The following is a 55,918-nucleotide window of genomic DNA, read 5'->3' on the forward strand; positions in this document are numbered from 1 at the left end:
CAGCCTTCAGTATGAATTACACCTCAACATAAAGAAAACAAAAATCCTCACAACTGGACCAATAAGCAACATCATGATAAACGGAGAAAACATTGAAGTTGTTAAGGGTTTCCTTTTACTTGGATCCACAATCAACGCCCATGGAAGCAACAGTCAAGAAATCAAAAGACACATTGCATTGGGGGAATCTGCTGCAGAAGACCTCTTTAAAGTGTTGAAAAGTAAAGATGTCACCTCAAAGACTAAGGTGCGCCTGACCCAAGCCATGGTATTTTCAATCGCATCATATGCATGCAAAAGCTGGACAATGAATAAGAAAGTCCGAAGAAGAATTGACACCTTAGAATTGTGTTGGTGAAGAATATTGAATATACCATGGACCTCCAAAAGAACAAACAAATCTGTCTTGGAAGAAGTACAACCAAAATGCTCCTTCCAAGCAAGGCTGGCGAGACTATGTCTTACATACTTTGGACATGTTATCAGGAGGGATCAGTCCCTGGAGAGGGACATCATCCTTGGTCAATGAAAGAGAGGAAAACCCTCAATGAGAAGGATTGACACAGTGGCTGCAACAATGGGCTCAAGCGTAACTATGATTGTGAGCATGGCGCTGGACAGGGCAGTGTTTCATTCTGTTGTACACAGGGTCACTATGGGGAGGAACCTACTCAACAGCACCTAACAACAACATATGCCGATCTAATTAATTATTACATATGATAAAATATTAGTAATCATATTTGTCTTTTCACACTAAGGAGAGTTAAAAATTATTGAAGTTTGGGAAACTTGATCATGGCTCTTTCGACAAACATTTTATGTTTCTGATTTTGCAATCAAGCATTAATAACATGAACTCATGTTTTGTTACACAATGACCACATCTGGATTCTAACCAGTTCATTTAGGGAGAGTGAAAAGCTTCCAAAACTAAGGATATCATCTCGATAATGGCTGAATGTATAAAATTATTCAGTTCTTAGGTTGTAAAGGAAGGGCATGCGACAGAAAGTCACACGTAAATGGTGGTGGCTGGGTGTCCTGTGCAATGGTTCTAAAGCTGCAGTGTGGGAGACAATCCCTTATTCCAAAGACCTAGCTTGCCAAAAGGCAAAAAGCCAGCACCTCCTTTGGCTCTTCAGCTGAGAAACAACGAAAGCAAAATGCTGAGGAATGCCATGATGCTATTTGCTGTTTCACAGCTCCCTCCTGTGGACAATGTCTGTATGTGCATCATGAAAGTCACCCTCCAGTGCATAATAAAAAATTAAAATTTTCTGCTTCTGTATTTCTACTTTGTAACCTAAACTTATCAAAGTATGTTTAATATGTAAAGATGAAAAATTAATATAATATGTATGTACAGATATATAGATACAGATAGCTATAGATAGGTGATAAACCAATAGGCTTATTTTCTTCTAAGTTTTTGTGATATGGAAATCCTCTCAATATGATATTTTAAAGTGTTATTATCAATTGATAATTTACTCTTGACTTGATGTCTTTTCCTCAGTTTCTATTTATTCTGTACCTTTTAATAATGATATTTATCTAGTTTGCAGATGGGATTTTTCTATAAATTTATAATTAAAGTATACTTAGATAAAATACCAGGAAAATATAGAAGCAATTACAGCTGAAAAGGACCTAAGGTCATCAGATTCAACATTCTTATTTTACTGATAGTCTATAAAACTTCAAGATGGTACACAGACCTAAATAAAAATGTTGCGTTTGTTGTTGTAAGGCAAATAGGTAACTTAAGCAGAAACTCTTGAACAAGGAAGCAATTGCTGTGCTTCAAAATTAGTAATACGAATCTGGACTCTGGAAGCAATTCCATTCAGAGTGTAAACTCTGGAGTTAACCTCTCTGGGATTGAGTCTTCCCTCACTATTCACTAGCTGTAAAACATATATTACACAAACCCACTTCTGGGACGGGGGAATCACTCTCTGTGCTTCCTAGGTATTTGAACGATTAAATGAGATAGTCCATACGTGAAGCATTTGGCACATTAGAAAGCATGTGAAATTAGCTGGTATTAGGGAGAAAGTTTCACACGGTATCAGGAAAATTATTTTATTCACATATAAGATGGAAGCAATTATGAGTGGCCTAGTTGTTTTTTCCAAAAGTGAAGTTGGCTTAGAACAAATCCTCAAACTTTACTCAAACTTTAGTATAACAGCCCATGTTTTCTTCCTTTCCTTTCCATTCCGTTCGCCCTCCCTCCCTTCTCCCTTTCTTCTTTTGTAAGTGCTGAAGTGAATTTTACTAGAGCGCAAGGAATATGGGGGAACAAAGTATATGGGGGAGGAGATAGGCATACATAATATATTCAAAGGGTTTCTTTCCTACTTTGTTGCTCATTTAGTTGAGCGAATGTTGTCTTTACTTATCATTCATTATTCATTTAGAAATACACGCAACTGGTGCAAAGTTTATGTAGTACTAAAGAGTATACAATGAAAAAAGGTCTTACATTCTTCTGCTTCTCCCCTGGGGGCAACCTCTATTGCCACCTTCTGAATACATGTCTGTTTAAGGCTTAACTCTCTGCACAAGGTCAACAAGATGGAGTGGAATTTGAGAGTGATCAGATATTATGTTCCTCCTTTAACAGAGAGAAAAAAGCATATGCCCTCAAGTACCCTTCCAGCATTATCTACTAATCTCTTTGCGGAACACTCTGAATGGTTTTCCAAGAGGGCAAGTCCCCAGCATTAGCATCACCTGGGAACCTGTTAGAAATGCAAATTATCAGTCCCACGCCAGACCTCTGGAATCAGAGACTCTGGAAGTGGGGCCTAACGCTCTGTTTCAACAAGCTCTTCAGGTGATTCTGTTGTTTGCAAAAGTTTGAGGCATTAGAATACCAATGCTTGAGCCTCACCCCAGAGGAATGAACAGAATTTCACAACTTTGGATAGTTTAAATAATTTATTCAGGTGTTTCTAAGGTACAGCTAGCTTTAAGAATTTGGGTTGGCTAGCTGAAATACTTCCCCAGTTTTGTCCCACTTCAAGCTCTTCTGATTCTCTGCCTTTCTATGTTATTTCATCTGCCTTGAGTGCCCAATCTTCACTCCCATTTTACAGATAAGAAAATTGAGATCCCTAGTAATTGCACTTTCTGTTTCACCAGCTGCCATGTTAGTAATTTGTGTACATGTCTTGTAAGAGGCTTTAAGCATCTTAACCCACCCACCCACTGCCATCAAGTCAATTCTGACTCATAGCGACCCCCTAGGGTTTCCAAGGCTGTAATCATTACAGAAGCAGACTGCCACATCTTTCTCCCGTGGAGCAGCTTAAGTGCTTTATAAATGTCAGTTAATAGATGCTTTCTAAATGTAGGGTGAATGAGTGAGTGAAATGACTATAGGTCCTTCTGCTGCTTCAAGTGGGCTCAGTCATTCGTCAGAGATGGACAGAAGTGCATCAGCAATATGCTGATAGTACTGTAAGTTAATCACTGAGCAACTACACATATACAATGCCAAGGATACAGAGTGTCCAGAGAAGATGGTGTTAATGGTCTTATGGTATAACTACAGCATCCAGTATTTAGCATTTTTGTGAATCGACTTTCATTTATGACCCTACAGTGTTTCTAAGAGACTCCCACATAATTAATTAACCACAGGTGTTGTCCATTTTCATTGACTGTCTACATGATGGGGCCGCTGCCAATTGCTTCTTTTTCTATCAATAAAAGAACAAAATTGGTCCTATTTCTACTGTTAAAAATTATTTAAGCCAATCCTATATTATAAATTATTTGAAGTTTACTTAATGTATGATTTGCAAGCCAGGGTAACATTTTGAGTATCCAAACACCAAACTCACTGCTGTTGAGTCGATTCAGGCTCATAGCTAGTCTGTCAGAGTTGAACTGCCCCCTAGAGTTTCCAAGGCGGTAATCTTTATGGAAGCAGACTGCTACATCTTTGTCCTGCAGAGCAGCTGGTAGGTTTGAACCACCAGCCTTTTGGTTAGCAGTAGAGTGCTTTAACCACTACGCCACCAGGACTCCTTATATTTTGAGTAGGGAGTCAAAAATGTTCCCAAGAAGAAAAAACTTACAGATTCTTATACTCCATCTTATCAACATTGCCATGGAAACGGGGCTAGAACTGTGTTTATATAATTACAACTTACCCTAAAACACAGCTTCTAGTCTGACCTTGGAAATTCTTCAAAAGAGCCCAATGCCTAAGGCAAAACAGTTTTTACTGATTTATCTAGACCATTGTTTGACTCAAAGGTGACTTTCAGAAAACCAGTCTTCTCAAGGCTCAAGGTCCAAAAGATCATCTCAAGGCAACAGCTTGGGTGAGTCACCCTACCTCCATGGAATCTAAAAATTTGGATTCCGTGAGAATTAAGACTCTTTTTTCTCACTACCCACCTCAAAGGTATACACTTGGGATGAATGAACACTGCTCTGAACAGGTGGCCCGGTGCTTTAGCAGGAGGGGCAATGCAACTCTGAGGTGGTTGTATTTTTACCACAAACAAGTATCCAACTGTGAAAAATTTTACTTTTTACTTTGTAAAAATAAACATTCAACTCAGTTTTCTTTCTGGTCTAGTCCAAAATTTGCTTCTTTTTTGAAATTTGCTTCACTATTTCACTTAAGTGAAAAATAATTTTATTTGAAGATTGTTGACTTTTGGAATGTAGTATAGAGTCCCTGGGTGTCACAAACAAGTGCTTGACTACTAGCCAAAGGGTTGGTAGTTCAAACCTATCCAGAGATGCCTCAGGAAGCAGGCCTGGTAATCTACATGTGAAAGATCACAGCCTTGAAAACCCTATGGAGCAGTTCTACCATGACACACGTGGGTTGCCATGAGTAGGAATTGACTCGACAGCAATTAACAACAACAACGGGTAAAGTATGGTGATTAAGACTGAGGGTTGGCATGAGACCAGAAAAACTGGATGGTGCCCAGCTACCATCACTGAATATTTTGATCCAAGAGTCTATAAAAGAATCCTGATCAAAAGGGGGAAAATGCAGAACAAATTCAAATTCTCATGGAATTCAGACTTTCTGTAGCCATAAAAGCTGGATGAACCCCTGAATCTGTTGCCCTGAGATAATCTTTAAACCTTAAACCAAAAATATCCCCTGAAGTCTTCTTAAAACAAAAAAATAGTTTAGCTTAACTAGTATAGAATGTCTGCCTTGAGCATTGTGCTCTTTTAAGATCTATGTATATAGGATCAAATTGACAACAGCAACTCGGAAGATTAGCTAGGAACCTTAGGGAGCACTAGTTTATGTTAATGGGGGAGAAACAAGCTAGAAAAGGAGAGTGAGAATGGTTGTACAACTTGAATGTAATCAATGTCACTGAAATGTACATGTATCAACTTGAATTGGTGCATGTTTTTGCTGTGTATATTCTCAACAACAGCAACAAAAAAATAAAATGTATTATTTTTAAAAAAAGAAAAAAGAGTGAGGGCTGAAGTCCAACTTTTTGGGTTTGAATCCAGGTTTCTCTGGGTCCAGTAAAACCAGTTGCTGTGGAGTGAATTTCGACTCACGGTGACCCCATGTGTGTCAGAGTAGAACTGTGCTCCATAGGGTTTGCAATGTTGATTTTTCAGAAGTAAACCACCAGGGCTTTCTTCTGAGGCACCTTTGGGTGGACTTGAACCACCAACCTTTTGGTGAGCAACAGAGGGCTTAACTCTTTGTATGAGCCAGGGACTACTGCCACAATCTATTTATTTAATTTATCTGAGTATGGTGCTTCTTCTTCTTTTTTTTTAAATTAAAAAATAAGTTTATTTGAGGTAGTCTTGAGAAATTTCAAAGTTTAAGAACCAAGAATTTAGTACTTTAATTTTTGTTAATTTTATTGAGGAATAATTTATGTATAATAAAGTGCATCAATTTAAAATCTATCATTTAATAAGTTTTGGTAGTTTTATACACCATGAAACTATCACCATAATACAAATCTAAAATATTTCCAATACCTTCTAAAGGATTCCTCATGCCCCATTTAAGCCCATTCTTCCTCTCAACCCTCCAGTCCTAGATAATCACTGATACGCATTTTGTCACAATAGAGTAGTTTATTTTTTATATAAATGAAATCATACAGTATGCACACTGGCTAGAAATTTATACATTTTGTAATCTTTAAAAAAAAACCAAAGAATAAGATTTTGATGTTAATTTTCTCTATCATTTCTTGTAGTCTATATTTTGACGCTTCCTCTTATATTCATTACTGATTACTTCTATTTGCTTTGAGCTTCGTTTGCTCTTCCTTTACTAGGTTCTTGAGATGGTACGGAAACCCTGGTGGCATAGCGGTTAAGAGACATGGCTGCTGACCAAAAGTTTGGCAATGTGAATCCACCAGGCGCTCCTTGGAAACCCTATGGGGCAGTTCTACTCTGTCCTATAGGGTTGCTATGAGTCGGAATCGACCTGATGGCAACTGGTTTGGGTTTAGGGGTTTGAGATGGTACTATAGGTCATTGATTTCAGACCTATCTTCTTTTCAAATATGAGAATTTAAAGCTATAAATTCCCTCTAAGCATTGCATTAGCTGCATTCTACAAATTTTGATAGGTTGTATTTTTATTATTATTCAATTAAAATAATTTAAAATTTCCTTTGTGATAAATTTTATCCATGGATTATTTAGAAGTGTGTTGTTCAATTTTCAAATATTTGGGAGTTTCCTTGATATCTTTCAGTTATTGATTTCTAATTTAGTTTCATTGTGGTCAGAGTGCACACTGTATATGACTTCAATTCTTTTACATTTGTTGAGGCCCAATTTATAGCCCAGTTCCTGGCTTATCTTGGTGAATGTATCATGTACATTTGAAAAGAATGTATATTTTTGCAGTTATTGGTCGTAGCGTGCTATAAATATCAAGTAGGTCCGGTTGATAGTGTTGAGATTCTCTATGTTTTTACTGATTTTTGTTTTGTTGTAACAATTTCTAGAGAGAAGTGAAAATCTATAATTTTGGAAATGTCTATTTGCCCCTCTAACTCTGTCAATTTTTCTTCATGCGTTCTGAGGTTATGTCATTGGGTGCATACACATTGATGGTTGTGTATATTTCTGATGAATTGACCCTTTTATCATTGGGAAGTGACCCTCCTTACTTTGGTCATACTCAGATGTACTTTGGACTCATGACCTCTTCTCTCCAATTTCTCCCTTTTAGAGTTAAAGGTAATGCTGGTGGGGGCTCAGAAAAAAGTGAAGAAAGCTGTAGAGAAAGCTTCTATCATCATGAACAAAATGTTGGTAGAAATGTGAATGTTAAATGTGCTTCTGGTAAGGCCTTAAGAGGAAATAGTGAACATGTTATTGGACACTAAAGGAAAGGTGATTCTTTTTATAAAGTAGCAAAGAACTTTGCTGAATTATGTTTAATGTTTTGTGGAAAGTAGGTCTGTAAGTGATGAACTTGGATATTTAGCTGAGAAGATTTCTAAGCAAAATCTTGAAGAGGCTGCCTAGTTTCTCTTGCTACTTAAAGTAAAATGTAAGAGGAAGGAGATAAAATAGGAAGTGAACTGTGCAAAGAGGAAACAAAACTTGAAGATTTGAACAAATTTCAACCTATAATATTGCAAAAATTGAAATTGCATGCTCTGGAGAGGGCACCAAAGGTGTGGCTAGTGAGAAAGAGTTTTTAATTCTCCTGGAATCCAGATTTCTGGGGTCCATGGTATTGGGGTGACCCACTTAACGCCATTGCCATAAGATCTTCTTCTGAACCTTGAGCCTTGAGAAAACTAATTTCCAGAATAAAAAACAAAAACCAAACAAACCTGTTGCTGTCAAGTTGATTCCTAGTGACCCTACAGGACAGGTAGAACTGCCCCATAGGGTTTCCAGGGAATGGTTGCTGGATTCAAACTGCCGACCTTTTGGTTAGCAGCCAAGTGCTTAACCACTGCCCTGCCAGGGCCAGTCACCTTTAAGTCAAACACAAGCCTAAAAAATAGCTTAGAGGAGACCGTTTTGCCTTAGGCATTGTGCTCTTAGGCATTGTGAAGAATTATCTATGTGCAGTCAGTTTCAAGAAACAGAAACTCCAGAGTAGAACTGGAAGCTGTGTTTTAGAGTAAATTGTTATATGAAGGTGCCCTGGTGGTACAGTGATTAAGAGCTCAGGCTGCTATCCAAAATGTCAGCAGTTCAAATCCATCAGGTGCTCTTTGGACACCCTATGAGGCAGTTCTACTCTGTCCTATAGGGTCGTTACGGGTTTAGGAGGTTATTATGAAAACACTTTCTGGCCCCCTTTCCATGGCAATGTCAATAAGATGGGGTATAAGAATCTTCTGAAGTTCTTTCTCTTTGGAACACTATCTAGTCAGAAGTATTGTCCAATTTGTAAATCGTACATTAAATAAACTTCAAATGAATTTATGTTATCGGCTTAATATTATTTTATTTTAACACTAGGTAATTGTTTGCTAAAGAGATTGGGTCAGCGAGTTGTGGATCCAGTCAACCATCTAAGCAGAAATGTGGCCAACTTACGCTGAAGGGGACACAAAAACTTAAAAATCAAGCAAACAAAATCTAAACCAGTTGCTACTGAGTCAATTCCAAATCATGGCAACCCCATGTGTTTTAGAGTAGAACTGTGCTCCATAGGATTTTCAAGGCTGTGACCTTTTGGAAGCAGGTCACCAGGCCTTTCTTCTGAGGTGCCTCTGGTGGACTCGAACCTCACATTTTGATTAGTAGTTGAGCATGTAGTCATTTGTGCCACCCAGGGACTTCTAACGGGGACAGAGATAGGATGAAATAAAGGTAAACTGTCAGATTTCTGGGATTCTACAGGCAGGAAACGAAGTCAGTAGAGCTACTCAGCCATAAACATCTATTGTCCTTCAAGAAAAAGAAGGAGTGATCCCAAGAGTGGTTCAGAGGCTGGCAGGGCTTCCTGCATGGTTCTAAGGGTGGGGCCTCCTCAGTTCCAGAGAACTCTTCCTTGTTTCTAGGAAATGGGGCTGCCACCCAGGACAGAGGGGACAGGACCACCGTCCTGGTGGGCCAGGAGGACAGAGGATTATTGTCATGCCTTGAAATCTAATGAAATAATTTGAACACCTGATTGAGACAATGTACAGTGTGCATCAGTAATTGCGCTCTCCTTTTATGACTCTCCACCATCAGAATAGAATATCCTAGACAGGGCTACTCCTTCATCCTGGGTTCTAGAAAGAGAATCCATGCGGAGCCAAGTTGAGCTGAGTCAAGCTGACCCTAGCTGAGTCCAGCAGAGTTGCAGGTAACTTGTAACCCCAATGCAATGTGAACAAGAAATAAATATTCTGTAGGCCACTGAGATATTGAAGTTGTTTGTTATCAGTACGAGGGTGATGCCAGAGAGGCACTAGTCTTGGGTGCAAAATTCAGGGGGGTGCCAAAAAACTTAGTCATCATATGTTCATGCAATATTTTTAAAAAGTCAAAATTAATGCAGAAGAGTCCATGATGAATAAAATAGAAACATTCTGAGTAAAGATGAGATCGGCACTATAGTCCAGCAAAAACTGACTAGAAAGTTTTGATACAACTGAAACAAATCCCAGCTGGAGTTTTCCAAGAAATATTAAGGAACAGAAAACTGGTAGGACAAAATGAATAAAATGTGAAAATCAGTTACAAACCTGCGTTTGAGCTAATGATCCATTATCACATTTTCTACTTTGTTTTTAGTGAGTTTTTAAAAGCTTTAAACGAATCCAGAGTCTCAAACAATAGATTGCAAAGGAAGAGAATATCAAAGAGAGAAAAAACGACGATACGTTTTAGAAATCTAGGACCATACTCTACCTTTTTTGAAAGTATTAGGGGCTGCAGTGGGATGGATCGCTTTTGTGTGGCCTTTCTTGCTATGATCTTGTATATCCCACCCAAGTGATTGGCTGGGACTGTGCAAATAGGGTAACTGTGGTCCACCAAAGGGGATTGGTCAGTTCTGCCATCCACTGGGCTTGGGATGAGCCATCCCAGAGGTGGGAAAGAGAGGTTCTCACCACCATCAAGAAAGAACAGCCAGGAGTGGAGTGTGTCCTTTGGACTCAGGATCCCTGGGCTGAGAAGCTACTGGAATCAGGAGACAGAGCTGTAACACTGAAGACAGTGAAAAGTGGTGGCAGAGAAACGGCAGCAGGAGAGACCAGGAGGAGACAGCATGCTGGGCTTCCCGGCCCATGGAGCGAGAAAGCTGAGTGCCTGTGGGCAGAAGCCTTGCTAGTGGAGTAGGGTGCCTCCGGGCACTTGGCGGAGCTAGGTTTGCTGGCCTGCAGAGCTAGAGCTGAGCGTCTTTGGGGCTGAGGCTTACTGGCAGAGTTGGGTGCCTTTGGGCACTTATTGGCAGAGCTAAAAGAGCTTTGTAACTTTTGCCTGAGCAGGGCAGAGGCCCAGGGCCAGGGAGAGGCCTGCCTGTGAGCATGGCTGGGAAGAGGCTGTCCTGTTGGAAGAACTGTATCCTGAGTATTCCTCAACCTGAATTGTAACCTGTTACTTCCCTAATAAACACTATAATCGTGAGTATTGTCTGTGAGTCCTGTGTGGCCATTCCAACAAATCACTGAACCCAGCAGAGAAGTAGAGAGTGCCTCGGGAGGGACAGTTGGGGTCAGAATTGGTAAATATGGTGGAGACAGGAAGCATGTCTGACTTCTGCCTCATAGGAATCAGCCTTGGGCTGTTGATCTTGAGTCTCCTCTTCCCTTGTGAAGTTAGAAGAGGTCAGACACAGCCCCCATGCCATTTTTATACGGGCTGGTAAGTGGGGTAGAGGAGATGGGACCTCTAGCCTGGCAGGGGGATTCCTCTTAAGTTGTGTGGTTTTCTAAAACAAAGCTTCACTGTAGGTATGCCCAGGAAGTTAAGTTGCAATAATAGTGTTTTCCATTTTCAGTTGAGAAAGGTAAATGAGATAATATTGTCAACCAGAAGCAACCACACCAGTTTAGACCAGCCCCTAAAATTATAAATCTTACTTGAGATTTTCCACATTCTCCTGAAATTTCCTTATAGCAAAACCAAGAACTCTTACATCAATTACAAGTGGAAAAAAGTTCATATGGTCCAATCACAAACTTAATCCCAATTTGAAAGAACCCATTTTTGTTTAAATGACAGCTCTCCAGAACGTAGTCGTTTTTTTCCCAACTAACTCCTTCAAAGGATCCTATAAAAAGAGATTGTTATTTTTATCAAATTGAAGTGCTTGGTATATCTTCTTGAGTGCCAGACATCCTTGCTGCAGCAATTTGGTTTACTCTCAAGTAAAATATTTGCTAAAATTTTTATAACTCAATTCCAGAATCTATTATAACAATATATTTAAATTAATCAATATAACAATATATTTAAAGCAATTCAAATCTGTTTTAGCCAATACAGACATGTAGAAATCATGGTCGAATCTAAGTTAAAATTCCAGGTTGATTTAGCCACCTGGATAATTTGACCAATTGACAAACTATAGCTTGTTTGACTAACTTCTCTCAGTAAACTGTCCCAGCAGCTATCATTTGCTTTGGCATTAAAAAAAAAACCCTGTAACCACCATTATTATAATCAAAGAGACAAATGTATACTCTAGAAAGCCAAAAAGGACAAAGGCAGTAGCATCTGAGAATATTTGCAAGTGCTTAATGTGTGACGTTTTTGTTTTTTTAACATTACAGACTCGGTAGATAATACAGCAAAATGTAAAGGGCGACAGTGAGATTAATTCATGGAATCTGTGGTCTGTGCCTAGAACAGTGCCTGCAACATAGTAGGTGTTCAGCAGATATTTAATGATTAATTAATTGTGGAAGTTGACTACTTAGTTACACATTAGACTGTAAAATATATACTAGGTTCACTTGCATATTTACGCCTTTTTGGAAAAGTTATTTTAACAGTAAATGAGGACACACGAATCATTGCAATAAAATTATTTCAGCAATGACACATCCTGACAGTTGGTCAGACCATAATATTTCCTGTTGTGGCTGCCATCACAGCAGCTTCACTACCAGCATAATGTGTGAGTCTAGGGAGGGAGACAGCAAGTCAAAAAGAAAGAATACAGTTTTCTTCAATTACTAACTTTAAAAAATATTTGTATTTCTGCTACAGAAAATAACTCCACTAGATTGCATAAATGCAAAGATATATTGTTGTCTAACAGGTTTATTTAAATAAAATAACCATATCCCTTAATATAAAGTCCCTGGGTGGTACAAACGGTTAAACATTTGTCTACTAGTGAAAGGTTGGCAGTTTGAAACCACCCAGAAGCACCTCAGAAGAAAGGCCTGGCGATCTGCTTCCAGAAGGTCACTGCCTTGAAAACCCTATGGAGTGCAGTTCTGTTGTTTCTAGGTGCCTTCGAGCCGGTTCCTACTCATAGCAACCCTATGTACAACAGAACAAAACACTGCCCAATCCTGCGCCATCCTCACAATCGTTGTTATGCTTGAGCCCATTGTTGCAGGCATTGTGTCAATCCATCTCACTGAGGGTCTTCCTCTTTTTTGTTGACCCTCTACTTTATCAAGCATGACGATCTTCTCCAAGGAATGGTCCCTACTGATAATATGTCCAAAGTCTGTGAGATGAAGTCTCACCATACTTGCTTCCAAGGAGCACTCTGGCTGTACTTCTTCTAAGACAGACTTGTTTGTTCTTTTGGCAGTCCATGGTATATTCAGTATTCTTTGCCAAGACCACAATTCAAAGGCATCAATTCTTCTTTGGTCTTCCTTATTCATTGTCCAGTTTTTGCATACATATGAGGCAACTGAAAATATCACGGCTTGGGTCAGGCACATTTTAGTTCTCAAAGTGATAGCTTTGCTTTTTAACACTTTAAAGAGGTCTTGGAGCAGATTTGTGCAATGCAATACGTCATTTGATTTCTTGACTGCTGCTTCCATAGGCAATTATTGTGGATCCAAGTAAAATGAAATCCTTGACAACTTCAATATTTTCTCCGTTTATCATGATGTTGCTTATTGGTCCAGTTGTGAGGGATTTTTTTTCTTTATGTTGAGGTGTAATTCATACTGAAGGCTGTAGTCTTTGATCTTCATCAGTAAGTGCTTCAAGTCCTCCTAGCTTTCAGCAAGCAAGGCTGTGTCATCTGCATATTGTAGGCTGTTAATGAGTCTTCCTTCAATCCTGATGCCATGTTCTTCATATAGTCCAGCTTCTTGGATTATTTGCTCAGCATAGAGATTGAATAAGTATGGTGAAAGGCTACAACACTGATGCACACCATTCCTGATTTTAAACCATGCGTATCCCCCCTTGTTCTGTTTCAGTGACTGCTTTTTGGTCTATGTCTTTTTAATGACCTCTTGCTTTCTTCATGTATGATGTCCTTGACGCCATCCCACAACTTGTCTGGTCTTTGGTCATTAGTGTTCAATGCGTCAAATCTATTCTTGAGATAGCCTCCAAATTCAGGTGGGATATACTCAAAGTTGTACTTTGGCTCTTGTGGACTTGTTTCAATTTTCTTCAGCTTCAACTTGAACTTGCATGTGAAGTAATTGATGGTCTGTTCTGCAGTCGGCACCTGGCCTTGTTCTGACTGATGATATTGAGCTTTTCCATCGTCTCTCCACAGACGTAGTTGATTTGATTCCTGTGTTTTCCCTCTGGTGAGATCAACGTGTATAGTTGCTGCTTATGTTGTTGAAAAAAGGTATTTGCAATGAAGAAGTTGTTGGTCTTGCAAAATTCTATCATGTCATCTCTGGCATCTTTTCTATCCCCAAGGCCATGTTTTCCAACTACCGATCCTTCTTCATTTCCAGCTTTCACATTCCAGCACCAGTAATTATCAATGCATCTTGATTGCTTGTTTGATCAATTTCAGACTGCAGAAGTTGTTAAAAATCTTCAATTTCTTCAGCTTTGGCTTTAGTGGTTCGTGCGTAAATTTGAATAACAGTCATGTTAACTGGTCTTCCTTGTAGGCATATGGATATTATCCTATCACTGACAGCATTGTACTTCAAGACAGGTTTACTAAAGTAATGGTGTAAACGGCACATTTCTATTGCGGCTGGAGAAGCAGTAGGGAATGGAACTAGAGTTACAGGCATTCCAGAAAGAGGAAAAAAAAAACAACTTGTATGGACGTATGGTTAAGAGAGAACATGTTTACTGAACATATGGTGAGGGAAGGCTAGAGCATTCAATGGGAGGAGTAGAAGGAGATGATGCTGGAGAAACAGGTTGGAGTCAGATTGTGAAGGTTACAGGGATTTTACTTTTATTCTGTAGGCAAGAAAATGCCACTGCTGCTTTTAATTAGGATTGTCACAGGATAGGATTTATGTTGTGGGAGTACGTGTGTGTTGTTGTATTATTGTTGTTTGATAGCATTGTTCCTTCAAAGAGTTTGAAATTTTAGATTTACCTTTAGTGTTTATTAGGGAGTGAGACAGTAAATGATTAATTTCTGCCACTGAAACCAGCACATTCATGTTGAGAACTGGAGAGTCAGGAAGATAATGAGTGGTTCTGGTTGTCCCCTTGAGTTGAGACAAAATTTGCATCTCAGGAAGGGATGGTGGGGATGGAGTAGAGAAGGCTTACTCTAGGAAGATTTGAGGGGTAAAATGGAAAGAACCTAGTGGTTAATTGGAGGGATAACCCTTTCAGTACCCAATTATTTTCTGCTTTGACTTTTTTGTTGATACCATCTGCTTTAATTAATGGAAGCATGCTGAAGCATTGAGTGTGTCTAAATTTTTGGTAAGTAATATGGATTTTTTTTCTCGCCGCTCCCCCACCCCATCATACCCTCAGAGTACAGTGGAACATATGTGTACCCTAATTCTATCCGTGGAGTCCACAGGTACATATGGGTACCACTTAAAAAAAATTCCAAATCCGTATTTTACCTTAAAAAAATATTGATTCAGCAACACCTCATACAATACCCTGTAAAAACAGTAATTTGCAGCACACACCCATTTCTTTGGTTTCAGACAATCAAAAACGCCCCTGCCAGCAGCACAGACTCTCAGTGGGAAAGCAGCTTCCCAATAAACCCCAGAGCCTGAAAAAGTAAGTGGTCGCTACATGGACCATGGGTAATTTAAGAGTTAAGATGGAATAAATAGGAATTTACAGTTTCTAGCTTGCTGAACAATATGGCTAGTGATATCATTTACTGAGATGAAGATGTTTGAGGAGAAATAGGAGTGTGTGGGTGTGTGGGTGTGCATGTGTGTTTATAGGGGGAAGATAATGAATGCAGCTTTAGTAAGAGTATAATGTACGTGAAAGACATATATATGGTGTTAAAAGAACTACGTTAGGACCCATGACACATAAACATTATATACATCACACAACCATGGCAAGTGGGACTCTATTCCTTCTGAGAATACACACATACTACTATCCCTCAGTGATTCCCTCTGTGATGAAATCATTTCAGTAGATGAGATGACTGAAACTCTCTGTACAGATCTATAGTTCTGTCGACCTAAAACCTATTGCCATCGAGTTGATTCTGACTCATAGCGACCCTATAGGACAAAGTAGAACTGCCCCATAGAGTTTCCAAGCTGTAAATCTTTAAGGAAGCAACTTGCCACATCTTTCTCCTGTGGAGCAGCTGGTGGATTCGAACCGCTCACTTTTTAGTTAGCAGCCAAGTGCTTAAACATTGTGCACCAGGGATCCTTTCTGTGGACCTAGAGGCAGTTAATTTGAGTATCCTATCCTACTATCTACTGAACTGAAGCATATGGAAGAGCTCAAATCCTGTTGATCTTAATGGAGAAAAAAAGTGCTGCCCCAAAGCCCCTTTGCTGGTACTGAATGATGCTATCATATCTATTCTTCCTTTAAACTCCACTCAAGACATTTAAACTTCACCTAGGGCCGGATTAAGGCATGTGAGGGCCCTAAACACTGGTAATCTGTGGTGCTCCTTCCTCTGCTTACTCATGCATTTGAATGGGATATGTGAGTTAGATATATACGTATATATATATATGGGTGTGTCTTAGCTATCTATGATGTAACTTCTTTTTAAATGCGACCATAATATTAGCAATTGAATGCAAAAGTGGTATGTGCCTTTTTAGCCGAATGAGATGAACTGCATTATAAAATTTTTAGTGGATGCAGGGTACTAAGCTTTTTACTATATACCAGATTGTCTTTTTACTATATACCAGTCAGTGAACTTAGTTGTTTCAACAAGCAATGTAAAATTCTGTTGAACTCCCACTATGAAAAATCGACTTTCACCAATTTTGCTTTAAACAACTCATACTTCAATTTTGATGCTTGTTTTGTAATAAATGCTATAATTATAAATAAAAAGATGTCATAAAAGAAAATTTAATGTGCCCTGTCTGTTTGGCATCTATGGGTCTTTGCTTTGGACAACCAGTGCCCCTGTTTTGTTGATGCCCTAAGCACATGCTTACCTTGCTTATTGAGTAATCCATCCTTGGCTTTACTCCTGGACAGCTCTTTCTCTGAATTCCGATAGCTCTTTGTAAATACTTTTACTGGAACTCTTAGCATGAGTGGCTCTGTAACTATTTACGTAACTATCTCCCCCATCAGGCTGTTTGTTTTTGAGGACAGGACCAGCATTTTACTGCTAACACTTAGCTAAATGCCTAGCACATAGTGTACATTACAAAATATTTAAAGTATCAGTGTATTCTGCTGCCTTGCTAGTTTTCCTGAGGTTGGAAAATTCTCTGGTATTGACAGAAAATCAACCTGAAATAGTGAGATTCCATGCCAACAATGCCCTTAGACTGTACTTCTTGTTAGTGAGGCTATGTATTCTAAATAATCACGAGCTTTGAATTCAGACCTTGATAGGTTCTAGGGCTTCAAACTTTCTGGACACTAGCTTTGTAACACAAACCACCAAACCAAGCCAAAACCCGTTGCTGTCAAGTTGATTCTGACTCATAGCGACCTTATAGGAGAGAGTAGAACTGCCCCATAGGGTTTCCAAGGAGTGGCTGGTGGATTCGAACTGCTGACCTTTTGGTTAGTAGCTGAGCTCTTAACGACTGTGCCACCAGGGCTCCAAACCACCATAAACTATCATATTTTTCCAAATAATGTGCTCATACATATAATGTACAGCATAGCATGCTTATGCAAATAGCTCAGGGTGTGTGGTGGGAGTGAGGCGGTTGATGTGGTGTGGGTGCATGGTTGGCAAAATAATATATAATGTGTGCATTATTTGCATAAAAATATGGTATGCAGGTAGATTTTTCACTGATTTCAGAGGCAACTGATTGTTTAGAGTTGGCCTCTTAGTACGTTACCTATAAAGTCCATATGGTTGGGGGGCACTGGGAAATTTCTTTTGATATGATTCAGTATCTTTTGCTCCATTGTTTTGACATTCTAATGGCTTTGCTGGCATGGCCTACCCACTTCCCTTCTAGAGCTATAAAAGCATTCTTGGAAGGTATTATACATGCAATAGCAGGTACCAAAAAGTGAGAGATGGTCCAGTTTTGTTGGTAAAATGCAGTACAGAAACTTCTTCAATCTAGTCAAAGAAGAACTGTTACAACCTGGGACCTGGCATGCACCCCCGTTCATGGCGAAAGCAAAATGAGGGAATGGAAGATGAAGCTGATAGTCATTTGCTTTGGTTAGGCTCCTTTGGTTTGGAAGTCAGCTCATGTAAACAGAGGAGGGGAGGGATGAAGGTTGAAGAAAGGAGATTATTCTGAGGATACACACGGGGAAGAAAAATGGAATCTCAAAACTCATGAGGACTACAGAACCATCATTAAGAACCATCAGGGCAGCTCTGGGAAGAGACAGGTTAGTCTTTCTCCTTGAGCTCGTTTTTGGCATCTTTGCTTCTCTCACAGCCCCAGTGCTAGCTCATAGCTCCTATTCCATTGCATCCTTTCAGTTTCTGCTCCTGCAGCTCACTCCAGGTTCTCAATATTTCCCTTTAATTTAGAAATGCCTAGAACTAGATGTTTGCCTCAGTTGTTATTATTATTTATAACAATGTCCTGGGCCACTACACAGCCTATCAACAGGGTGGACTTGAGTCAACAGCCCATTGCTATATTACTAATTTCACTGAACAACTTGTGTAGAAATTGTTGGATGGGAACCTAACCTGCTGTGTAAACCTTCAGTGAAAATACAATATTATTACTTTTTTTAAAAAAAGCTATCAACTGAGGTGGAGGTAAAAGAGGAGTCACAGGGTATAAAATAGTTACCTAAGTTCAGTGCATCCTATCTCTTCAAAATGATAACAAAGGTATAGCCAGGCTGCCAGACCTTCTGGTGATGTGGACACCTTTGCGGGAGCTCCAAGCCTGAGAAATATGGGGGAATTTACACTTGTTGACTATCTATGGCCATTCATATAATGAAGACACAAAAAGATTCTGGACTACCACCACCTACTGCTCTGACAAGGATTACAATAGAGGGTCCCGGACAGAGCTGGAGAAAAATGTAGAACAAAATTCTAACTCACAAAAAAGGACCAGACTTACTGGTCTAACAGAGACTGGAGAAACCCCGAGTATGGCCCCCTGACACCCTTTTAACTCAGTACTGAAGTCACTCCCGAGGTTGACCCTTCAGCCAAAGATTAGACAGACCCATAATACAAACAATAATACATGTACCTCAACCATGTATACAGGACTAAAAGGGCACACCAGCCCAGGGGCACGGATGAGAAAGCAGGAGGGAACAGGAAAGCTGGTAACAGGGAACCCAAGGTCGAGAAGGGGAGAGTGTTGACACGTTATGGGGTTGGCAACCAATGTCACAAAACAATGTGTGTATTGTTTAACGAGAAACTAATTTGCTCTGTAAACCTTCATCAGATGCACAATTTAAAAACAAAGGAGAGAGAGGGAAAAAAAAGCTTCTGGAAGGACGCAATGACTTAATCCCATTTCACAGGAGTTAAGTCACAGGATTCCTGAGAAAATAAAAAGCCAGGCCCAGCAACTCATTGAGCCCACAGTTCCCAGCATTATTTCAGGACTCCAAAAACATGAAGATAAAAGACTACTCACTCAAAGCCACTTCTCTCCAGAGGTATCAGACATCCTTTGTTTGAAGTGCTCTCATGTAGACTTGGCTAAAGTTTTACTCTGTACTTTAATGACTCTCTCTGTTTAGACACAAATCCTCCGGCTCTGACTGCTCCAATCCTTGTTTTATATGGACTGTGATCAAGTTCTACATCCAGGTACTGCTTCAGTCTGACCCAATATAACCCTGAGTAATCTACAGGTAAGATTTGTTCACATAAATTCCCAACAGGGCGTAAGATTACTCCCAAATTATATAAATGAGTCTGTGTTAAATTATCCAAATTTAACCCTGTAGTAAGTATAATGAGAAAAGAAAAATGGGTTAGAGGAGAAATTACAATTTACTTAAGAGAGTTTACTACATGTATTAGGTTCTTTATATATTATTTCATATTTACAACTAACCCCGTGAGATAGTGTTATCTCCATTTTACACTAAAAGGAACTGAGACTCAGAACATTCAGGTAGCTTGCTCGAGGTCAGCCACAGATTAGGTGCAGAAGCAAGGTTTTAATCCAGGTCTTTCCACAACACAGTGCTGCTTCCCTAGAGTGAGTATTTGTGGATGAGAAGAGCTGATAACTATTGAATCATTCCACTTTGTAGAAATGGGTTTCAGTAACATTTTAATTGCATTTTCAGCTTGTACACAGGAGTGGCCCAATAGGGGAGGGCTTAGACAACATTACATCATCTAGGATTTACCAGGATACCTTAAAAACATTCACAAACACACACACACATACACACAAACCCAACATTAGAAATGATTAAAAAAAAAAAAATCAGATCTTCGTTCAAAAAGATAACGAAGAGTTAACCTTTATTATTCATTAAAAATGTGCTTTCTATAATATCAGTGAACCTCATTTTCAGTTCTGTTTTGAAGTGTTGATACCACCGAAGTAACATTTTTCTCCTTTGAATCTTCTCTCGTAAAATTATAGTCTTCTCTTGTTCCAAAACAGCAGGAAGTTCCTTCCAGTTCTTAATAAAGATAAAGGGAGCGCCCATGGACTTGAGCAGCTGCAGAGGAGCACTGTGGTGAACAGATGTATTTCCACAGCCACCCGGTGTCATCACATCCTCAACAACAGGAATGGAGCCATAGGAGCAAGCCTCATATATTCTGTAACTCTCTGTGTTTACCCCTGCTGGGCACAGCGTAAGATCGCTCTGAAGCAGAGCATCTTGATAATTCTTAAAGCTTTCATTTGTTTCCTGAGGCTGCCACCTAGAGTATCAGAAACGTAACTTTAGTGTTTACTTTACTGAGCATATCTTTTGTGAAAGAAAATGATAAACGCATTACAGAAATGACAGGCAGAAGAACTATAATCTTGCTCAAATAGGCCCTTGAAAATATTTAAGAATCCTAAATTTGAAAAATTTACAGCTTCATGCTTTTTAAATCTGGTATCACCATAAAATGTGTCAACGAATAATATTAATTCATCCATATTTTCTGGGTGCCAGGTACTCTCTCCACCCCACCAGCCACCACCCTCCAAATCCCTGCCTTCAATGAATTTATATTCTAGTTCCAGTGGTGGAGACAGGCAATAATCAAATCAAAACAGTAAATTATTTAGAAAGTATTAGTGATGGGAAGAAAAATAAAGCAAAGAAGTGGAGAGGGAGTTCCTGAGGGGATAGGGTTACAGTTTTAAATAGGTGACCTGGAATGTCTCATCATGGGGGCATGTGAGCACCAAGTTGGTGATATGGGAGCAAACCATGCAGATATCTGGGGGGAGAACAGAGTGTAGGGCAGCTAAAGGCCAGGAGACAGCTAAAGGCTCTTGTTCCTTGGCATGTTCAGGAAACAGCAGGGAAGCCAGGGTGGCTGAAGCAAGGTAACCAAGAGGGAAAGATGTAGAAGGTGAGAATTACCAATGTGAGATCAAATGGTCAAAATTAAAACAAAGATGAGAAAGTAAGGCGGCAGGGAAACCAGAGTAATGGAAACAGAACAACCAGAACAGAAATAATAGGAGTGTTCACACATTGTAAAGAATGTAACCAATGTTACCGAACAATTTGTGTAGGAATTGTTGAATGGGAACTGAAACTGCTGTGCAAGACCACCAAAAACACAATTAGTTAAGAGAAAAACAAAAACAAAAAACCAAAAAAAAACTAACCCTAGCCTTAACCCTAACCCTAAACCTAAGCCTATCTGGAAACATAACTCTATTACCATGCTTAATGCTAACCCTAATTCTAACCCTAAAGCTAACCATTACCCTAAGCCAAACCAAACACAATCCCAAACCTTATCCTAACACTAACCACAACCTTAACCCCAGCCCTAATACTAACCCTAATGTTAACCCTAAACCTAACCCTAATCTAATCACTAAACCTAACATTAACCCTAACCCTCATTTCATACCACAAACCCAACTCTAACCCTAAAGTTAACTCCAACTTTAACCATAACCATAATACTAAACCTGCTGCAAACCCTAAGCTTAACTTAATCCTAACACTAAAAAAGAAGATGTAGAAGATGAGGTCAGAGTGGCCACAAGGGGCCCTATTGTGTAGGGTTTTGATCAAAGAGGTGATATGACCTAATCTATATTTTACTAGGGAGTCCCTAGGTGGTGCAAACAGTAACGTGCCTGGCTGGTCATCGGAAGGCTGGAGGTCCGAGTCCACCCAGAGGCACCTTGGAAGAAAGACCTGGTATCTACTGAAAAAATCAGCCACTGAAAATCCTAGGAGCACAGTTCTACTTTGACACACATGGGGTCGTCATTAGTCGGAGTTGACTCGATGGCAAGTGGTTTATATTTTATCAGAATCAATGTGGCTGTCATGTACGGGAGTAAGGGTAGAGGCTGAGAGGCCAGTTAGAAAGCTAGATGTTCGCTCGCGACCTTCCCTATTTTCTCAGTCAAATAAGAAATAGAGTCATAAGTTACGAGAAGTTGGGGGAGGAGGTGGTAAACAGTTTGAGGAGAGAGAAGAACGTATGAAACAGTCTTTTAGGGGAGTGGAAGAATACACGGACGAGGAAAATGTACGATTGCCGGGCACTTGAGGTCAAGGTAATACATTTAAAGTGAGGCTGATTAGCACCTTTCTCCAACCAAGTTCAGCTGCCTGGGTGCAGGTACAGAGCCGGTAGAGAGCTGGATTTAATCAGAGTTGGGGCTTGCCAGATTAGGGAGATAACAAACTGAAGGTATAGGCAGTCATGATTGACTCTAAAATGGAAGTGAGGTAAAGAAGAAAGTGAAGACATGAGTGCAGCAAAGGACAATGAAAAGGTGGTAGAAATAATGGATGTGAAGCCCCAGTTGGATCGTTGGCATCAGATTATTACAGGGAATGAACCTGAATGACAGGAAATGGAGGTTACAGAGAGGAATGTTAGAACTTGAGAGCATGGAGAGGTTGCAGTTCTGTGTAATGACACAGTCTAAGAAATCAAAGTGAATGGCTGAGATCAGGTGGAGGCTCCCGTCATTGGAGAAGAGGAGGCAAAGGAACTGCAAGACCAAGGTGATGGAGGGACCATCTATGCAGATTTGGAAATCACCAAGAATTAAGACTAGTGTTGGTGACAATGAGAGCGTGCCAGGACCAAAACACTTCAAGGAATTAGGAGGATAAACCCAAGGGCCAGGAAATGACTTCAAGGAGGAAGGATAAGAGATGGTTTTCTCTGCTGGCATAAAATTTAAAACTGAGGGTTTTTGGAAGGACAAGAGAATGGTCTGGAAGCAGCAATGAAAAGCAAGGAGGTCACCTACCCCACCTCCAGGCCCCACTGAGAGGAGTTATTAGAATAATTCTATTCCCACAATAAACTTTTGTTATGTTACACTGTCTTCATCATTCCACTCCAGGTACACTGGCCCCTGGTTGTTCCTCAGACATGGTAAGCATGCTCCTGCCTTAGGGTCTTTGCATTTGGAAGAGGCTGCACAGGTCTGGCTCACTATTATTATTCACTGTTGCTAAGCCCGCATTATCTCAAGATCTTGTTTTTCCCTCCCATTGCACTCTCTATAAAAAGTTTAAGATTAACCGATCTTCCTCCTTGGAGGGTGGAAAACAAGCAATAATGATCTAGGAATGACAAACCGAACAAAGCACCCATCTTGGGACAAGAAAACCAGGATGTCGCCAGATAACCCCCAAGAAAAGATTAACTCATTTGGGAACTAACACAAACTTCTAAGACCCATAATCCTGTCCCTATAAAAGTCTTCCGCCAATCTCCAGTTGGGGAGATGGGGTTTTTGGAGGAATCTATTCTCCTCTGTCTCCTATTTGTCGACATATAATAAAACTCTTGCTGCCCACCTCACTCCTGTCTCAGAATTGGCTATTGCGGCCGGCGGCTCCAATCCACGTTATTGCGGTAACACGTTTGCTTTTCCCTCTGCCTGGAATACTCTTCTCCCAAAGGACTCATCCCTGCACCTTCTTCAGATCTTCACTTAAATTTAACTTTCTCACAAATGCCTTCCACAGCCGTGCTAAAACAGCAATAATGCCCTCATCCCCAGTCCTCTCTGTATCTTTTCTCTGCTTACTTTTTTCACATTGCACTTCTCGCCTTCTGACACTCAATATATTTTATTTATCTCCTCCAACAAGCATTTAAGGGCCAGGATGGCATGGACTTTTGACAGTTTGGTTCACTGTGGCATCCCTACTGGCTAAGACAGTTTCTGGCATACAGTAGTTGCCTGATAAATATTTGTTGACTGAATGAATATAATATGATTACATTAACAACAGAGTTGGGAGTTATTCCTTCTAGAAGAGCGTATCTACTACAATTAAAAAACAAATTCTAGATCTAGAAGCATATTTTTTAGGCATCACTTCTTTGATGACTCTGCTTCATATACACAAAACGCCATTTTTTGTTTACTTAAAAATAAGGTGAAGGAGTCCAAAATTTCTTGCTTTACTCCATGAACACCTGTTTCCTGATTACCACGTAAAAGATGGAAGAAAGTTCACAATTCTGTTTGTTGGCTAAGTCAACTAAGATCCTGAAATCCCTTTAATCCTATTCATCCATCCATCCTTCCATCCACTCACCATTTATCCTAGGCCTACCTCTTGCAGAGTCCTATGTTAGATCTGGGGGATTCAAAGACCAGCATGTGCTCCTGTCCCCAGGGTGGCGTCAGGCTCCTGAAGGTGTGAGGAGTATGCATGTGAGTCTTGGTATACTGGACTGGTCTGATGACCTCATCTCAGGGATGAACCTAAGACCTTAGTGGCATTCATAATGTCCTGTATAGCAAGTCTGACTAACGCATATTATGGAGGTCACCCTAGTAATTGACATTTGCATATGACAGGTACTAGTGTTCCTCTTCAACTATATGGATTATAACTACAGGCAGTCCCTGGGTTATGAACAATCGACTTACAGACAACTTGTACTTGCCCTTTAAGGTTATATAAATCTGCCCTCACTTTGAAATGACTGAACCAACCCCTATTTGCAACAAATTCTTCATCACAATCACATGCAGCTTTTAGACCACTGAAAAGACTTGGAGCCTTTTCTTGCACTAAAATAAGGCTAAATAAGAACTGTATGCTCCTGTTAGCGACTTACAAATTCAACTTAAAGGCACGGTTAGGGACAGATCTCGTTCAGAACCCGGAGACTGCCTGTGCAAGAGATTCTCCCTATTTTAAATATATACAACCCAGTTTCTATTGTATTTATTTCACAGCTTTAGTTATCAACGTAACTTCTTGGGAGAGACGGGTATTAATGAAGTTAACAATGCTTCTTTGGAGACCTTCTGTGCTGTCACGCAAAGGAATTCTCAGATTAGGAAACAAAATGGATGAATCAAGTAAACATAGAACTTACTGTTCTCTTGCTGTGACCCAGCAAAGCTTATCATTCCCATCTTGTTTCAAAATCTCCATTAATGCTTGTCTGGATGAATTTTCATAAACAGTTCCTAAGAAATTACATAAGTATGGCCTCTCATCATGTAACATTGACCAACTTGCCTCCACGACAGGAAAATTCCTGTATCTATAAAAGATAAGTACCCGAGTTAACAATATATGACAAATGGATTGGCAAAATTCTCAAAATCCAACATTTTAGGGAGCATGATGATGTAGAGAACAGCTTTAAAATATTTTCTAAACCCCAACTTATAATAATTTTCCATGCTTACTTTGGAAAAGTCCCCAAACCTACTGACTTAAAAAAAGAAATCTCACACTGACATTTTACAAAATTGCCATGAGATTATGTGCCTAATCCTCTTTGGTTTTTACATTCATCAACTTCCATTAGTCACTAGCAACTGTTACATAGGGTTGAAGTCCAGACCTTTAAAGTGAAAAAAAAAAAAAAACTACATTCATAATGATCATGATTTAACCAGTGTTTTAGCCAGGAGATGGAAAGATTACAGAACACATATTGCTATAGCAAAGAGTTCTGCAAAATTAATTCCAAGAGCCTTCTGAATAGATTTAAAAAAAAAAAAAAAAAAAAAAGCATGCCACACAGGAGAGGCCTGCTGAAATGGGTCCATGCTCAAGGGCATTTGGAAATAACAGGGATCAAACTGTGGGTCTGAAATACAATTTTCACGTAAGAGCAAAGCTTTACATAACTGTCTATAACAAAGTTTCTCAACCTCGGCGTCATTGACATTTTGTGACAAGCAAAAATGTCTTTATTAGACATTGCCAAATGTCTCCTGGGGGGCAAAACTGTCCCCAGTTGAGAACTGATCTAAAAGAAAGATATTGGCCTAGTCTAACACCACCAGAATTCCAGAGTTTCTGTCCTATACTTTATGTATAGGGTATACAGAGTTAGCATAAATAGTAATCTTTCGTTTTCAAAACATTTTACAAATATGGGCTCTACTCAAAAGATAGCTTTTTCAGAGGGTCTTAAACCTGGCTGTACTTAACAAAAATCTTTTTGTCTAGCCCTACCTCAAACTTTCTAAGTCAGAATCTCAGGGTGTTGGGCCAAGAAATATGTCTTATTTATGTGCTTCCTGGGTGATATTGTGTAGCCAGCTAGGCACCAGTCTAAGGCCACGTTTAGAAGCCAGTGGCAGAATACTGAATATCCGAGTTCACAAAAATCACGTCAGTGAGATTTTTCATAATTCATCCACCCAACAAATATTTATTGAGTTCCTCCTCCGTGCCAGGTACTGTTTTAGACTCCGGGGATTGAGCAGTGAACAAAAGAGACAAAAATTCCTGCCTTCTAGAAGTTTATACACCAGTGGCAACTTACTCTTAAAGTCAATTTACTCTAAATTAAAACCCTTCTATAACAGAAAGATAAGAAATATATTTTCCACTTTATAGCTGAAGACAGACTTTATATATAGCAAACATATTGAGAAACCTTAGCTATCATATAATTGACCCCTCATTTTACATACTAGGCTTGCACAAATTCAACCAGTCTTAGTGGCAGATCTGAACATGTCACAATCCTCCCAAACTCAAGGGCCCAGTGTGCTTTTAATATTACTGCCCTCAAAGTAAAATTTAAAGGCAGTATTATTAAAGGTTTTTTTTTAACTATAAATTACATAGTTTTAAGAAAGTCTGTCTGCCATTCTCTGCTAAGCATCTCTTTAAAACACTCCTGATAAGCTTGAAAATTCATCTGATGCCTTCAGGTTTTAAAACAGAAACAAGAAACTTTGCTCATTTGTTGTCTTCATAAAAAGATAAAATACTACAAAAATATCATTATTGTCACTGAAGCATGAGACCAAACCGTATTTTTGCCTCGAAGAAAGATTGTACCTGTCCTTAATGATACCAAAAGAATGAAAATTTCTGCAAATCTAAAACACAAATCTTGATTCAGAAATTCACGTCTTCGCCCGGACAGGGAATACAAGAGAGAGTCCCTGACGGAGCAGAAGAAAGATGGGATGCAGAACTCAAATTCTAGTAGAAAGACCAGACTTAATGGTCTGACTGAGCCTGGAGGAACCCCAGAAGACACGGCCCCTGGAGTCTCTGTTAAGCAAGAACTAAAACCACTCTTGAAGGCAAATCTTCAGTAAAGATTAGACTGGACTATAGACATAAAATGATACTCGTGGGAAGTGTGCTGCTTCTTAGTTCAAGCAGATATACGAGACTAAACGCGCAGCTCGTGTCTCGAGGTGAGATGAGATGGCAGAAAGGGATAGGAACTGGTTGAATGGACACGGGAAATCCGGGGTGGAAAGGAGGAGTGTGCTGTCACACTAAAGGGATAGCAACTAGGGTTACATAACAATGTGTGTATAAATTTTTGTATGAGAAAATAACTAGCGCAGTAAACTTTCACTTAAAGCACAATTAAAAAAACAGCATTAAAAAAAAGAAATTCAGGTCTTAAAGAGTCTAGAAATGTGTAGTAATATTTTGTACTTACGTTGCTACTCCTAAAGGCCACTGGAAAACATCCACTTCATTAATCCAGGGGCTGTCATATATTATGAAAAGCAGCTCAACAGAGCCTCCATTTCTTTTGAGGAACTGGCTTATCCATTCATTATTACAATGTTCGTTTCCAAGCAAAACAACAGCAAGATGCTGGAGTTTTTGAGTTTGTACTAAATTTTGGGCATAAAGTAACCACTGGGTGGCATAAAAGACTTTCGTTTTCTCTCTTCCATTTAAAATGAGTACCACATTATTTACATCAATGGAGAAGTACCCTGGAACTACAGCTGGACCAGTGATGAAGCTGTTAAACAAACAACAAAATAAAAACAACAAATAAACAAAAACAGAACAAAGCTATTTGGTACCAGATGTTGTTGATCATTTTATAGAAAACCTATGAGATTTAATCCATATTCTTTCTAGAAATGTAATTTGTATAATACAAGCTCTTTTGAACAAGTCTGGAAGATGGGGCATGGCTATAGATTAATCAGAAGCTTTGGTTATAGACAGATCAATTTGCAAGTGATAATTAAAAATGTGGTAGTCTTTTTTACGATTTTAACCCCATTCAAAATAAGTACTGGCTAGAATAACGTGAGACTCTGCAAGTAAAGGTGTAGTTCAAACCAGAAAGGTGTTTAATTAAAGTCAGTAGTACCCCATCTGCTATTACGCTCTTCATCTGAATGAAGCACCTGAATCAATGGGTGAGAAAGTGTCAATGAATCGAGAAATGGTGAACGACATTATAAGCATTCCATGAAGGGTTAAGTCTGAAAAATATAATGGTAAGGAAAAAAAGCAAGCTACAGAACACTCAATAAAATATAATTACATGTAAATCAAAAAGTATACAGAGAAAATTATTTATGCTTATGCATCTATCTAGTAGTATAAATGTAAACATAAAAATTTGCATGAAAGGATACACACCAAATTCACGACAGTGGCTGTCTCTGTGGAGGAAGGAAGAGGAAAGAGTCTGGGGAACTGTACGAGAGAGTTTCAGTTTTATTGGAAATATTTTCATTTTTTTAAGAGGAAAGTTAAATATCTAAAGCAAATATGACAGACAGCTGGAATTTGTTAGTTCTGGGTGGTAGGTAAGTGGGAATTTGTTGAATTAGTCTCCGTTCTTTACTGTATTTTCAAAAGTTTTCATAAGAGGATTAGGCATGTTTCGTAACTCACACTTTCATATCAGGTGCTGCTGAGAACAACCAACAGCACTGAAATTTTTTAAAGCTATATATATTAAATATAAAAAGATCTATCTTAAAATTAGTCACACTGGTCCTGGATTCTTTACAATTTGCTAGAACCTTTTCATCTTTAGCACAAATATGCTAAAATCCTGCTTTGATTGCTTATTATTACTGGGAAAGAAAATTAACATTTATTAATTGCTCTTTACATACATATGTACTTTGCATGGTTTATCGTTTAACCCTCACAACAGCTCTTCAGAGTACATTATCCTTCCATTTTGCACTACGGGAATCAGGCTTAAACTGCATAATCTATAATGTAAAAATCAGCAATAAGCAAATGAGTAAAACTCGATGCTGAGTTTTGAACCAAGAGCTGCCTAATGTCAGAGCTTAAATTCTTTCAGCTATGTTATAGTTAAATTAAGGAGCCCTGGTGGCACAGTGGTTAAATGCTAGGCTGCTAACCAAAAAGTCAGCGGTTCGAACCCACCCGGCTGCTCTGAGGGAGAAAAGACCTGACAATCTGCTTCCGTAAAGATTACAGCCTACTAAACCCTATAGGGTTCTACTCTGTCATATACGGCCATTATAAGTCGTAACTGATTCGATGGCACATGACAGCAATGGTTAACAAGTACTATTGATATTAGTTAAAACCTAGATATATATTTTGTTTCTATGTATATGTGCCATGATTTTCAAATTATATTAACTTAGTAAAATTATAGTAACCTGCAGGGATTAGAACTATGTTTTCAGTTTGCTCTGGACAGTGTCTGGTGGATTTGAATTGCTGACCTTTTGCTTAGCAGCTGTAGCTCACTGTAGCTCTTAACCACTGCACCACCAGGGCTCCTACCTAATGTTACAGGTGGTTAAGGACTCAGTGATAAGTTAGTAATTTAATTCACAGAACATGAGGTGCTAAAAAATACTTCAGTTTCAGGGATGATGACAGCTAAGGTATATGTTTAAAATATTTATTATTCGTAGTATATGTTTTATCTCTACTTTAGAATCATGTTGTTGTTGTTGTTAGGTGCCATCGAGTTGGTTCTGACTTATGGCGACCCTACGCACAACAGAATGAAACACTGCGCGTTCCTGTGCCATCCTCACAATCGTTGTTATGACTGAGCCCATTGTTGCAGCCACAGTGCCAGTTCATCTCTTTGAGGGTCTTCCTCTTTTCTGCCCACCCTCTACTTTGCCAAACATGATGTCCTTCTCTAGGGACCGATCCCTCCTAATAACATGTCCAAAGTATGTGAGACATAGTCTCACCATCCTTGCCTCTAAAGCGCATCCTGGCTGTACTTCTTCCAAGACAGATTTGTTCGTTCTTTTGGCAGTCCATGGTATGTTCAATATTCTTTGCTAACACCATAATTCAAAGGCGCCAATTCTTCTTTGGTATTCCTTACTCATCGACCAGCTTTTGAATACACATGAGGGAACTGAAAATACCATGGCTTGGGTCAGTCTTCAAGGTGACATCTTTGCTTTTCAACACTTTAAAGAGGTCTTTTGCAGCAGACTTCCCCAATGCAATGCATCTTTTGATTTCTTGACTGCTGCTTCCAAGAGTGTTGATTGTGGATCCAAGTAAAATGAAATCCTTGACAACTTCAATCTTTTCTCCGTTTATTATGATGTTGCTCATGGGTCTGGTTGTGAGGATTTTCATTTTCTTTATGTTGAGGTGTAATCCATACTGAAGGCTGTAGTCTTTGATTTTTATCAGTAAGTGCTTCAAGTCCTCTTCACTTTCAGCAAGGAAGTTGTATCATCTGCATAACGCAGGTTGTTAATGAGTCTTCTTCTAATCCTGATGCCACGTTCTTCTTCATATAGTCCAGCTTCTCAGATTATTTGCTCAGCATACATACTGAATAGGTACGGTAAAAGGATACAACCCTGACATACACCTTTCCTGACTTTAAACCATGCAGTATTCCCTTGTTCTGTTCGAAGGACTGCCTCTTGATCTGGGCACAGGTTCCTTATGAGCACAATTAAGTGTTCTGGAATTCCCATTCTTTGCAACGTTATCCATAATTTGTTAAGATCCACACAGTTGAATGCTTTTGCATAGTTAATAAAACACAGGTAAACATCCTTCTGGTATTCTCTGCTTTCAGCCAGGATCCATCTGACATCAGCAATGATATCCCTGGTTCCATGTCCTCTTCTGAATCCAGTTTGAATTTCTGGCAGTTCCCTGTCAACATACCACTTTTGAATGATCTTCAGCAAAATTTTACTTGCATGTGATATTAATGATATCGTTCAATAATTACCACATTCGGTTGAATCACCTTCTTTGGGATAAGCGTAAGTTGGCCAGGTAGCTGTCTTCAAATTTCTTGGCATAGACAAGTGAGCATTTCCAGTGCTACATCTGTTTGTTGAAACATCTCAATTGGTATTCCATCAATTCCTGGAGCCTTGCTCTTCACCAATGCTTTCAGTGCAGCTTGGACCTCTTCTTTCATACCATTGGTTCCTGATCATATGCTACCTCCTGAAATGGTTGAAGGTCGACCAATTCTTTTTGGTAGAGTGACTCTGTATTCCTTCCATCTTCTTTTGATGCTTCCTGTGTTGTTTAGTATTTTCCCCATAGAATCCTTCAATATTGCAATTCGAGGCCTAAGCTTTTTCTTCAGTTCTTTCAGCTTGAGAAATGCCGAGCATGTTCTGCCCTTTTGGTTTTCTATCTCTAGGTCTTTGCACATGTCATTATAATGTTTTCCTTTGTATTCTCAAGTCACCCTATGAAATCTTCTGCTCAATTCTTTTACTTCATCATTTTTTCCTCTTGCTTTAGCTACTCGACGTTCAAGAGCAACTTTCGGAGTCTTTTCTGACATCCATTTTGGTCTTTTTTTTCTTTCCTGTTGTTTTAATGACTTCTTGCTTTCTTCAAGTATGATGTCCTTGATGTCATTCCACAATTCGTCTGGTCTTCAGTCATTAGCATTCAATGAGCCACATCTATTCTTGAGATGGTCTCTAAATTCAGGTGGGATATACTCAAGGTCATACTTCGGCTCTTGTGGACTTGTTCTAATTTCCTCCTGCTTCAACTTGAACCTGCATACGAGCAACTGATGCTCTGTTCCACAGTCGGTCCCTGGCCTTGTTCTGACTGATGATATTGAGCTTTTCCAGTGTCTCTTTAGAATCATACACAGGCACAAACATTAGAGCATGAGAAGTCTCCAGTCCTCCTTGCTCACCTTAGGCCAATTTTACAAAGGAGGAAAAGGAAACCTTGAGAGAGGTTATATGACTTTCTTAAAGCTAATGGACACTAGGGTAGATAGGAGATGGTAGAGATGGGACTCCAATTTAGCTATTTGACATTAAGCCCATATACATCACGTGACTATTTTAAAGACTGCCATACAAACTTCTATGTCATTTTCTTTTTTAAAAAATAAAACATTGAAGAAAATTGTGAAAATTAATATTTCATTTCAATTTCTAACTCTGATAGTTAAGTGACTAAAAATGTTTTTATCAGGGAATTTGTAATAAGAGTATGTACTAATACCTTGAGCTTTTTACTATGTCCTGAGTGACATATCTCAGTTATTGTTTATGTCTGATATTATTATTCCTAAGTGTTATTTCTACCGTGTGACTTTGAGGCATGAAGCATTTTTCAAATTGTATATATCTATTTATTGCTTTGTATAGCATAATAGGAATTCTTGGGTGGCACAAATGGTTAAGTGCTTGGTTGCTAACCAAAAGGCTGGAGTTTTGAGTCCACCCAGAGGAACCTCAGAAGAAAGGCCTGGACATCTACTTCTGAAAAGTCAGCCACTGAAAACCCTACGGTGCACAATTTTACTCTGACACACATGGGGTTAATAAGTCTCAACTGACCCAACATCAGCTAGTTTTTTAAATTAATTTAACATTCTATAACAATATCATGACTTTGATTAATTGTATATTATGAAAACCAATACTAGTTTTATTTTTTGCAGTGCTGCTTTTCCCTACCTTTAACAGCATAAAATGTCACCTTTATATTTTCCCCAGGTTTGAAGCTAGCATTTTTCCAACGTAAGTTTCTCTTACTTTTGATTTATTTTCATACTTGTTTGTTCATCTAAAGTGGACAAACCCCCAGAGGCGTAGCGAGGCAGGTGGTTAGAGGGGGGCATTTGCTCCTGGGCATAAATGCAAGGGGGTGCCAGATGAGGTTGGTCAGTACATTACCCGCCCTCAACCCCATCAACCCCATGAGCTCTGGTGGTGCAGTGGTTAAGTGATACGGCTGCTAACCAAAAAGTGGGCAGTTCAAATCCACCAGCCACTCCTTGGAAAGCCTATGGGGCAGTTCTACTCTGTTCTTTAGGGCTGCTATGGGTTATGGATCAGAATCGACTCAACAGCAACCGAGTTTTTTTTTCCCCTACGAGGCAAGTGGGGTGCGGGGTGAGGGGAGTGGGGGGCACAAATTTAGAGATTGCCCCTGGGAGCTTGTTACCCTCCCTATGCCTCTGTCAACCCCTTGTGAATAAGCAGGTTTATCACTGAACAATTTATATGATTTATATGTGCCATGATTTATTTTTCAAATTAATGTCTAATCGATTCCTACTCAAGCAGATGTCACCCATGTGTGTTACAAGAGAACCATGTTCCGTAGGGTTTTCCATGGCTGGTTTTTTGGAAGTAGATTGCCAGGTTTTTCTTCCAAAGTGCCTCTGGGTGGACTTGAACTTCCAATCTTTGGTTGCAGCTGAGCAAGCGCGTTAACATTTTGTACCACCAGGGGCTCCATTTGCCTCCTAGCTAGTTTTCTGTTTTTTTGTTTTTTTTTAGTCTCACTATATTATGTTCCTTTTTCTAATGAATGGTCAACCATAAATTGTATTGAGATTGTACTTTATTTAACTTTTACCTAGTGGTTCTGGGGATTTTCACAAGGTTTTCTTATTTGGTTTCATATTATTTCTTTGCATATAATAAACAATGCGACTTATGTTCTAAAATAATTCAGAATTCACCATATTCAAATTATGTGTTGTACTTTTTGCTGTTGTTTCTTGAATTTAGAACATTTAAAACTACTGTTTCTGGATGCTAAAATTTGTAGATGAAAGTCTGAGGAAAAAAATCTTTTTAATCCCTTTGTGCCTCAGTTTCCTCATTTGAAAAATATAAATAATATTTCATAGAGTTGTGGTAAGAATTAAATTAAAATATATACACTGTGTAAAACTGTGTTTGGCACATTGTAAGCACCTTATAAGCATCAACCATCACTATCACCATTATTTTTCTAAAGGACATTTTAACATTAAAAGAATAACTGTGACATTATGAAAAACTGATTACATTATCCTTGTGTCATAGATTGACTTGTGCCCCCAAAAGCATCTGTCAACTTGGCTAGGTCATGATTCCCAGTATTGTATGATTGTCTACCATTTTATCATCTGATGTGATTTCCTTATGTGTTGTAAATGCTATCACCATGATGTAATAAGATGGATTAGTGCCAGTTATACTGATGAGGTCTACAAGATTAAGTAGTGTTTTAAGCCAATCTCTTTTGACATATAAAAGAGAGAAGCAAGCAGAGAGACATGGGAACCTCATACCACCAAGAAAGCAGTGCCAGGAGCAGAGTGTGTCATTTGGACCTGAGGTTCCTACGCAGAGAAGCTCCTAGACCAAGGAAAGATTGATGACATGGAACTTCCTCCCGAGCCAACAGAGAAAACCTTCCCCTGGAGCTGTGCCCTGAATTTGGACTTGTAGCCTACCAGACTGCGAGAGAATAAATTTCTCTTTGTTAAAGCCATCCACTTGTGGTATTTCTGTTATAGCAGCACTAGATGCCTAAGACATCTTGTTTACCAATGAAAATTTTATTTGGGACTTGCACTGATTTATGGTCCAGCATTTGACTAAAAGGTAGCATCAGTAACTACTAATCATTAGTATTAGATAGAAACACTTTCACTCACTGTGATGAATAGTGAGCTTTGTAAGTTTTTAAAACAGTAACATCTGGAAATTCTAAAAATAGGATTAGACATTTTATTCTATAGTGATCTTTTAAAGTAAGTTCAACTTTTGTAAGTAGTAGATGCTCACTAAGAATATCATAATTGTACCTTGATAATAATGAATTAATAAATAATTTAGCATCAAACTTTTGTTTTATCAAATGGGAAGACATTTTATGTATCTTAAATCATTCCTATGTATGGAAATTATAGGATTCTGAAGGCAGTCTTTGGGGATAAGCAAAGGCCATGGTGACCAGAAGGAAGATTCCTCCTAAGAAATTACAAATAAGGTTGCCCTGTGAAGTTAAACTATAAATCCACATATGATGGACACGAGTAGAGACAAAGTTCTGTAAAGAGACAGAATAGGTCTCGGGCTACGTTGTAACCTAATTGAACATATTAATACAAAGAACGTGTCAATAAGGTATTTGTGGGAAGGAACATGGAATGTATAGTAATGGAAATAAAGAAAAAGGAGAATTGAGAGGCAGGGAGACATTGCAATGTCTATTTAAGTAACAGTAAAAATAACAAAACTAATAACAACAACACTTCTATATGGTTATTATGTGCCAGATACTGTTCTAAGCACTTTACATATATTAATGTATTTAATCTCACAATTCTCTGAGATAGGAACTATTATTTGCCTTATTTTAAACTTGAGGAAACCCAGGCATAGGTTGTTCAGAATCTCTCCCAAGGTCAGACAGTTAATAAGTGATGAGCTGGAATTTGAATCCAGTTAGTCTCTGCTCCAAAGAGCCCTGGTGGAGGAATGGGTAAGCGCTCAGCTGCTAAATGAAAGGGTGGTGTTCAAACCCACCAGCTGCTTTGCGGGAGACAAGAATCTGACAATCTGTTCCTGTGAAGATTACAGCCTAGGAAACCCTATGGGGCAGTTCTACTCTGTCACATGGGGTCATTATGAGTCAGAATCCACTTGATGGCACACAACAAGAAGTCTCAGCTCCAGAGTCTGTGCTCTGAATAACTCAGTTACACTACTATACTACCCAGAGGGGCAGGGCTTCATCAGAGGGAAGTTTAGCTTGCCCCGTGTATATTCATGTATTCATAGCCTCAGCACAGGCTAAATGCTAAGCAATGCATGCGATGCTACCGATTCAATGGTGAAGGAGGACTCATGTTCCTGCCTTCTGAAACATGTCAAGTTGGAAGCACTAAATGTAATGAAATCATGTTTTTCACATTCCGAACATGCAGTAAAATTCCATATTTAAACTAACAGTCCTCAATTAACTGGATATCACTTGTAGCTTACCTGTATGCAAAGAATGTGCTAGTTAAACCAACATAAGCATGTGGCCTGATTGATAATTTTATTTCCATTTTGAATGATTTACCTGGTATTCTGGATGACATAGTTTGGATTTACGAGTTGGTAAGAATCAGCATTCCTGAGCCTTATCAACTCTGGAACATGGATGATATTCTTTCTACTTCTGCCTCTGGATTGTTGTTAGGCTCAAATTAAATAATATAAACACTTTATAAACTTAAAGCATTATTTAAACATAATGTATTTATACTTATTTACAGCAAGTATCCCAATATTACTTACAAACTCTTTCAATATCTTTAAGGTGAATCACTACTTTTGCCCTCACTTTTGGTCAAATAAGAATGGTGAATATGTTGAAACATTTAAGCTGGTACGCATGTAACCCAATTTAACTCAAAACTTGCAATTCCATAAAGGTTTATTAATTTTGGATAAATAAATTATGTATGCTACTCTTCATGAGCTAAAATTTTAATAACCTGTTTTAAAAAATCTGCTACAAGAGTGAACTTCCTTGAATACACAGTTCTCTTAAATTCTAAGAGGAAATAGCATTGATATTTGATTATAATATAAAACTTCAGATAAAAATCTCAGAAAAGAAGACTAAATTAGGCTTTCTTTTGGCAGTTAATGCTAAATGTTTGGTTAAATCCTTTGCTATCATAATAACACTATAATTTTAAGCTAAAGACACTAACTTCTCTGAATTTTTAAGAATTATCCTGAAAAGTCTATATATTATGGATAAAACTATTAGAATAATATCCATAACATGTTTACTTTTCAAATACCAAAATTTCAGAGTTATATGCATAACAGACATTTACTTTCAAACACCTAAATGCAACTATTGTAAATTTAGGACTATGTATAAACTCTTAGATGGGATTAGATCAATAGAAGCCTGAATAGAGATGAAGCAAAAATAATCATTACTAATATTGATTTTAAAAACCTCTTTACGTTTAAGAAGATATACGCAATGAAATTGCTTTCCAAGAGTTTATAAAGTAAATAAGAAATTAAAACATCAGTGAAAATTAAAATGAAATTGAGATTAACTATAGCTTTTCCTTTTTTGATTTATATGGGAAAGAAATGGAATCTCAAAAGAAACTAGAATCTTTGGTTCACAATTTTCCCCCAATACAACCGTCACATGAAATCAGCATTTTAAAATAATTATTTTTACTTCAATAAGAAAGCAAAATCTAACGGAAAATACCATTTTTTTGGTTTTAACTTTTTATATCATGAAATTATAAAATGTTTCCTAAATAAAATGATCTTAATTCTAGCCGTTTAAAAATCTTTATGAGATATACAGTTGTATGTAAAAGATTTTTTAAAAATGACAGCCAAAAAAACTCAGCAATACATTGATTTTATTGCATCTAAAAAATAGATTTCTGAGTATTGTCGAAAAATGGTAATCTAAACCATTAAATCATATACTAGAACTTACATAAAATGTCTTAATTAAAATTTCAATAGCGTAGCAGCAGCTTTTATACTACCTCAATACTACAAAAAGTGAATAGGACTATGTTATTAACAAGAAAAATGAAAATACTTTCAAGTTTACATACCATTTTTCTAAAGTATGAAACGTTAAATGCTTGTAAATAACTGACTTTTAAAATTTGGAGCATGAACTTTTCCATATAATCAGAAATATTTTGTTAAAGATGAAACAGACATGATACCAAAAAAATAAAAAAAGAAGTATTTTGTAATGTTCATATTTCATAGGAAAATGTTCAAGATAGGCTTTAACTACTAATACATACTCACGAGATTTATTTCTCTATTGTTCACAAGCTGAAATAAAACTATTTTATATAAATATATTTTCCTCTTATTTTTCTTCTAGTATTTACACAAAACATTGTACCTCAATACATCAAGGTTAATGTTGCACAACTAATACCTGAACTGTGTTCTTCCTACAATTGAATTTCCTTCTCTCCACTGAGCAGTCACATCAGTGGGATCAAGTACACCTTCAAAAATATGCTCCCACAAATACAAACCTGGTAATAAAAAACAAAAGAAAAACATTTACCATCTGATTTACTCTAGAGTGTGAGATGAGTTTATATTCTGTCCTTTATATCATTTGACTACAAAATCAGATTTTTTTTTTGGCACTACCCAGTAATAGCTCAAAATCATCAATAATATATGAGAGACAGAACTCAAAGGCTGTCAGTGTAAAATGTGGCTAAGTGTGGGTTACATTAAAGACAACAACCTTGTTTACTGTAAGTCTGAAAAATCCCTAACTATCATTGGACCTTGAGTATCCATTTTATCCTGAAATGAGATGTGTTACATTACAATATAAATTGCTGTAAGATCAGAACTGTTTTTATATTATAACAAAGTGGGGGAATTCACCATTTAGTGCCACCACCACCAACAAAACAAAACTCATTGTTGCGTCAATTCTGAGTCATGGTGGCCCCATGTGTTACAGAGTAGAACTGATCCACAGGGTTTTCTTGATTGTAATCTTTTTTTTTTTTCCTTTTAAACTGTGTTTTAGGTGAAGCTTTACAGAGCAAATCAGTTTCTCATTCAACAATTTATACACAACTTGTTTTGTGACATTGGTTGCAATCCCCATGATGTGTCAACACTCTCCCCTTCTACACTCCAATTCCTCATTTCCGTCTGTCCATTATTCCTGTCCCTTCCTGCCTTCTCATCATGGCTGTTGGGCAGGTGTTGCCCTTTTGGTCTTGTATACTTGATTCAACTAAGAAGCACGTTCCTCATGTCTGTTATTGTTTGTTTTATACCACCACCATCACCCACTGCCACTGAGTTGATTCCGACTCACAGCAACCCTACAGAACAGAACAGAACTGCCCTGTAGACAAGGAGTGGCCGGTAGAATCGAAGTGCTGACCTTTTGGTTAGCAGCCGAGCTCTTAACCACTGCACCACCAGAGCTCTGTTTGTTTTATAGACCTGCCTAATCTTTGGCGGAAGGGTGAACTTTGGGAGTGGCTTTGATTCTGAGTTAAAAGGGTGTCTGGGGGCCATAGTCTTGGGGGTTCTTTGAGTTTTTGGCAGACCAGTAAGTCTGGTCTTTCTATGAGTTTGAATTTTGTTCTACATTTTTCTTCCACTCTATTGTGATCCCTGTCAGAATGGTTGGTGGTGGTAGCCAGGCACCAACTAGTTCTTCTGGGCTTAGGCTGGTGGAGGCTGTGGTATTTGCGGTCCATTATTGACTGTAATCTTTGTGGAAGTAGATCACTGGGCCTTTCTTCCACAGTGCCACTGGGTGGGTTCAAACTGCCAACTTTGAGGTTAGTAGTTGAGTGAAAATCATTTGTGCCACCCAGAGACACTACCAGACGAGCTTATGTATATACATACACACACATTCATGTCAACAGAATACCACCTTGTTCTCATTTGAACACACATCCCTCACTGCATGATGCCCTTCGCTAACAAATGTCACCGCATCTTTTCTCTGTAGGGCAGCCCCTGATGTTTTATTATCATTCACCTGAATGAAATCTTCTAGAGTATAGGAGCGCAGTGACACAGTGAGGTAATCCGGAGATCACAAAACACCTCTGGGAGACCTGTTTTAGTCACATTGAAAGACGTGTTCTGTTCCATCTCATTACACCCTGATATAAGTGACACCCAAACAACCATGTTTAAAGACTTGACCAATTAGATAAAGCAGCTTTCCAAACATGGTAGGCTGAATTATAACTCCCAAAGATGTTCTCATCCTAATCCCCCAAACTTGTGAATATATTCTTTTATATGGCAGAAGGGACTTTCCAGATGTGATTAAGTTAAGGATGCTGAGGTGGGATGTCATTTGGGTGGGCCTAATATAATCAGAAGGGTCCTTACAAGAGGGAAGCAGGAAGGTCAGAGTAAGAGAAGTAAATGTGACAAAAGCAGCAGAGGTCAGAGCAATGCAGGGCCATGAGCACAGGAATTTAGGCGGCCTCAGAAAATGGAAAAAGCAAAAAACAAACTCTCCCCTAGAGCCTCCAGAAGGAACACAGACCTGCTGACCCATTTTAGACTTCTGACCTCCAGAGCTATAAGATAATAAATTTGTTATTTTACACCATTAAGTTTGTGGTGATTTGTTACAGCAACAATAGGAAACTAGTACAGATTTTGGTACCTGGAAGAGGGGTGTTGCTGTCAAATACCTAAAAATATGGAAGTGGCTTTGGAATTGGGGAAAATCCGTATCATCTTAGAGACCACGTAAATCATCACAAGCAGACTATTGTTAGAAATATGGACATGAAAGCTGCTGCTGGTGAGGGCTCAGAAAGAAACAAGGAACATGTTGTTGGAAACTGGAGGAAAGAGGATCTTTGCAATACAGTGGCAGAAAGCTTAGCAAAATTGTGTTCTACAGTTGTGTGGAAAGCAAAACTTGTAAATGATGAACTGGATATTTAACTGAAGAGATGTCCAGGCAAAGTGTTAAAGGTACAGCCTAATTTATTCTTACTGCTTATAGTAAAATCTGAGAGGAAAGAGACAGATTACGGGGGAGAATTGTTAAGCAAAAAGGAACCAGCACATGATTTGGGAAATTCTCAGGCTACCTAGATTGTAAAAGATGATAAAATTAGGAGATACACTGTGAGGAAAGTGTGCTCTGGAGAGAAAGCCAAGGATGTGGCTGGACAACCTTTTGCTAGTGTAGTGGAAGGATCAAAAGGTCAGAGTATTCAGTCAGACCACACTGCTCTTCGAGGAAATTAGTTATGGGACCCACAGATCTCCTCAGTCATCTAAGTAGAAGTCAGAAATAGAGGTAGGATTATCCAAGAAAGATCTGTGGAGGGTCCTCTTGTCTAATGGAGTGAATCTCCATGACATACCTGGGAAACCCAGAATGTTCTTGAGAATGTTATATCAGCAGAAACATTGCCAACTTGGGCTGAAAAGGACAAAAACATGGAGCATTTTGGGAGCAGATAACTTGTTTTCTAGTTTCACAAGGCCACAGGACAGGAATTTTGCCCCAGGATTTTTGGGCACTTAAGATTTTAGACTTTGAGTTAATGCAGTAATGGGTTGAGACTTTAGGAAAGGTGAATGTATTTTGCATGTGGGATGGGCTTCAATCTTTGGGGGCCAGAGGGCAGACTGTGTTAGGCTGAATAATGGTGCCCCAAAGATATTCATGCCATAATCCCCAGAACCTCTGCAGATGTGATAAAAATAAGGATGTTATGATGGGAATGTTATGATAATCTTGGATTATCTAGGTGGGCAAAAAGTAATCACAAGGGTCAGAGTGAGAGAAGGAAATGTGATGAAAGAAGCAGAGGGCAGAGTGATGTGGGTCATAAGCCAAGGAATGTGGGCAGCCTCTAGAAGCTGGAAGATGCAAGAAGAAACAAATTAACTCCTAATGGGTCCAGAAGGAACACAGCTCTTTTGATATATGACCTCCAGAAGTGTAAGATTTTTTAAAATTGTTTTAAGCCACTAAGAGTGGGAAAATTTGTTACAACAGCATAATGATACTGAAACACCAAAGAAATGTTTTCAAGTGGTTATAATGAGAACAGATAGTCATGTGTTACTATAAACTCAGGTAGCTTTACTTTGAATATTCATTTTCCTTTCTATGGTTTATGCTTTCAAAGATATTACCCTGAAAACATAAATCATCTTTATCTATTACTCCTGGCTTAAATTATAACCCCTCATTGATAACATCAAAATTTAGAGTCTCTACCTCTGTCACCTCATTTGAACTCCATGCTTATTCCAAGTGTACATATCTACTTGGATGTCTTCTTACCTCAAATATAACATATCCAAAGTTGATTAATCATCTTACCCCCAAAACAATTTCCCTTCCTCTTCACCGTCCCTCTCAAAGGAACTATCATTTTTCTCAACTGTCTAGGCTCAAACTCTTGAAGTCATTTTTGATACTAACAATCTTTAATCACTAAATTATATACACACGCACACACACACACGCATATATATTTTCTTCCCTTCAAAATGTTTCTTTCCGATGACGTACTCATAATCTAGGTACTTATTACTAAAGTAATGCATCTAGTGTAGCGTACATCTAGAGCAATCACATCTGGAGTACAAAGTGGCCACAAAGTCTTTAATAATTGTGGTCAGAAGTTACCACTGTAGGCTCTAATTTCTGCACAAATTTTTACTTTTCCCCCATGTTTCTCGGACTTTTCCAGGGTCAATGATTGAACGTCATCACATCAATTTCTGAGAGTTGCTTTTAGGTCTTTAACTTAGTGTTGCTGAATCTCAGTCTGCTCTGTATTATTATTAATCTGTAAAAATTATTCATTGCAGAAAAAATTAAGATAACAAAATATAAATACATCTACAATCCCACCACATGTAAAAATAAAATGATTCACAATTATAAATGTAGTATAAATATAATTCTATAGTCTTCTTTTAACAGACACGTTTCATAGATAATTTCAAAATAGTTATTTTGTGCACGTAACTTTTTCCTTCTTTTATGGGATTGATTTTAAGACAAATTCCTAGGAACAGGATTGCTGGGTTAAGAGTTATATATTTTTTGATACTTCATACCTATTACTGAATAGGTTGCAATTCCAAGCTGGCCTGTATTTTTCTAAAACCATCTATGTGTCTACCAGATTCATTCTCAAATAAAATGTTGCTTTGGTCAACTGAAAATAAAACAAGGAAATAGAAAACGGAATCAAAAGGACTAGGTTTCAGCTGAGTTCATTTACCTTTAGCAAGTCACTTAGATTAGCTGCTGCTTAATTTCCTCAACTATGAAATGACAGGCTGAATTAAAGAGCGCTCTCGGAGTTCTTTTCCAGATCTAAGATTCTAATCACTTCTGTGCTCAAGAGCTCTCAGCATGTTCGGTCTGGCTTTCAAGGTCCTCCGTTAATGTACAATCCTTATATCCAAACATTTTTTTTTTTTAAACTTCTCAATGTGAGCTTGATTTAAAAAAGTCTGTTTCTTTACTGTTACCAAAAAACTTCTGTCCCAATTCCCACTCTACTGCTATTAACATTTTGCTAAAGGAAGGGCTCTAACATTTATTAAGCATCTACTTGATGGAAGATGCTGCTAGGGCTTTACATAAATTAATGTACTCTGCTGATTGAAAGCATTATGGTAGTTGCTGTACGGAATACATAATATGAGGCAATACAAGCAGCAACTGAATAGTACAGATTATGTATAAATTTGGAGGGTTTTATAGAAGAGACATTTGAGTTGAGGGTATTATATGGAAAGTTATACAAGAAAGGTAGATCTTTAGTTAGGTCTTTAAAAGCTGATAGGATTCAGCTATAGAAAGGGGACATTTTAATAAGGATAATATGAACAAAGGCCAAAATTACCAAACTGTGCAAAGATGACTCTAGCTAGGATAAGGGGTTATGTAAGCAAAGAGCTGGAGATTAGGCTGAAAAATATACAGTGGGGTCAGACTGCAGGAGGCCTTGAATCCATAGCTGAAAAGACTGAATTTGATCCTGTGCCTGGGGAATAGAGTGATGAAAGTAGCGTTTGATAAAATTCATCCGGCTACTTTGTGCTTATTGGATTGAAAAAAGAAAAGTCTAGGAACATGGAAAACTGTTACAATATAATTTTAATTAAAAAGTGGAATGGTCAAGTGGGGAATTAAAGAAATCAATACTGGTGACTTTATAAAGGAAAAAAATTGATACAACTTGATGATTGGAGGCCTCAGCTGGACACCTGATGGTAGTAATCTTCAAGAGTTTGTATTTACACCCACTAGCGAATGCATTTACCAAACACCACATGCCTGGACCTGTTCTCTGTTCTCTTTCCTCTAATCTGGTACTTTTATCCATACCCCTTATTATACATAAATCCAACTCATATTTAAACCCAAATAAAATCCACTGCTGTCAAGTCGATTCTGACTCATAGTGATTCCATAGGGTTTCCAAGTCTGTAGATTTCTATGGGAGCAAGCTGCCACATCTTTCTCCCATGGAACAGCTGGTGGTTTCGAACCACTGACCTTTCGGTTAGCAGTCAATCATTCTAACCACTGTGCCACCAGGGTTCCTTAACCCATATAAAGCCTCTCTTAATTCACTAAATCCTTTCTGAATCTTCTGGCCCTCACTTTGCACCCCATTTTCTACTCTACCATAATATATAGGTTAGAACACTAGACTCTCAGGACACTGGGAGCAAAAACGCTTCTATGGGCAATCAAGTTTAATTAAGTACATACTATATGCCCATCTTGGACACGCACAATAAACACTGGCATATTAATGGGTCTGAGAAAGCCCTACAGTAAAAAGTTCTGTTTAACTTTTTTCAGTTCAGTGTCTCCCAAACTTGTTTGGCCACCAACGGCAGGGACCACATCTTATACTTGGTCTTAAGTGTCCAGTAAATACACAAATTCATAAAAATTCAGTTGACATAGGCATTTCAATATAATGATACCACATGATCTACTATTTTCTATTTAGAAATAAAGGTGAACTATGCTGAAGGTCAACAATGGAATATATGCATTTGCACAGAAAGGAGAAAGGTAATATTGACGAAAAATGAAAAAGTGCACCATGATGCCTTAATTAATGGTGAACTAAACTATATTAATTAAAATGAATTTGATTTAATGTTAATAAAGTACATTTTATGGTGCTTTGTTACTAACTCTATACATTAACTTACCAATGGCAGCTTTGCCCCAGATCTGTACACTAAGCTCTGTTTTTCCTTTCGTGGATTTATTTACTATTTGAAGGCTAGTTTTAAATCTGTGTTGTTGCTCATTTTTTTCATCTCCTTCCCAAGGATTCCATTCTTCACTTTCCAAAGCAGACTGTTCTGTGTTTTAAAAAGAGTAAAACTGTTATCAGTAAGGTAAAACAAAACAACAACAACAAAAAAACCCAGCTGCTCTGAGTCAATTCTGACTTGTGGCAACCTCATGTGTGCAGTGTAGTTGTGCTCCTTTTAGAAGCAGATAGCCAGGCCTTTCTTCCGAGGTGCCTCTAACAAAAACCAAAACTCCTTGCTGTCGATTCTGATTCAAAGTGACCCTATAGGACAGAGTAGAACTGGCCCATAGGGCTTCCACTCATGCCACCAGGGCTGGGTAGGATCAAACAGCCAACCTTTCAGTTAGTAGTCAAGTACCTAACTATCTGCACCACCCAGGGGCTCAGTAAAGTAGTCAAGTACTCAGTTAGTAGTCAAATACTTACCTATCTGCATCACCCAGGGGCTCAGTAAGGTAAAGCTGCACTTAAGTCATTTAAATTACATGTTAAAACAAAAAAACCAAACCCATTGCTATCTAGTAAATTTCGACTCAAAGCGACCTTATAGGACTGAGGAGAACTGTCCCATAGCGTTTCTCAGGAGCAGCTGGTGGATTCGAACTGCTGACCTTTTGGTTAGCAGCTGAATGCTTAACCAATGCGCCACTAGGTCTCCAAATTAGATGTTAGGGAGTTCTAATTTCATTCTCACTTCAATTTTTCCAAGCGATAAAGCAACTGAATTTGAACACACACACACACACAAACGAAATCTGAAAGATCTTAGAAATAAAAAGTTAACAAAGACAGGATAATTATATCCTCTAAAACAAAACCTTTTAAAATAATTGGATAATATGTATCAAGCTACATGTTTAACTCCTGCACTTTATCCATTATATGTACATTAGAACAAAAACCTAGTTGCCATCAAGTCGACTGTGACTTATGGCGACTTCATGTGTGTCAAAGTAGAACTGGACTCCATAGGGTTTTCAATGGCTGATTTTTTTAGAAGTTGATTGCCAGGTCTTTCTTCCAAGGTATTTCTGGGTGGACTCAAAGCTCGAACTTCCAACCTTTCCGTTAGCAGCAAAGCTCCTTAACCATTTGCACCACCCAGGGACTCCACTGTACATATATAACCTATGCATAAAAACTTGATTTCAGAATGTAAAGTGTCCACTAGCTTTAGATACTGTTGTACAAAATTCTGAAAAAAGGGAGTGATAAAAGCTGAGTTCGATCGTGGCACAGGTCAAAACATCGGACAAGGTGCCAGAACCTGGAGGGAAAGTGCTCTGGCCTTCTAAAGTTAATGCATGCTTACAGAAGACTTTTTGTTTCAATATGGCAATAGCTGTCTTAAACCCAGAGGCGATTTGCAGCCTCCTACAGCATTCCCAGGAATCTCTCCGGCATCTGTGACGTCTTGGACACTCAATACATGTTTTAAAGGTGTGCGCGCCCGTCAGCCTTGGGGTGGGGAGCTGGGACGGCGTGGGAGATTCGGACTAGGATAAGGAAAACGCACACCCTCCAACCGGGAGCTCAAGGCTGGCTCACAAGAGCTGGAGAAGGAAAGCCCACGCGGGTGCCCAGGGACAATCCGGGGCCGAGAGCCGGGTCCGCGCCGCTCAGCTCGGCTCCGCACGGCCCCACCCCGCAGCCCACGTCCAGGCGCGCACGCCGCAGGGGGCCGCCGCCCGCTCCTACCTCGGCCGCGCCTCTCCAGCGCCGGGGCCGCCCCCTTCCTGAGGCCCCGCGGGGACGCGGCCGGCGCCCGGCGGCGGCGCCCGAAGAAGACGTGGTAGGCGGCGTAGAGGGAGAAGAGGCAGTACAGGGCGATCAGAAAGGAGCAGAGCCGCTTCCGCGTCAACCGCATCCCACCCCGGCCTCCCGTCAGCCCACCGCCTCCATGCAGCGGCGCCGAGGAGAAGCCGCAGCCGACACCGTGGCCCTGGCAGCGACCGATGCAGGCCCAGGACCAGGCCCGGGCCCTCCCTTCCCGCGGCTCCTCTGCCCCGTTCCGGCTCCCTTCGCCCCGCCCCCGGCTCGGCCCGCCTCCACCGCAGGTCCCGCCCGCTTCCAGCCTCCGCCCCTTGTAGGGTGGGGAGACCCTCTCCCTTCCGACTCTGGCATTGCGGGTTGGAAGACTGGCCCATTTACCGCACTGTGGACGCTTCTCTAGACCTCGGCAGTATACACTTGGTCCCTCTCAACCTGGCCTTTCCTCCTTCCTCCTTCTCCCCCACGTAAAGACTTCGCCAAAATTTGAAAGAAAAAGTAGCACCCTTGGTGGTTCGTGAAGGCCACGTGGAGACAGGGATCATGTCATTTTTTTTTTTTTTTAATTAAACACGGAATCCCCAGCACCTAGTACAGGGCCTGCTGCAATGATAAATGAATATGTCTCCTTAAAAGATAACGTTTTATTACTGTTATGTGGCTTGACTGTGCAGTCTTTTGTCAAATAAAAACCAAATCCGTTGCTGTCAAGTCGATTCTGACTCATGGCTCCCAATGTGTTACAGAGTAGAACTACACCCCACAGGGTTTTCTTGGTTACAATCTTTACGGAAGCAGGTATCTATCCGCTTTTCTTCTGCGGTGCCGCTGGGTGGGTTTGAACCACCAACCCTGAGGTGAGTAGTCTAGCACAAAGTGAGCCATCCAGGAAGCCTAAGATTTTAAACTTAACTTTATCATCTTCATCTTACCTTAAAGATAATAAATGCTTTGTGGATGGTAACGCAGCACCCGCCATCAATTATTCCACCAATTCTCTTTACACAGTGCCTCTGGTGTCTATACAGAATCTGGCGTATTTTAGGTGCTCAGTCAACATTTGCTTACTGACTTCTAATCAGTACCAGAACTAATTTATGTCAAGGCTCATTTACTTATGAATTAGGTGAACCTATTAAGAACTGAGACCACCTACATCCACATAACTTAACTATGAGGACTGAGAACTCAGGCCATCTGTATCAATATGACTTTTCTACCTGTTTTAGTAAATTCCCTCCTGGATAATAAAGTCCTAAACCAATAACTAACTTCACTGTTTCAGGAACTTCCTGCAAACCAATTAATCTGAACAGTTTGCTCATTTGGGCAAATAGCTCTTTTAGCAGAAAAATAAATGGTTCATCTGGGCAAATAGCTCACTTATGAAACACCCGTTTATTTATCTAGACTGGCTTCAAGACCATAGCAATTTGTGCCCATCAGTTAGCATGACCAGTTGTCCCAGTTTGCTAGGACTGAAGGGGTCCCTGGGATGTGGGATTTTCATTGTTAAAACTGGGTAAGTCCTAGGCAAACCAGGAGAAGTTGGTTACTTTACCACCAATTCTAACCTCTTATGTCAATAACTTTGCCCAATCCCAATCAGTTCCCTGCCTTGAAAGACCTGTCCTAAACCATTTGCACTTAGACCCCAAAAATGCTATATCCTTCTCTACCCTACTATCCTTCATATTGTTGTTGTTACTTGCCGTGGAGTTGACCCTATGCGTGCAGAGTAGAGCTGCTCCATAGGGTTTTCAAGGCTGTGACCTTTCAGAAGCAGATTGTCAGGTTTGTCTCCTGAGGCACCTCAACCTTATGATAAGTAGTTGAGCGCTTAACTGTTTGCCCCACCCACAAAACCATTTAATTCAAAGATTAAAAAAGAAAAAACCAAACCCATTGCCGTCAAGTCAATTCTGACTCATAGCAATCCTAAACGACAGAGTAGAACTACCCCATAGAGTTTCCAAGGAGCGGCTGATGGGTTTGAACTGCTGACCTTTTGGTTAGCAGGCTGTAGCTCTTAACCACTACACCACCATGACTCCAATTCAAGGATAAAACCAAAAAAACCAAACCTGCTGCCATCAAGTCAATTCCGATTCATAGCGACTTTATAGCACAGAGTAGAACAGCCCCATAGAGTTTCAAAGAGTTCCTGGTGGATTCAAACTGCCAGCCTTTTTGTTAGCAGCTGTAGCTCTTAACCACTGTGCCACCACTACCAATTCAAGGATGGGGAACATTAATTTTATAACTGCCACAAGACACCCAACACTCTGTATCAATGTACGCTCAAATACTACTGACTAATGGTTTTACTATTGAGAATACTATGCAGGGTAAAACTACTACAGGGTTGAGGTTGTCTTGAGTAGGGGTGAGGACAATGCAAATGAAAGCATTTTACTTCAAACTACAAATGACTGCATAATTTTTTTTTTATTGTGCTTCAGGGGAAGGTTTACAGAACAAATAGATTCTCATGAAACAGTAGTACACATATTGTTTTATGACATCGGTTAACAACCCCATGACATGAAATGACTGCATAATTTGATGTGTACATTTTTTGTTACATATTTGAGTTACAAAGGAATCTTCTAATTGATCTGTCTTTATCAACACGTATAGAAAACAAGAGAATCACAACAGAGCCTGGCAGTGTTCATTTGCTTTTAATGGTAGAGTTATAGCTGAGAGCTACTGTGTATATATTGCTCTAGTCTCCTCAAGTTGGGATGGCTGCATGGAGGGAGACAGAGAGAGAGAAGACAGAAGGAAGTGGTGGAGAGTGCAGTAGCGTGAAGGACACAAGGTCAATACCCTCTTGAATTTGAGGCTCCAGATATAGAGAATTAAACCTGGGGAAGAAAAAGGTGAGAGGGAGAGTACAGATAAAGGAACATGAGACGGATTAAACTAAAGCAAGTGTGTCAACTTTGTTTGACAAAATTTTCCTCTCTGTCTGCAAAGGGAAGAACTATTAATTAACAAGTGTTCAGAAAATAGCCATTGTGCCCCAATGCTTCTGCTAGCTGACTGTGGAGCAGTAATTCTTATTCTTGTTTTTGGTATTAGGTGTCAAGTTGGTTCTGACTCATAGCGACCCTATGTGTAACGGAACAAAACACTGCCGGGTCCTCCGCCATTCTCATAATCATTGCTATGTTTGAGCCCATTGTTGCAGCCACTGTGTGAATCCATCTCTTTGAGGGTCTTCCTCTTTACCTCTGCTTTACCAAACATGATGTCCTTCTCCAGGGACTGGTCCTTCCTGATTAGTATGTCCAAAGTATGTGAGACAAAGCCTCGACATCCTTGCTTCTAAGGAGCATTCTGGCTGTACTTCTTCCAAGACAGATTTGCTCGTTCTTCTGGCAATCCATGGTATAGTCAATATTCTTGGCCAATGCCATAATTGAAAGGCATCAATTCTTCTTTGGTCTTCCTTATTCATTGTCCAGCTTTTGCATGCATATGAGGTGATTGAAAATCCCATGGCTTAGGTCAGGTGCACCTTAGTCCTCAAAGTGTCCTCTTGGCTTTTTAACACTTTAAGGAGGTCTTTTGCAGCAGATTTACCCAATGCAATGTGTCGTTTGATTTCTTGACTGCTGCTTCCGTGGGCATTGATTGTGGGTTAAAGTAAAATGAAATCCTTGACAACTTCAGTCTTTTCTCCATTTATCATGATGTTGCTTATTGGTCCAGTTATGAGGATTTTTGTTTTCCTTATGTGGAGGTGTAATCCAAATTGAAGGTGGTAGTCTTTAATCTTCATCAGTAAGTGTTTCAAATCCGCTTCACTTTCACCAAGCAAAGTTCTGTCATCTGTGTATTGCAGGCTATTTATGAGTCTTCCTCTAATCCTCATGCTTCTCGGATTATTTGCTCAGCATACAGACTGAATAAGTATGGTGAAAGGACGTAATACAGACGCACACCTTTTCTAATTTTAAACCACACAATGTTCCCTTTTTTGTGTAGTAAGGCTAATAAATTTATCTTTGCTTGATCAACCGGTTTTTCTGGTGTTCTTTTTGGGAACTAAAGACATTTGCAAACTTTTATTAACAAAATACTATTATCAATACTATTGTTTGTATTTGTCATATTTGAGTGTTTGTAATTTTTTTCTCATGAGTTCATCATTAGCAAAGTTGTTTTAATATGTGGTCCCTGGGTGGCACAAACTGTTAAACACTTGGCTACTAGCCAACTTGGCAACTAACAACAAGTTTTGATTTTTTTTTTAGCTTTTGATTTTTGTTGTAAGCATGTCTTGTACATTCAGATCCCACATGTGTGGGGGTAGCTGGCTTGGGATTTTAATTTTTCAAAAGAATTTCTCCTAGGTTCTGAGCAGTCAGCAAGCTAATTCACAACCTCCTGCTACTGTGGACAGAGTTCTCCAATTTTTATGGATGGGGTAGCCTTTGAAGTTCTGGTCTTAATGCAAGAGGTTCAGTCACACTCCTTTGCTTCACTGTTGACTAAGATCATATCCCGTGTTCTGTGGGGGATAGTAGATTTTGAGACATTTTTATCTGAGATGTATTAGTTAATGACTAATTGACTAAATTGTGAATTGTTATTTTTATCTCTATAAAGTTTACCCTCTGTATTCCATTTAATTTTTTCCTTTAAACTCCACTTTACCTGAATTGCTCTTTTCCTATTGGCTTTCTGTTTGTGTTTACATTTAAATTGTCCAACCCTTTATTTTTACCTTTTTTGTTTACTTTAATTTAGTCTTTTAAGAAGCACAATTGGTTCTTACTTTTTAAGTAGTCTTTGCCTTTCATAGCAGATTTGAAATCTTTTGTGTATGTGTCTCTAATTGTGATACATGGTCTTTTGCTATCTTTTGTTAAGCTTTATATTTTTAATTTATCCTTGCTCTTTCTTCTGTTTTTGATCTTTTGCTGTATGAATTTTCTTTAATTTGCTTTACTCTTCTCCAGTGACTTGGAAGAACCTATGTAACTGTTTTAATTCCATAATATTCTTAATTTGATTTTTAATGACATATATTTAATATGTTTCTCCAATCATCAAAGAACAAAATGACATATTTTGATTTTCCCTGTATGTTTTTCTTCCTAGTCTTTGCGTGGATAACCTAAGATTTAGAACTACATGGTCCCTAAATTATTGATTTTACATTATATATTCTATTTTTCAGGACATAACAGTAGTAGAATGTATGACTTTAACATATACCAATTCACTAATATTTGTGTTCCCTCCTTATAGAATTATCCATTACACCCTGTTGATCTCAGGTGCGACCATAGCACTTGCTGTGGCTAGTAAAATTGTAAGCAGAAGCACAGTGTGGCACTTCCAGGCAGAAGCTTTAGAAGCCTGCATATGCTTTGCTGTACTCTCTTATCCCTGTGCCACTGTAAATGCTGTGTTCCAGATTGTTTCTGCTCCCTCAGCCTGGGTGCTGCTTGATTGTGGGTGACTATTATGAACAGAGCCCTTGTTGATCAGCCGTGGACATGAAAAATTAACCTCAGTTTTTATAGGTTACTGAGAATACTAACGTGATATCATTAATATCACATACAAGTAAAATTTTGCTGAAGATCATTCAAAAGTGTTGCAGCAGTACATCGACAGGAACTATCAAAAATTCAAGCTGGATTCAGAAGAGGATGTGGAACAAGGGATATCATTGCTAATGTCAGATGGATCATGGCTGAAGCAGAGAATTCCAGAAAGATGTTTGCCTGTGTTTCATTGACTATGTAAAGGCATTTGACTGTGTTGATCATAACAAATTATGGATAACATTACGAAAAATGGGAATTCAAGAACACTTAATTGTGCTCATGAGGAACCTGTACTTAGACTAAAAGGCAGTCGTTTAAACAGAACAAGGGGATACTGCATGGTTTAAAGTCAGGAAAGGTGTGACTCAGGGTTGAATCCTTTCACCGTACTTATTCAACCTGTATGATGAGCAAATAATCCAGGAAGCTGAACTATATGAAGAAGAAAGAGGCATCAGGATTGGAGGAAGACTCATTAACAACCTGCGATATGTAGATGACACAACCTTGCTTGCTGAAAGTGAAGAGGACTTGAAGCACTCACTGGTGAAGATGAAAGACCACAGCTTGCAGTATGGTTTACACCTCAACATAAAGAAAACAAAAATCCTCACATCTGGACTAATAAGCAACATTATGATAAATGGAGAAAATAGTGAAGCTGTAGAAGATTTCGTTTTACTTGGGTCCACTATCAACACACTTGGAAGCAGCAGTCAAGAAATCAAAAGACACATTGCACTGGGCAAATCTGCTGCAAAAAATATCTTTAAAGTGTTAAAAAAACAAAGATGTCACTCTAATGACTAAGGTGTGCTTAACCAAAGCCATGGTGTTTTCTGTTGCCTCATATGCATGTGAAAGCTGGACTATGAATAAGGAAGACCGAAGAAGAATTGATGCCTTTGAATTATGGAGAAGAATATTGAATATACCACGGACTGCCAGAAGAACAAACAGATCTGTCTGGGAAGAAGTACAGCCAGAATGCTCCTTCGAAGTAAGGATGGAGAGACTTCATCTCACATACTTTGAATGTGTTATCAGGAAGGACCAGTCCCTGGAGAAGGACATCAGGCATGGTAGAGTAGAAGGTCAGTGAAAAAGAGGAAGACCCTCAACGAGATGGATCAACACAGTGGCTGCAACACTGGGCTCAAACATAACAACAATTGTGAGGATGGTCCAGGACTGGGCAGCATTTCGTTCTGTTGTGTATAGGGTTGCTACGAGTTGGAACTGATTTGAAGGCACTAATAACAACAACAAGATCTTAGGATTTTTTGTTACGTCAGCATTACTTTGCTTCTCCTGACTGATACAGTGGGGTCTGTGAGAAATGTCCACAAGAGCTTGGGAATGAGTTTCCCCTCAGAAAATTAATCTAGTAAAGGTTACACACAATGTAGTGATTTATCTATTGTGATAGTCAAAGAAGACATTGTTTATAAATGTGTTTTTGAAATGTCCAAGAACTACCATGGATCAAAGAGGTTCAGCTTCACAGGATAGAAATTAGTGGACTCCTGGGGGGCGTGGCCAACATGACGGAGTAGTTAGACGCTTCCTATATCCCTCTTACAACAAAGACCTGGAAAAACAAGTGATTTGATTCAATATGAATATCTAGGAGCCCTGAACAAGGCAAAGTTGAGGAATCCGTCTGAGTGATAGGGGAGAGGCAGACGGTTTGGAAGAAGCGAAGAGTGCCAGAGCCACGGTGGCAAAACTGCAGCACTGCAGCTAACGCCGGTCTGCAGTGAGGCAGGCAAACAGCTGTGCTGTGCGCCCTCTTGGGAAGCAGTTTCCACATCAAGAGAGACCCGGCAGCAGAGATTCTGCGTGGCCACTATGAACCAGTGAAAAGCAGCTCCCAAGAGCCTAAGATAAGTACATGCATGCACCCTTTCGTGGGGATTTAAAAAAAAAAAAAAAAAAAGGCCATTTGGGAAAAACCTCTCTCCCTTTTACCTCCTCCCTCCACGCTCTGCACCGGCAGTCTGCTGGGCTGGAGGTAGATCCGAAAAGGCACGCTGACACATTCTCCTGGTCTTGGAGAGGGAACAAATAAGCTACTGGCTCCCCTAAGCCAGGAACACAGAGTTGGCACAGCTCCTTTGCTAGGCATAGGTATCAGGGATCCACAGACTCTGAGTGCCTTACACCCCTGTATAGACTTGTGGGGACCCATCTCAACAGCATTAGTCCTCACTACCACAGTACAACAGGGCAAACATCTGAAGTTTAACTTCAACTGCTTCAGCTGTGAACTGGCGGATTTGTGACCCTCGAAACAGCCCTGCCCCTTAAGTAGGCACTTTTATCAATCTGTAGCAGAGGCTTGAGGACTGGTGGTATCACCTAAAGCACCTAGTCACCTGCTACAGGAGTCCAAGAAAAAGTGGTGCCCTAGAGTCTTTACAGCCAACAGAGTGGGGTGCTCATAGTCTGGCTGCAAAACTCACCTACCTACTCACCCTAGAGAATAGGGACACGCTTTCCTTTCAGACTCTCAGGGGCAGCCATTAGCCCCTACCTGGCTCAGCGCGTGATCCCCTATCACAGCTAGAGTCCAGTGCCTGCACCAATCACCCATGACTCTCTAGGACTGGGGGTGAGAGCCTGCATCACACACTTGGTGACCGACTGCCTGAACACCCAAGTTGAACCCATGCAGGAAAATTTAACAGACTCCTTTGTGCACATAGTTACAGAACTACGTACCTGGTGACAGGACATTAGCGATCCAAAGGTGTCAAAAATCAAACTAGTGCACATGAGCAGCCTATTTGGGCATATCAAAACAAAACAAAATAAGAAGCTAGGTCTCACTAAACAAATAAAAAATAAAATTATAATAAATTATCGATGGCTTGGAGACAACAGTCAATATCAAGTCATATAAAGAGGCAGTCCATGATGGCTTCAGCAAGCTCCCAAAATAAAGAATCAATAAATTCTCTGGAGGAAGAGAACTTCTTGGAATTACCAGAGGCAGAATACAAAAGATTAATAAACAGAACTCTTCTAGAAATTAGAAAGGAAATTCTACATAATGCAGAAACATCCAGGGAACATACAAGACGAAGTAGTAGCGGAACTTAAAAAAGTTATTCAGGAACAAAATGCCAAATTTAATAGGCTGCAAGAATCCATAGAGAGACAGCAATCAGAAATCCAGAAGATTAACAATAAAATTGCAGAATTAGACAACTCAATAGAAAGTCACAGGAGCACAACTGAGGCAGTACAAGTTAGAATAGTGACACTGAAGATAAAGCTCTTGACGTCAACTTATTTGAGGAAAAATCAGACAAAAGAATTAAAAATAATGAAGAAACTCTAAGAGTCATGTGGGACTCTATCAAGAGAAATAACCTATGAGTGATTGGAGTACCACAACAGGGGGTAGGGGGATAACAGAAAATACAGAGAAAATTGTTGAAGATTTGTTGACAGAAAACTTCCCTGATATCACAAAAGATGAGAAGATATCTATCCAAGATGCTCATCAAACCGCACAAAAGGTAGATCCCAAAAGAAAGTCATCAAGACATATTATAATCAAACTTACCAAAACCAAAGATAAAGAGAGAATTTTAAGAGCAGCTAG

The 55,918-nt window shown here is 39.2% G+C and overlaps 1 protein-coding gene across 2 annotated transcripts; it reads right to left on the reverse strand.

The window, feature by feature from the left end:
* Nucleotides 1–19,677: 19,677 nt before the first annotated feature.
* RXYLT1 (ribitol xylosyltransferase 1) lies at nt 19,678–46,999 on the reverse strand. Of its 2 annotated transcripts, XM_023736115.1 has the most exons (7): nt 46,664–46,865; nt 44,856–45,011; nt 38,056–38,158; nt 27,545–27,859; nt 24,989–25,159; nt 24,214–24,291; nt 19,678–20,359 (listed from the first exon to the last, which is right to left on the reverse strand). In XM_023736115.1, the coding sequence occupies exons 1-7, from the start codon at nt 46,830–46,832 to the stop codon at nt 19,942–19,944; spliced, it is 1,410 nt and encodes a 469-aa protein (XP_023591883.1). In that variant the 5' UTR covers nt 46,833–46,865; the 3' UTR covers nt 19,678–19,941. The 2 variants fall into 2 exon arrangements, with proteins under 2 accessions (XP_023591883.1, XP_004381612.1); XM_004381555.2 differs by lacking the exon at nt 24,214–24,291 and having other exon boundaries at nt 19,923–20,359; nt 46,664–46,999.
* Nucleotides 47,000–55,918: the final 8,919 nt, after the last annotated feature.

This window comes from Trichechus manatus, unplaced genomic scaffold, assembly GCF_000243295.1.
Source record: "Trichechus manatus latirostris isolate Lorelei unplaced genomic scaffold, TriManLat1.0 scaffold00086, whole genome shotgun sequence".
Taxonomy (NCBI): Eukaryota; Metazoa; Chordata; class Mammalia; order Sirenia; family Trichechidae; genus Trichechus; species Trichechus manatus.

Bases quoted from the DNA above. Each gene is read 5' to 3' on its own strand.
- RXYLT1 (XM_023736115.1), bottom strand. From the start codon at position 46,832: ATGCGGTTGACGCGGAAGCGGCTCTGCTCCTTTCTGATCGCCCTGTAC. The intron at 24,292-24,988 runs GTAAGTTCTATG...TCACACCTTCAG, and splicing joins TGGGTCACAGCAAGAGAACA to GAGCCTGACGCCACCCTGGG. The intron at 20,360-24,213 runs GTAGGCCTAGGA...CTGATACTCTAG, and splicing joins AACATAGGACTCTGCAAGAG to GTGGCAGCCTCAGGAAACAA.